Source organism: Dermacentor variabilis, chromosome 4 (assembly GCF_050947875.1).
Source record: "Dermacentor variabilis isolate Ectoservices chromosome 4, ASM5094787v1, whole genome shotgun sequence".
Lineage (NCBI taxonomy): Eukaryota > Metazoa > Arthropoda > Arachnida > Ixodida > Ixodidae > Dermacentor > Dermacentor variabilis.
The window spans coordinates 121078691-121150779 of NC_134571.1; the positions used below are offsets into that span (position 1 = coordinate 121078691).

Genomic DNA, 72089 nt, shown 5'->3' on the forward strand with positions numbered 1-72089 from the left:
CTTCTCGAAAGCGACCGTGACACGAAGGTTAGGTCCAAGCAGCTGCTATACGCTGATCCACGCAGATAAGTGGGGCTACCATCATTCGACAAGCAAAATTCCCGTTCAGAAGCAAAGGACACCAACGTTCTGCCTCTAGAGTTAACTTTGGAGCTTCCCCATAGATAATGGTGGGCGTTAAAGTCACCAGTGACCACCCACGGCTCTGGAGTCGATGTCAAAATTCCCCGTAGGCGCTCACAATCTAGACGGCTTGCTGGAGATATATAGGCTCCAAGAATTGTAAACGTGAGCTTTTTCTTCTTCACTGTTAGGCAAACGTATTGATTTGCTTCGTCAGGAGGCACTGGGTGATGTACATAAGTCAAGTCACGGCGTATAAACACAACAACCTTGCTGCACTCTCCGTAGGTAGAGGACATAAAGCACTCATACCCGGACAGTCTGATGGGAGCTGACAGGTTGGGCTCGCAAATCACGATAATGGGGAACTGGTGCGTAAAGACAAACTGTCTAAAGTCAGACATGCGTGACTTAAGCCCTCTGGCGTTCCACTGCAAGACAGATGCATGCTTGACCTCCTCTTGAAACGACGGCATCTCTCGTGCCATGGTTTTACCCTAGAGCCGCAAGCACCGGACTCAAGGTGTCCAGCACCCGCAGTGCGCTCTGTGCCGACGGGGTTTTCATGCTGCTCAGTAGAATGCGCATGGCGTCCATAAGTGACTTCAGCATCACTATGACTTGGCGATCCTCAGTCGTCGTCCCATCCGCGGTTCGTGAGGTCATTGTGGGCGGCGCACTTTGGTGTGACTCCGAGGCAGGTTGTGCTCTTGGAAGTGTAGGCCACTCTTCAGGAGGTGAGCGTGTTGCCGCAGTCTTCGTTTTCGCAGTATCTGTTTTTGTCGAAGTCGGCGTTGATACGGTAGCCGCTTTGCCGGAAGATGGCGTATATCTTTCAGTAGACGGAACTCTTCGTGCTGCTCTTCGGGGCCGATGTCGTCGTCGCCTGAGAGTAGCGGCAGCCTCTTTGTGTGTTGAATGGTCCCGTACCATACGTTTGAGTACTGCTCGCTCGTTCCTCACCCGCGGGCAATCATTGGATGAGGCCTCATGAGTACCATGGCAGTTAGGGCACTTTAACACAGTTGCGCGGCAGGCATCTGCTGAATGGGATTCGGCACACCGTGGGCACACGAGGTTATTCCTACAGACACCTTTTACGTGTCCCATCTTGCAGCATTTGTAGCATTGCAGGGGCTTCGGTATGTATGGGCGGACTGGATGGCGGACGTGGCCAACTTTGACATGTGAGGGAAGGCTGTCTCCATCAAACCACAGCTTCAGGCAACGGGTGTTGCCAAGTCTTGTGATGTGCGTGATAAGAGTGCCTTCTGTAGTTGGCTTTATTAATATTGGTAAGTCGTCGGTTGGTATAGAAATATCAACATCATAAATGACGCCGATAGTCCCATTGCAGCCAGTAGGTATCATGGATCGCACCTGTACTTTGTCGATCTCCGTTACGTGCCGCAGGTTTTGCAGTGCACTACGGTGTAGAACATCTACTGCAAGGACATTCTTCCGTGCGTTTATTCTCACGTCCTTTATCTCATTTGGTGCGACTCCCTCAAGAAACGCAGAAAGGACTTGCCTGTTTAGGAGTCGCAGATTTGACACTGGGTCCACAGGCATGAAGAGCATAGTGTGCGGCCAGCGCTGTGATGTTGTCTTCACGGTAGAGACACTTGGCGACGATGACCTCCGCAGTAGTCTTCTTTTTGTGGTTCGGCTCATGACACGCGTGAAACCGTCGTCCGACGAGTCGACGCTGTCCGAGTACAACTCGGTTGCCTCGCTGTCCGTGTCACTTGACGCATTTCCGCGTTTCCTGGACGCGACCGCACGTGATGACTTGGCTCCAGGAAGGTCTTCGAGGGCTTCTTCGTCCATAGCCACAACACGGGAGCGGCAGCTCCCAGATTTTGGAAATAAACAAAGCGAGACAAAGGTACAAGCGTTCTATGATAGAAACACTTCGTCCACAGCTAAGCTTAACGCCGACTAGGCCTATAGCGGACCCTTACCGGCCCCGGCAGGCCGGAAAACGGTGTCGCAGTGTAAACCAAAGGATCGGAAGCAATTCCGAAATGGAAGCAGATGAGGTAGAAGTGGGGGAAACCTTGAATACCAAGTCCACAGAAGCTAAAATGATCCCGCGAGCCGAGCCGAGGACGGCGACGCGGATGAATGGATCGAAGTTACGCACAAAAAAAAGGGCCGCGTGAACGCTACCCAAGAGGCATACAAGCAAGGCACCCGCTGGAGAAGCCCGACGCGCAAAGGCGGGAAGAGCATCGTGAACAAGATTTTATGAGCAGGCAAAATGCCAAGGCTACCTAGAGACGACCATCAAGATAATCATCAAACCGAGAGACGGGCTGAACATCAGAAATACGTGCAGCGCCAGCCTAGATGAGGCGATACGCAATGATGCAAGAGTGCGCAGCGACGAAATCATCACGATCTGCCCCAACCACACGAAAAACATCCTGGTGGTAAGCACAGCGGACGAGACGACGGCGACGAAAGTCGCCAAAATCAAGGAAATAACGGCAGGAATCATACGCCCAACGCGTACGTCTCGGCACCAGAAGAGATGACCAAGGGGATAATCCGCAACATTCCCCTGAATTACACGCAAGACCAGCTCATGCACGCACTGGTGAACGTGAGGAACCCTTCCCTGGCGTACGCCAGGAGACTGGGCAGCACGACCCCCGCGATACCACTGCACGAGGGCAACAGGGTCCCCACGTGGGCCCACTTCAATAGCATCATGAGAGCGTATTCCTCTATCGGAAACAAATGTAATTTTGCAAAGAGTGCGGCAGGCTCGGGCATAGACCCGATGTGTGCCCCAGACCGGACAACAAGCTGTACCCGGCATGCGGTGTCAAAAACCCGGCAAAGACCACGAATGCACACCTAAATGCAAGCTCTGCGGAGAAGCTCACCCCACGGAGGACCACACTTGCAGGGCTAAATACAAGACGCCATACATGGTCAAACTAAGAAGATGGACAGCGAGAAGAAACGAGGAAGAACTCTTGCGGGTAGCCGGCTCACAAGACCCCGACGGCGGGAAAAGCAGCCACACACAACCATCTCCCGCACCCAGATTCAAGTCCAGATCCAGGTCCAGATCCAGGTCCAGATCTAGATCCATCTCAATGCCGGGAGCACGGGGACGACCGACCTGGAGGTCCAGGTCCAGGAGCAGATCCAGGTCCATACTGTGAGCGCGGGGACGACCGACCTTGAGGTCCAGGTCCAGGAACAGAGACAGGACCGGGAGTGGGTTCATATGCGCCTCGAGGGGGAGAAAGCCCGAAACTAAGGGTAAGAATCAAGAACCGACCACACCAGCAAAGGTGAGCTGGTCAGACGTAGTGGCCAATCGCGAATCGGGAAAATCCGGCAATACCAGTAAGGATAGGGGCAAATACAAACACATTGAGGAACGCGTGAAGGAACAATGAACGGAAAACCAGCTACTCAGACAGGAGCTAGAAAAAGCAAAAAAAAAACAGCGAATCAGCCAAAAAAATTGACGAACTACACAAAACACTTAATGAAATACTCACCAAAATGCAGACACAATCGTCGCCCGGGTCGGCCGCCTTCGCTTCCGTCTCCACCCCATCCATCGAAGCCATACAGGAGGAAGTGGATATGTTACCAGATGTAGCGCACCCACTGGGCGTCAAGCGAAATATCCCGGAGACCAAGACCAACGGACAAGTCGCTTCGGTGCAAGAGGTCTTGAGACCCCGACCTAGCGCTGATGGACAGCAGGCTCGCGCACCTCGTACAAGCCAAAAAATCCATCCAGAAACGTCTGCAAGGGCAAAATCACAATAGAAATCTGATGCGCAAAATCGCGAAACTAAACAAGAACATCGAAGCACACTGCGCCCAGTTATGCATTCAGGATTGGGACAAGGTATGCGACGCAATGGACGGCAACATCAATACGGGCAAGACGGGGAAGATCCTCAAGCACTTGCTGAACCCGTCGGGCACGAAGACAGTGATGAAAGCGGAAATGACTAAGCTCAGACACAGGTACAAAGGAAAAATCCGTGAGATATGTGGTGAAATAGTCAAGCTGTACCTTGAAAGACCTTCAGGTGTTGAACACCGCAACTACTCGGGCTCTCCCAACGCGGACGTCGGCAGAGACTTCTCCCAGCAAGAAATCAGGGCGGTCCTGCAGACCATCAAGACCAAGTCGGCGCCGGGCCCCGACACAGTGACCAACAAGATGCTCCGGAACTTGGAGGACCAGGCACCGAGCCGCTTGACAGACTACATCAACGAGTGCTGGCGGAACGGTGAGATACCCGACGAATGGAAGAGGTCCGACGTGATCCTCATCCCCAAGCAGGGTAAATCCTTAGAAATGCAGAACATGCGGCCGATCTCTCTCACTTTCTGCGTTGGTAAAGTGATGGAGCACGCTTGCCGGAGTAGAGCTCAAACGACCTGTACCACAGCAACATGATTGGCTTCAGAAGAGGGCTCTCTACCTAAGACGCCATGATACAACTCAAGGAGCAAGTCATAGACACCACGGGGCGAGACTTGAGGGCAATACTTATAGACTTGATCTAAAAAAAGGCCTTCGACAGGGTCAAGCACGCGGCCATCCTCGACAGAATCGAGCAACTCGGCCGGGGCGAACGAACGTATAATTATATAGGAAATTTCCTTACGGAAGAACAGCCAGAATCAGACTGGACGAGGAGGAGAGTATCCAGGTGGACATGGGCAGCGCTTTCACACCGCAAGGGCCCGTCTTGTCGCCGATGCTCTTTTACCTCGTCATGATCGGACTATTAGAAAAGCTAGAGTGAATAGAATGCATTAATCACACCGTTTATGCAGACGACATTACGATTTGGACCACGAAGAACGCAAGCGAGGGCGATATGGAGAACAGACTTCCAGGGGTGGTGGAGGCAATCGAAACTCATCTGGAGGGCACCGAACTAGAATACTCGCCGGAGAAATCGGAACTGCTCCTCTACCGCCCCAGGAGGCTAGACAAACCGTCCAGAGACGTAGCGGACTTACACAAAAGGGGAATCAGATTAACCACGAGAAAAGGCACGAAGATACCCATGGTCCAAAAGATCAGATTCCTGGGTCTCTGGATCGAAGCCAGGGGAACGAACGCGGAAATTATACGGGCCTGGAAAAGAAAGTCGCGGTGACCATTCGGCTAATACAGAGTGCCCAACAACAGGAGAGGCATTAAAGAAAAAAAACGTCGTACGGCTCGTTCAGGCCTTCGCGATCAGCCACGTCGCGCACGTGGCGGCATTCCTCCGCTGCAACAAGGCTGAGAAAGACAAGATCGACGCGCTCATTAGGAAAGCGTGAAGAACGCCACTGGGTCTCCCCCAATACACAAGAAACGAAAAGTTACTACAACTCGGGGTTCATAACACGCTGGAGGAAATTGCGGAAGCACAGAGGATAGCGCAACTTGAAAGACTTTCGGGACCAAGGCGGGCAGAGAAATAATGGAAAAAGTCGGCATAAACTACCACGGAATGAACGGCCCCAAGACGCAGATTCACCCAGACGTCCGAGCTGCAATAAACACGGAAAATATCCCGAAGAACATGCACCCCGTGCACAATGTCGATAGAAGAAAATGCCTCACGAAAGCGATTCTCAAAAACCACGGCGCGCGGGAGGGGGTGCTCTTCGTAGACGCCGCGCGGTACCCTCGAAACCGAGACGACAATGGGGTGTCGGCGCTGACAAAGGTAACTCCCTCTTCGCAATGGCGGTCGTATGCATGAAAGGAAAGACAGTGACTGCGGGCTCCGTAAGGACCAGATCGTCGGAGGCAGCGGAAAAAGCGACTATCGTAATCGCTATAATCAACGGTCGGCAACAAGAGAAAACAATAATCAGCGACTCCAAGACGGCTATTAGGAACTTCACAAAGGGCTGGGTCTCCACCGAGGCGACCAATATCTTGAACCGCAGAGCAGAAGACATCAAGAATGCCAAAATCACACCTAAATACCTAAAATGGACCCCGGCATACATAGGTGAAGTAACCACGAATGCCCCTCCCAACCTCAACGAGAAGGCCCACCGAGCCGCGCGAGAACTAACCCACCGCGGCTGGGACAGTGACGGCCCAACACCCCGCAACCCCCGGGGAAGGGGGAAGGACTGCGGCGTGGGCGATGGAGAACACGGAGGAGGCGGCAACGACGAAATAGCGATAAAATACGACAGGGACACACGGGTAACATACCACGACATACTGACACACTATACGAAACAAAGAGAAGCAAACTCATAACCCCACAAACAACTCGACAGATCTCAAGAAACAGATTGGAGAAGGTTGCAAACCAGAACGTTCCGAAACCCAGTACACTTAAACAGAGTAAATTCAACGCAATACCCAGACGCGAGCTTCAAGCTCTGCAAGGACGAACATGCAGACATGGCACACATCTTATGGAAGTGCACAAAGAGCAGATCGATATATGTAGACGACAACATAGAACCGGACCTACTCGAGGAGCGATGGCTAAGTGCTCTGACTAGCTAGGAACTACACGACCAACTATGGGCTATACAGCGGGCCCGCGCAGTGGTGGAAAGGCAATGCCTCACCGCACATAATGCCCGGGTGGCCTGAGCCCGGGCTGGCAACCACGCAGGTCCTTTGCTCATTAAAGTTTTTTCCATCCGTCTATCCGTTCTTGCGTTTTACATGTATTTGAATAGGCCGCGTCGGAGTTGGGCCCGAGCTAAAACTTCGTCTTAATACAGCATTTCGGTACAGCAAGTAGTACAGCATAGTAACAAAGTAAATTTCGTAAGCAAAATGCGCAATTAACAAAAGAACAACAATATAGCGGATGTGAATAAGTGCTCTGGAGGAGAAAATTTTGTCAATGAAGGTGAACTCTGGGAGAGGAAAGTTTACTGGGAATACTAGGATTCCAGAAAAGTTAGCAATGTTGAATGAAATTAAGAATTACTGTGTTATCGTGACAATCCTGAAGGATAACTCATTCCACTCTTTTATTGATAAGGTTAAAGGCGAACTCTTGTACCTTTCCGCCCGGGCGAAGATAGGGTTAACTTTGTAGGCATGATCGATGCGATCTGAAATATAAGGTGGCAGCAAAATATCTGACCGGGCAAATGATGCGTTCTTGTGATACAGCGTGCGGAAAATGACGCCCTAGCGTTCTTTCAGTGCATTGCGAGTGGCGCCATGTTGAGCGTTTCCTTCAGAAATTTAGCGCTTCGACATCGCGAGGAGGATGTCAAGATGAATCGGGCTGCTTTATTCTGGACGGCTTCGAGTAGATCGGTCAGGCTGATCTGGTAGGGACGCCAAATGATTTATGCAGATTCCATGGAAGCAAGCACGAGGAAATTGTACACTTGAAGCCTTGTGTCCCTGTCGGCCAGATATGAGCGTCGCTTCAGGAAAGGAAGTTTCTTTTTCGCTTTAGATGTAATATATTCTATATTGTCAGTCCGTGTTAAACTTGTATTTATAAGCGAGAAAGAAGCCCGCGCATACGGGCCAAGTGCCTCGAGTCAACTTTGCGTGCATTTGCGGGCCACTTTCACGTTCAGAAAAGCACTTTTATGTAGCACGTATTGAGCAACAGAAGGCTGTATCGGGAGTTTTTCATGCTGCTCTAAAATTTTCTCATTTACACTTTTCATCTAATCATAATGTTTGAGAAGTTAGTTAATTAATTCAGACTAATTTTGTTATTTGGCGGAATGTGAAAAATAATCTGAGTACTGCGACGGCAAACAACATTACCTTGCTTCTGTCCAGCTACACCTTTAAGACAGTTGCGCCCTTTGGTATGCATATTTGTCTCATAACAATAATCGTCATCTGCCTTGCCCGCATTTCCTTTCTTTAACGCTGCGAGTGCGGCACCTCGAATTCACGAACCGCGTGTGGGTTATCAGCATGACAGAGCATTCTCGACAAGAAAGTAGCGAGCTCAGCGTATTCAAAAAAGTAAACGTAAGCAAGACAGATAATGAATATTGTTGCGCGGCAAATATACACACCAACTGGTGCAAATGTTCTAAGAGTGTGCGTGGCATTCGCATATTTTTAAACTCTGGCTAAAGTTACATGGGACGCCCTGTATGTACCGATACCAGGTGTTCTTGTTCAGGGCCACCAAATTTGCAAAATTTGCCTGAGGCAATTTACACAGTTCTGACCCTTGATCTAAATTATTCGATGAGGCGACGATTACTTCTGCGAAAAAGCAAAATGCGTCATTGAAGAATTAACATCATTGCACTGATTAACTTACTAAATAAATATTTCACGGCACACATCTTAACCTATTGTACTTAAATGCCTAAAGTGCGCTCTCTTAAAAAAGTGACTGAAATGCTAATTTATTGCACCGGGTAATGTGAAAACTCATATCTCGAAATTGGCAGAGTCCTGATCATTCATTCCTAGTGGCTGTGGCTTGGGAACTCAGCGGCCATAATTCATAGATTAAGATATGTGCCATAATGTAACTAATTATGAAGTTAATTAGCGTGATCGTGTTAATTATCCTAATAGACATTTTAATTCCTTGTAGAAGTATTGGCCACCTCATTGACTCATTGAGTAATCTAGATCAAGGGGCAGAATTGTTCTTTCCGTCGCAGACAATTTTTAAATATTTTGTGCACCTAAGAAAAGAAACTTTATATATATATATATATATATATATATATATATATATATATATATATATATATATATATATATATATATATATATATATATATATATATATATATATATATATGAAACAGGAAACCTGGGCCCCAATTTTTATTACTCATGTCATAAGAAGCTAGCAAACACTGTTGTCTGTTCGCTTCTTATGGTGTCGCTATGATTATAAATATTGTGGCAAAGAAGTTCGATGCGGCTGTGGACGGCACGAAGGACGCTGACAGGAAGACGCAACAGCGTAGGCTTAGCGCCAGTCACACCAGGAACAGCGCCTCGCCCGAGCCCCACTTCAGTAGCGCTGGCGATCCAGCTGCGGAGCTCTGCACGGCGCACTTCTTCTTGATATATATATATATATATATATATATATATCCGTACTAACGCCTACCAACTCACGCGGAAGTTTTGCTGCTGAAACACCCCAAGAACAATGTCAAACAGTCATTGGAGGTGATGTGCGAGTCCTGCGGTAACGGTATCTATATATAAAGTACAGACACTTGCCGCAGGGAACAAGCGCTTCGAAGACTAGAAGAAAAATAAACCCTCGACAGGACTCGAGGGTGCCCCGTAGGCAGCCTGGCGACTTCAAGCCGTCTCGACGGAAGGCACTGTGTAAACTTACAAAAGCTTCCTTCCAGTTTTTTTTTTCTTTCTCTTGTATTGATCTGAATCTTGGAAAGCCGTGCTCTGGTTCATAGAATCGCACCAATGCTTTTCCTACTCTGCGAAACCATTACTGGGCTTCGAACAGTAAATAGGAAACTACAGCGGCCAGACCCACCACACTAGACGTTTGAAGGAGTGAAGCCTTCGGGGCTCGATGAGAAAACGACGCGCTCGACAAAAATTTTGGCAGCACTACGAGGCAAAAAGAAACAAGAATGCAATATACTCAAGTGCTACTTTTTAGCAACCGTTACAAGGCACAGCGGTGACTTGGTGGAGGCAGTCTGTTTGTGCCGCGATTTCCGTTGTTCTCCGCCGTCTGGTGGCGCAGTCAATTTTACTTGTTCGTCATAGATTTCAACTTGCCGAAGAAAATGTCTGTTTATCTTGGTTCCCAGTCATTATGAGAATAAACATAAAGGTTTAAACGTGAAGTAAAGCTTAGGGACAATATTTAGGCACTACAGAATGAGAAAATAATTAAAAGTCAGAAGGCACAGAAAACAACCCCGCGGTATTTCCCGTCGCAATCATATACTTTATGGCCAATGCTGTGTGCAGGTTACAATAGAAAGTTACCGGTCACAATTACATTTACTACATTAAAAAATCTAATTGATTACAGTTACCATTTACTGCTGCACGAACGTAATTGAGGAATTACGCCATAACGATTGATTGCGTCTATGTTACCTTCCGCCTGACTTTTATTAACATTGCATAGATACAGCAGCAGAACGAGATGGCCGTTACTTTCCATTTGTCATATGAAGGCTTTCACACATTGCTAATCTGCACTAACTGCACTGCTTCTTAGAAATTTCGTCGGTCGTCTTCGTTATTATTCGTTTTGAAGCCATCGGCCGCGACACTGAAACCTTGCTCGAGGAGGAAGCAGAGGAAAAGGCAAGGAGCCTAGCAATTTCGCTCGATTTACACGCTGGGTTAAGACAGTGTCGTAACGTATACGAATCTTGCGCACAAAATTGTGATTGTTCAGCATCTGGGTCCGCTATAACGCGCGGCGCTTCATTGTTGCTGGCACTTAGAAAAGAGGGTCCCCGTTTGGGCCAATGAAAAACTTGAAAAAAAGTTGTCCGCATGTGATTTCCAGGTTATAACGTCTTGAGTGGCCTTTGCTATCAAGACACACAAGCACCTGGTCAATACGTCGGCCAACATCTAGTGCAGCGTTAAGATGACCAAACAAATACCGTGCATAAGTGTTTGACTGTCTCAAAGGCTACTTCCTGGCACAATCTCGGACTTTCTAGTGTAGCTTTCACCAAATTTAGCTTCTCAAATCTGCGCCGTTTGTTGCAGCTTGTCTCGTCAATAAAACAATTAAAAGGTATAGGTGACTGAAACAAATAATTGAATTACAGTTAGGCATCACCAAAGAAACAATGTAATCACTAAATTAAAAATCTAGTGAGAAATGTAAATTGATCACACGTAATTCGTAGTTACAAACCTGTCTGTAACCGAATTCCAACCTGCTAATATATGCCGTAATCCGCCGTTAACGATCCTGCTACTACATTTCTCAACAGAGAAGCACCGATCACTTTTCTTACTTTCTAACAGCCTTTTTTATCCCTTCTCCACAGGACTGTCAGAACGCGCGCCCTCTTACGTTGGGCCACGCAGTGCATGGAGACAACGCCATCCCTTTTGCCTCTAAACAGGCACTGGGCAGTTTTAGGAAATTGCGTCCCCAAGCACCTTTGCGTACCGAAAGCCCCACGAATCACTAGCGTCCTTCCGTACTACTTTGCGTTCTTCTGTGCGCTTGGGCGACAGCAATCCACAGCGCTGGGTTCCGTATCTCTGAAATTTCCAATTTTTTCCAGCGTAAAGATAAGATTTCTGTGAAGCGAAATTCGGCAGAAGCGGTTTGGCAGAACCAGCATCAACAAGCTAAACCTGCGCGCTCGCGCGCGCGCGCGCGCGCGTGTGTGTGTGTGTGTGTGTGTGTGTGTGTGTGTGTGTGTGTGTGTGTGTGTGTGTGTGTGTGTGTGTGTGTGTGTGTGTGTGTGTGTGCGTGCGTGCGTGCGTGAGTGTGCGTGAGTGTGTGTGTGTGTGTGTGTGTGTGTGTGTGTGTGTGTGTGTTTGTTTGTGTGCGTGTGTGTGTGCGTGTGCGTGTGTGTGTGCGTGTGTGTCGGTGTGTCGCGGTGGAAGTTACTTTGCCCAGGGAGCACCGGCACCTTTCTCATTTATATCTATCTTTCAAGTTCGCTTTCTCTTTGCGATTCCACCGCATGCGAATATCAACGGTGCCCGGCACCAGAAGTAAAGAGGGATAACCTGATCCAACTTGCGATCGAAATATATCAGTAGCTGAAAGAGGAGCTCAAGCCAACGTGCACCTTTGCTGAAGTGCCCCAAGGCACTCAACAGAACGTGCTCCAAGTACACCTACTAGACCGAGCTGCACAGCTGTGTGTATCTTGATGCCAGAGAAACCCTCCCGCCTGGCAGGCAGCTTTCTTGGCTTGAAACGCGCTCGTCGAGAGCACAAGCCTGAAAAATGAAGCCATTTATTATCCTTTACTGTTCCCGCTTTCTTCAACAATGCGTGTCTCGTTCCATGCGGCCTGATATATCTTCCTTGAGAATTTTCGGAGTATTCATATCAGTTAATGAGAACGTGTGCACTTTCAGAAAAGAGATAGACAAGGCCAGTGTCTTGAGGCACTATGTGCCGCAATTACAGCGTCTCTCGCATGTCGCAATGTCGGCCATGAATTTCAGCTTCTGGTATAAGCAAAAAGTGCTGCTGGTATATCTATTACAAATTGTACAGTAGACTTCTGCTTAGTTCCCTATTTAAGCGGTGTTCAAAATTAACGCTTTAAACAAGTAGGATGAAGAAATCTTAATATTGCAGCGTAGTCAGGGTTTCATGTACGAAAAGCGAGAATATTCTTTAAAACTTTGAGAACTTGGAGCATCATTGCTTGGCTCGGCGTAACGTCCGAGGCATATAACGAAGCAGGTAACAAATATTCATTAAACGGGTCCCACTGCAATCAAACCTAGTCCACAAGAACCAGTGCGTTTCGTCTCCCTTATTCTGTTCTCCTTCGCCGAGAGATCTCGGTTAAGTATTCTACTTTTTTGGGAAGCAACGAACTAGCAGGTGAGATGTACCACCGCGCAAACTCATCTACCAGATGAAGCAACGCCTAGCCGGTTTAACAGCTAGCTGCAGCTCACAACACATGAAGAATACATAATTGCAGGAAACCACTTTGTGCATGCTGAAACCACGTCCACGTCGTTTCACTGGCCCCCCTTGGTGCCTTAAATAGAAATCAGCGCGGCCGTCCCACGACGCAACTGCGAGTGGCAGGGGGGGGGGGGGGGGGGGTTAAAAATGAAAACATAGACTGCGCCGAACCATGTGTGAGAAACTTAGACTTTATTCCCGCAATTCGTCTGTACATTGTCGTTATCACTGCTAGTGCCGCACAAAAATGCAGCCAAGAGACTAAAGCTTTGCGAATCGTTTGTAGCGCCACCAAATGGAACTTGAATTTTCCCAAGCTGTTCGTTGTTTCCCAACGCGTATGTGACTTTTATCTGCATGGTTGCTCTTGGTTCTCAGGGAATTTTCGCACCGTTTCTCCCCGTGGACGCGTCGAAATTTCATTGTTCTGAACAGGTGATATGTAAGTGGGGTTGAAGTGCGCTTTCCAGCGGAGCGAACCGCGATTACTGCTGGAAACGAAGCAACTAATAAAAACAAACACGCTTTAACTCTAACTATGTAAGCCGAATTATTCATAGCACCTGTCTACGTCCTCCTTCTGCGACGGCCAAATTTCGTGGTAGGCCGCGCCGAGAGTCGGAGAGCGAGTTTGCTAACCGATCTAACCCAACCATCTCGAGAGGAGCCAAGTTCTTGGGAAGTTCTGAAGTACTGAGGTTGGAACGTACCACAGGGAATATTTTGTCAGAAGCACGTGCAGCAATAGAAACCTCTGCTGAGGCTAAAGCGACAGTACGAGTACTCGAGTTTAACAAACAGACTGCACATATTCGGTACTCACTATCAATGCCAAGCTTGTAAACGCCATTCTTCGTAACTAGCGTCTGTGTAACGAGTCATCATCACCATCGTATTTTGTGGCCGCTACTCGACCACGGCCCTCTCTCATCGATTTCCAATTAGCTCTGTTTTGTGCCGACGGCTCGATCTTATGCCTGCAAATTTTCTAATTATATCGCACTAACTTGTTCTCTGCCATCCTCGACTACTCTTTCCCTTCCCGTGGCATCCATTAAATAACTGTAATAGACCACCGGACCACCGGCCCTACGCATTACGTAACTTTCCTAACTCCACTTCATTCTCCTTATCAAAACTACATATTGGCTACTACAGTTTGATCTCTAATTCACAACGCTGTCTTTCTGTCTCTTAACATTACGCCTGTCAGATTTAGTCACATCGTACCCCTCCCCTTTCCTCCGCCATGTAGTCGTCCTTAACTTCCTCCTCAGCCTCTTTCATAACCTGCAACTTTAGACCACATGTGTGAGTGTCGGCAGAATGGAATTATTGCGCACATTCTTTCTGATACCTTTAAGCCACTGCTCACGACTTGGAAATCCGTGCCGTAAGCGTTCCTACGCATGCATATTCTTCTGTAGATTTCTTTCTCATGATTCGATTCCCCATAGAGAAAATGGCCTAGAATAGCATATTCTTATAAAGATTAAAGCAGCTCACTGCAAATGATGAATTCCCGTTTTCTTGTCAGGCATAATAATGTTAAGATAACTTTTTTGCGCGTTATCAGCTAACGTCATTAATCATCTCCAACAAGTGCATAGCAGTACCATGAGTACAATTAGGAGTACGAAAATGTCTTCTTAGGTTATCGATGCTGTTTGTACACACGGTTAGAGAGCGTTCACAATATTAGGTGATTATTTTGATTTATTCGGTGATTCGTAATTTGTCGACTAACTTAATACCTGATTGCCAATACATTTACGGGCTTTCTTCAGAAATAGATTATATTTCAGAAAGAGACAGAAGCCTTCAACAAAAATATGACCTATTTATGCTTCCGCAAACCGGTGCGCCGCAATAATTCGTTTTTCTCTTTATTTTCTTCTTTTCTTAGCAAAGCACTGCAATGATCCTCATTCAATGCTTTGCGCAAACGGGGAAATAAAATGTATCCGACATAGTTCTGTTTCAGAGCTGTTCTTTTCCCGCTTTGAATGTGCTACATTTCTCTAAATACACAGATTATATTTATACCTGATCGCATATGTGATATTTATATCACTTCATTTCTCGCCGGAAATCAGATTATACACGACACTAATAATTTTTATGTCATTTTCACTAAGACTTCTGTAAATATTGTCTTCTATGCGTCCTACGAAAGCAATCGACGGCTTTTGTGGAGGCAGCCTTCTTATTTAAGAAAGAGCTGGACTGACAGATGGTCGACTTAAAAAAGTCGACCATCGGTTATTTTTTTAGTTAGTGAAGTCGCGCTTTTTGATCCTCGATAGTCATAGCGGAGTCCACGCTGTTGAGGCACGGCATTGGCAGTGCAATTGATTTTATAACAGTTTATATTCTTTTTCTTTTGTTCTTCTCATCTTTTTATAAGTTTCTCGTTTTACCATTTATTTGTTTGGGGGAAGAGCCGCTAACCCAATATCTATATAAATATAGCTTTCTTCGATAATTTTTCGTCTTGAAGGTCAGCGCTTTGTCCAACTCCTCCCTCCTTTCTTTTCTTTTTCTGGTACTGTACAGGTTTAGGTTCTCGCGCTGTCCTTGAAACATGAATCAATACTAGCTTGCCCAGCTCTGTATTCTCCAGGAGAACTCTTATCAGCAATAAGCAGCATTTGCTTATTCATATGGTACGAATAGCCATCTTACGCGATAGAGGTAATTTTTTAAAGCGAAGCTTCCTTTGCCTCTTCCGTCGACCTTCGACTTTCCCACTGCCGCTGCCAGGGTGGTTCAAAGCGTGTCTATACATGACAGGAGTGACTCAGAGAGGAAAGGCGACGCGAGAAACTCTTTTTCAGCCCACCGCGTCGAGTCTGCACAATGCCCTCTGGAGCTCCCTGGGCGTCGCCACATTAAGTCTTTTGACAGCTGTAATTATCCGTGTCTCTCATCAGAAGCACTGCAGAAACTGCAGCGCTTCCCTTTCTACTAACGTGCGAGTACAGCTGGGACGTAGACAGAACTGTAGAGAGAAGGGAGTAGAAGATGCACTTCCCATACAAGGAAGGGGTGGAAGGTGACGTAAGAAGGCAAGGAAACCCTACTACTACACGACAGCGGTTGCGGGCTAACTGGATAAGCTTAAGATCAAGGTACGATACAGTACGTTGCTGCTATTTCTGAAAAATAAACACCATGCAAATATGTCAAGCGAACAAATTACGCAGGGCTTGCAGAAGCAGAGCCGTATTAATTAAACTGCACGGCAGGGTCCAGGCGAAGCGGTCGACCGTCAAATCAAAACTTCTGTGCTGGCCGCGGTAGCTTTGGGGCTATGGCATTTCTAGAGGTCGCGCATTTGAACCCAACCGCGGTAGCCGCATTTCGACGGGGTCGAAATAGAAAACGCACGAGCACTTAGGTTTTGGGACACGTTAAAGAACATCACGGTGTCAAAATTAATGCAGAGTCCGCCACTACGGCGTGCCTCATATCCAATTGTGGTTTTGGCAAGTGCAGACCCATAATTCAATACAAGTTTATTGCTTCTGCCACGGTGGGATATGTCATGTGAGACAATGACAATGCCCGACCCTCTCTGAGGTTATGAAATATAGCGCAGAACAACGCCTCAAGCAAACACCTCTCCCTGTGTGTTCTGTGTACTGCGCAGACAAACAGCAGTGGTGCATGCAAGGTAATGTTTATCAACTCGCCGCTCTCGTGTTAGAAGAAACGTTGATGACATTAAGCTTAGCCGTCAACATCACCGCTACTTATCGTCAATCAAAGCATCCAGCACAGAAAGCTTCGCTTACATCGATTCCCACAGTGTGTGGGATCTGCATAATTTTTTTTTCAGAATTAGAAGCTCCTCAAACATTACAATACAAGAAATGCCGCGCAAGAAATGGATAGCGCCTTTTTATTGCTTGTGCTTACAGCAGAGACCTATGAAACTATCTTTAGACAGCCACGTAAAGACGTTTTGTAGTTAATGTAGAGAGATTACAGATTTGCTGATTATGTTATATACTGTCGTTCTCCCTGCAGCGTTATCTCGGGCTGAGCATCAAGAATAGCCTAAAGAGTTAGGCATTTCTCACAGGTTTCAAATTTTACGAAAAGGACTTGTGCGAGTTTCGATGTGTTTCCAGCGATTATTTCATCCATCCGAAATGCTTTCTCAAAAAGGCCGCATATATATAGCAGATGAGTGCACATTTCTGGAGGCGGCTGCGAAGTCAGAGGTGCTCAGTAGAAGTCATAAGGGGACAGTGTGACGGGACAAAATACGAGGAACTTTTTGGAATTAGCTGGTCCGTCACACGTTTATTTCGATGAGTGGCTTTGCAAGAACGATCAAAGATGGTAGTGGAGACAGCAAGAATGGATGCGTCTACGCAATACCCGCGTAACAAGGTAGTTTCCCGAAAGTCTCGAGTCTAGTGTGTTGCTCCGCAAATATCCGCAACAGTCCTCGTAGCTATTCTTTGTGCCGGTCGACCCACACGATTCGGTAAAAAGAAACAAAAACAACATTTACGCTGCGCACGCCACGCTCACTCAAAATTCTGGCTTACAAGTTCTCCGAGCCTGTCTCGCTAACGGCACTCCGTTACATTGGTTTAGGGACAACTCAAATAAATGTGAAAAACACAAAATGGCTAAATACTCTAGCAGACGTCGCACCAGAAAACATGGGGGAACGGGTGTGAAACAAGATCTCGTGAAACGGGTGACGCATGGGACACCGTTTCTCGAGCGGCTTTCATTTTGCATCAAAATGGAAAGCGGGAAAGAAAACAAGACAGGAGCGACGTGAAGCTCGACAGGAACGAACAAAAAGCACGAGGTTTACACGGGCCGGTATTCGGGCCCGAGCATTTTCATGGCCGTCGTTGGGTGGGAAAAAATGCTCCAAGACGGGATTTCTTTTCTCTTTCCTTTTTCGCTGGGTCGGAGCGCAGACAAGGGAGAGTGCCGGCTTGAACGAAAGGCCAGCTCTGTTTGGGGCGCCAGCGAACGTTTTGCCCATTTGCGAGCACGTTGCCTCTGCACGCAAATGTGATTGCCGCGAGCGACCAAACGTGGCAACGAGCTTTTACGGCCGAATGGCAAAACGCACGCGGGAAAGCGTGCTGAGAATTACGCGCCCGAGTTGGAGCACTGCGGCGTGAAATCGCCGTGAAAAGAGAGCGGATGGCGCGCATGTGTCTGCTTCCTGTAAGGCAGAGAAAAGAGAAAAAAAACGATGAATAGCCACCGCAAGTGCACCTGAGAGTGCGGGTACGCTTTCGTTTCTGTTTAGAGCGAAGCGAGCAACTTTACGGGAACGAGGCACACGAAACTCTCGGGTGAGAAAGCTTACCTTGCCTGCTCCCCACACTTGTCTTGCTTTTTCGAATTGCCACCCCAGTGCACACCTTCGCAGCCTCCGTGCCAAGTGTTTCTAGAATTTTTTTTCTCACCAAAACATGCACAACTACAATGTGGAGCCTTATATCGGAGTGGAGGTGACTTTAGTAAGCCGACGACAAACGGGCGCCGTTAGCCGGAAATCTGAGGGGAGAAGCAACAAAAAAATGAAGGCAGCTTGCTGCATCGTAGCGCCATACAGCGAAGGTTTGTTTCTTTGGATAATGAAACTGTAAAAATAAATTTGGGCTTCAAGAAACATTAATTGTGTCGCTGTTGCCTTTGAAAGTACCGCTAGAATGCACTAGAGTGCATCATCCCTGACATGCAGCCCACAACGCGTGTAGTTGTTTCGTCATATCTGTTCTTTTTAGAGCGCCTCGGCGTCCCTCGTAACCGATCGAATGAGCACAGCGAAGGATGAAAGGGCGGATGCGGAGCGCAAGGTGTGATGAAGACGGCGATAGCGAAGAGAGCCGAGAGCGAAGGAACAAAGTACGAAACAAACCGTCGCAGCAACTTGGGCCAATGGGTATTTTGAACTGCGCACCTATGTGCCGCTTTTCAACAAACCTCTTTGACGGCGATATAGGCACTGGGACCGCCATACTGGACATGTGACTAGTGTAGCCCCTGTTTTATCAGGTGGTCTCGCCATGGTGAATACAGACTAGGACAATTCCACAAGAGGTGCGGCAGATCTACTAGGACAGAAGGAACAGCTCGCGCCGGAGGCTGACCTACGGTCCAGACCCGTAGACAGGTTGCAGCTAGTGTCAATGCACAAGTATCCTTCTTAACGCAACCTCCTCGCTGCAGGAGAGCCCAGTATGGAGGTTTGATCCACACGGTATTATCAATGCTCGTACGGAGAGTTGAAGGATCTTAACGCGATAGCGTAAAGTGCAGGCGTCGCGAAAAAGTTTTATGTCGACGTCGGACGTCGCTTGGCGAAAAATTATTTCGAACCGCAACCACGCCGGCCATCCGAGTGGCGCAGAGGCGTTACTGAACTCATCGAATTCTTCAATGTAACATGCGTCCGAAAAATCGGAAAGTACAATCTAAACGCAATCTGCAGGTAGGATACCATCGGATTGCAATTTCAGTATACGAGAAAACATAATTCTGTAACGTGGAAATTCAAACACAAAGACTTTTTCCAGCATTTCTACCATTCACAGAGCGGCCATGGCCTCCAAGATTTGCGCGCGTGCGCGCCAATCTCGGAGGCTACGGAGAGGCGCGCCCGTTTTTTTCTTTTTTTTTTTGGACACCTCCACATGGGGCTCGCCTCCGCCGCATCACAAAATGGGATATGTAGTAGGGAAAGAAAGTAAAGAGTGAAAAATGGCCAATCCAGATTTGAACGCTGATTAAATCACAAATATACTCACAAGAGTCGAGGAAGAACTTGGCAAGTGGCCAAGTCAAAAGTGGGAATATAGTAAGCTTCTAAGTGTAATAACGACAGAAATACGGAAGGAGAAACAACATGTTCATTCGAGAGGAAGAAATAAACCGAAAAGCTGGTGGAGCAGAGAGATACCACAAGCAATCGCCGAACGACAGAAAACATCTTGATAGCACAGGCAGGCAAAGAAAAAAAACGCAGTTGACGCAGGATGAAGTAGCCAGTAAATGGGAAATATGCCGGGAGAAAAAAATCTATGGTTCAAATACTGGTCGAAGCAAAGATAAAAATGTGAAAGTGAACGTTGGTTGCTAGAAATATGTGAGAAAAGAAAGGCCGTGTCTAGAATATCTTGGAACCACATAAAACTATTAGGCAGGAGGTCAACAAACAAACTGCAGGAAGGGGAAGCGGCAATAAATTACTTCCGAAAAATAACAGCCGAGTCTTTCCAAGGCACGGAAGAGGTTGTATTTGAAGAAACAAAGAGCATGAAAGAGAATCGGATGGACAAGGTGCTGGTGCTGACAAATTTCAACTGGAAGAAGGCCGAAGAGAAAATTTCTAAGCGCACATCCACAGGGCTAGACGAGGTTCCCGTTAGCCTGATTAATGAATTAGGACCAAAAAGTAAGGAAGCTCTCGCGAAACCAGTGGAAACAACTTTAAAGGATAGACGAAGACGAGACAGTTGGCGACAAAGTAGAATGAACTTAATTTATGTATATAAGGGGGAAAAAGATACAATTCACTCGTATAGAACGCCCACCATTACATACAGGTTAGCAATGTAGGGAAACAAATTAAAGCTACAACCATGGGTGGCGAATAACTTATTTTGGGAAAACTTCGGAATGGCTTGAGGATAGGTAGGCGTTTGGATGATAAGTTATTTGTTGTTACTCCGTATATAGAAGTATATAGAGCAGAAAGCAGACCATTATATGTCGCCTTTTTGACATTACAGGTGTCTATGACAGCGTAAACCACAACATTTTGTAGAATATTGTGGAAGGGGAAGGCTTATACGACGATTGTCTGAAGCTTTTGAGAGAGGTTAACCTAGAAAATAATGTTTGCGTTTGATGGGAAGGGATGAGGAGCGAGGAAAAGTTGATATCAACAAGGGACTGAGAGAGGGGTGTCCTGTATCCCCCCTGCTGTTTATGACGTACATGATGAGGAGGGAGAGGGCACTAGAAGGAAGCAATATGGCGTTTAATCTCTGCTAAAAACAGGCGGGTACCGTAGTACAGCAGCAGCTTCCCGGTTTATGTTATGCAGACGGCATTGCGTTGCTAGCTAACAAGCAAAGTGATTTGCAACGTCTGGCTAATATCTGTGGACAAAAAAGGCTGGATTTTAGGTTTGAAATTTAGCGTTCGAAAATCAGGTGTTATGGTATTCAATGAAAACAGTGAACAGACAGCGGCAATACAGGCCCGAGAAATACCTCGCGTAAAACAATATAGATACCTGAGTATACGGATAAACGAAATCAACAGGTATATGGAAACACAGGAAAAAACAATGAAATTACAGGGAAGGAGAAATGCAGCAATAATGAAACACAGAGCGCTTTGGGGATACAACATGAACGAGGTGCTCTGTGGTATGCAGAAAGGTGTAATGGTTGCAGGACTTCCTTTTCGAAATGAGGTCGTTTGCTTGAAATCATGGGTACAATCAGGACTCTATGGCAACTGAAGGTCAGTGGAACGCCTCGCATTGGGCGCTCACGGGAAGACTATAACTGAAGCTGTGCAGGGTGATATGGGCTGGAGAAGTTTTGAAGTGAGGGAATCTCACAGTAAAATTGATTATGAAGAAAGACTGAGGAATCTGGAAGAAAGAAAAAGGACTGGGGGAGTCCTGAGTGTACAGTGTGCAGGAAGAACATTCATTCAGAGTGGAGGAAATCAACTAGGATGCTTACCAGCAAGTATACGGCCTGTAGGGTGCGCAACACAGCAGCAAAGAACGTAAAGCGGAAAGTCATAGAAGTTGAAATAATCTAATGGTAGGCGGCAATGGAAAAGAAATCTGCATTAGTAACTACTTAAGAGGAAAAACGAAATCAGGAAGGAGACAAATTATGATAACACAAACGGAAGCTCATTACTTCTTGAAGCGAGATCAGGATGCCTTAGAACAAGCACGTATAAAGCGAGATATAAGAAGGAAGAAGAAGCATGTGCTTGGCTGCGGTACAGCTGGGGAAACGATGGGGCATGTTTTATTACAATGTGGAGATATCTGCCCAGCGGTCAATTTAGGCACCACTGACCTCCTTGAAGCCCTTGGGCTCAGCGAGAGCAGGAGAAAAGCAAATATGTCCGCAATAGGGATCAGTAAAAGGTGTCTAGAAGATTGGTGGAAGAGAAGTAGGGAAACGGCAAAAAACGGAGACGTGAAAAAACAAAGTTCACAATAGGGGGTCAGAAAATTTGGCTATAGGAACTCATCCTGGGTTCATCTTTTTATTTTTATTTTTAACCTAGGTAGCACATAGGGCAGTATAATAGCAAGAGCTTGGTGGCGCAACCCACCGCCCCGTTCCAAAGGGGACGCTCATAGCATCCATTCATCCATCCATCCATCGCGTGACGTTTCTACCAGAAAGCTCGCCTTCGTGCATAGCGTTCGGCGCCGGCGTTTCCCGGTAAACATTACGGTTAAAGAAGCTTTAGTTGCCGGGAAGCGCGAGAAGCCGTCGGGGATCTTTGAATGTTATCGCGTTCCACTGTTAAGAGGAAGTTTTAGCCAGGGTGCTCCTATCTAAATACACGTAAAAGGAGAATTCGTTTCTCTCGGTAAACAGTGCAACAAATTTGACAAGGTCTGTTGAATTTAAAACAAAACCTTAAAATCTATTGAATGTTTGTTTTCTATTCTTGATCTACGTCCCGAATTTTTTATAAAAATTGGCAAAAATCAAACATCTCGAAAACTAAACTATCAAGTTTACAACTCGGTAACTCAGCAACGAAAAGCGATGATACAATTCCGGGAATTGCATCTAATACTACATATAAAGCGGACAAAATTCATATGTTACACATGATTCTCAAAAAATTTATTAATATGGAAATACAGCTTTTGCAGAACCCTGGAAACAACGTAACGAATTCATGTAAGATATAAAATGACATAGAATTTGTCCGCTTTCAATGGTCTGATGGATGCCGTTTACAGAACCGCGGTATATGCTCTTGATGCAGGGCGATGAATTTATAAACTTGTAAACTATTTCTTTTTCAAACTTTCGTATTTTTGAAAATCAGAACCTCAATATAAATTCCGCTTCCAACAGTCACTAGAATTTAACTTTATCTCTCAAATGCAAGAAATTTCATTAAAATCGGTCCAGCGGCTATCCCAGAAACACGTTTTTGCGTTTTACATGTATTAGCTTAAGCGACCTTCAAATTTTTTTATTGCCATGTGAAAGGGGGGAGTTGCGGGTAGAATATATATATATATATATATATATATATATATATATATATATATATATATATATATATATATATATATATATATCACTGCAGGTTGGTGTCTGGCTGCGTCTGCCTGTACGTATCGTGGTAAAGATGAACGGGATATCCAAATTTTGCGTGTTTTCTTTATCAAGCGTATCGTGCAACTAATTTCAGTTGTTAGACATCGCTCATGCTGTGTCCTACTATTTCGGCGTCTTCCGTTGGGTTATATCTCGTCGGTGAAGTTTTTTAAACAATTCGCAGAGGAGAGTGTCCGAGGCCGGCACCTTACGACCACTGCCACAAGTTCGGCCATAGTGAACGCAGTAGTGATTTGAATTACCTGGTACTTTTGAATATATACTCACCTTAAAACAATGCTTGAGCGCGTCCATGTATGGAGGCTATCTACACCAAGGAGGTTATATTGTTTATGACCTCAGTGACCTAGACGAAGCAATGCGGACATCTGGCACAAGCTTCTTTCACTTGTACAAAATGCTCACACAGTAATATTTAGCCTAATATGATTATTCGTAGGAGCAATTGAGCGATGCCTTAACGGATGTAACAAAGGTCCTTTCTCATTTGATTTATTTACCATCAGGAACTCAAGAACAGTGCGCAATTTGTTTTTGAGAGTATGAAGAAAAAAGCGCTAAATCTAAGAGAAACTTTCTTTCCTATAGTTCTCTCAAGAGTTCTCGAGCCTTCACGTAAAAAGTTAAAAAGAACGTTCAGCTTTGATTATAGCGACCCCGGTGGTTATGCAGGATAGCACGTCGGATGCGCCAGTATTGGCCATAGTGTGTGCCGCTTGAACAGTGCTCTGATTTCGTACGCAGCGCGAACGTTAAATCAGTGAAATGGCGTAATAGCCTTTGCTCCACATGAAGTCACAAGCTAAGTCACAAGTTCGAGATATACTCACGCAAGTTGCAAAGGCGAGGCCGAAATGCGGCCTATAACCGCACGCAATGAGGTCAGCTTTTACCTGTGCTTGCACCGTGACTGTATAGCGGTGATGACGACACCTCGCGTTCAAAGTGCATGTTGACATCTATTATGATAGCGATAGCAAAGACATATTGAACACTCCAGGCGAATTTTCACCATCCGCGTGATGTTCCAAAGATATATATATATATATATATATATATATATATATATATATATATATATATATCGGGATATGCAAATTTTGCGTGATTTCTTTATCAAGCGTATTGTGCAACTAATTTTAGTTGTAAGACATCACTCGTGCTGTGTCCTACTAATTCAGCTCTGTTATCCTTAATTCTACTGTACTAATATATATATATATATATATATATATATATATATATATATATATATATATATATACGCACTTTCTTTGAAAAGTCAATATTTTGTCAAGTCTGTACTGATTACGGCGTTAAAAACATGCCCACATAAACAAAAACGAATGTACGAAGACTCCTGTGCCCTGTGTTTCTTCGTTCGCGCTATTTCGTGCTTATTTTTAACACCTGCATTTTCGCATCTCTTAGTGACGCATATTATCGTCCTGAAAATAAGAAGAGCGAAATGAGCAGACTATATTCGCTGTCAGCCTAATATTTAAAATATTATATGCAAGCTGTCCAACTCAAACAAAATTTGCCCAGATCGCAAGAAATTTTATTCGCCCATGGCCACGCATTACAAGGGTGGTATGAAGACTCAGTACGCTGTAACGCCTCGCACATGCAATACATCGTGCTTGACGTAATCTAAACGAAAAAGCATGCGCCAGACAATTAGGCTTCGTTTATTTCCCTGACGTCAAGCGATTTGGCGTGTTTGAAGCAACTGTTTCCTCGAGTACCACTGCTCAGCCAAAGGTAACATATTAGCTTGAGACAACCAGATTGTATTTTTCGCTCAGCATAGCATATACTTTAACAGAGCAGAGCCATTAACCTAGGGGCGGGCTCCAGCTGGCTCGGTTCTCTTTCGGAGCCGAAGGGCAGGTGAGCTGCGTTATTGTGGGCGGAGCTTGTTTGTAATTCTTAGGCTGTCAATGACTATACCTTCTCAATATTCTAGGAAGAAGGGCGAGAAATTCTAGCGAATTTATCTCTCTTGATTTCAAGAGAGAGCGCCCTCCTTTATTATGACGTTTCCACGTCATCTTCCTATATGCATATTCGTTTGCAGAAACGAGTCTTTCAGATTTCTCTTCTCTCCAAGATTGCACGGTCAGATTTCCTTTCTTTTTATTTATTTATACTAGTTATCTTCATCATAAATGATTTCCTTCATATTGAGTCAGCTGTCGTTCTATTCCTGAATTCGGACCCGCCGTTACGCGTCCAGCAGCTGCGTTGTGCAATTTGGGTATTGCGCTGGTAAAGCGCGCTCTGGTCAGACGGGGAAAAAAAAATACCGAGGGGATCGGTGGTGGTAGTCGGCCGTGAATCGTGCATGAGCTTAAATACACATCCAAGAAAAAGAGAGTGACCATTCGCTATGTGCGAGTCGCCTGCCTCATTGTCTATATGCCTCATTGATGCTTATAGCTGCTGCGTCTTGTGTACAAACACTCCAAACGAGCGAGCCACCACACACACATACGCGGACGGAAGTAAGGAACCTATTGTGAGACTAATTTTGTGTTATAGAAGCTTGTTTTCTTTTTTCTTCTTTTTTTGGGCTATTGTTCATTTCGGACGGGAGTTAAAAGCTTTGCATCCTTTCTCTTTTTCATTCGTGGCTTTCAATGCTCTATGCCACGTGTTTTCTCGACCTCAGCCTGCGATTGTTCGTGCGTGTGTTCGCAAAAGCTTGCTCGCAATACAATTCGCGTTCGGCAATCATATCTGCGGGTGAAAGCGCTCCGTGCCTAAATTGGCCGCACGCTCCGCAGTGCCCGCCGAAATAGCGTGGGTCCACGCCTCCTCTCCTCTCTCCGTTGCCTTCACAATGGCGGAAAACGTTTCCTTTGTTTCTTTTCTTTTTTTTCTTTTGCGCCTCGCACTCATTTTTAAACTGCAGCGAGAACGCACCCACGCGTACGAGAATGCATGAGGTTACGCAAATATTTCCTGTGGCGTACGCATTTTCCTTCCATCGGCGTTTTACCGTCGCCATTATTTCACTTTCTCTCATTGTCAGAGGCAACACGAGTGGAATTCCACGGAACCCGTTCCACAAAGTCGTATTTCTCGCCCTTTCGCCAAGTGTTCTTGGCAGACGTATTCCCCGAGTTCGTTTTCTTCTTTTCTCTATTACATCCGTCTTCGCATGCTTCGTTTGGAGGTTTCTTCAGATGCAGGCGCTGTATCACGTCGCAGGAAATCTTGCGGCCGCAATTGCTGAACGAGGAGATAAAATGCGGGAAGCAATGTGCGCTATATGTACCATGTACTATTCTTAAAAGTGAATGTGCCGTTTTTACCACGCACATTATGCTTTATATGGTATGTTAGTCCTTTCCTTTTATTTATGCTTCACCTGCTTAACCGTCCCTTACAAAAATTGTTATAGAAAGTATATAGACAGTCTATATATGTCTGTGGACTTTCTATAAAAAAAAATTTGTAAGGGCTAAGCTCCGAGGGCGAGCAAATAAAATTAAAGCATACTTGAGTAAATGCTTCTTGTTTATGCGAGCAGAAAAGGTTGGAACGTGCTTTTTTGCATGGCTAAGGAGCAAGGATTAAAATATTCGCCTTTGTTTTCTTATCAGTTCAAAGGGGAAAAAATCAGAGTAGATATCGAGCATCCCTAAGAAGTTTGTGCCTGCAGGACAGGTTCGGACTGACGGCCTAATGTTCGAAGCGGTAACAGTGACAGTTTCTGTAACTCTAAACGTTCCTCACTTGTAAATCGGCCTAAAATTGTCATTTAGTATGCGAAGCAGTCATTTTGGTAGGGAACCAATTTCGTACATCAGCACCATCTCACTCAACCCATATTTTAAGTCGTTCTCTTTGAAACGCTTCAGGAAACATGGATAGATAATACGGCATAGAAATAGTGCTTAATTATCATAGTATTAATTCGTTGAATACAAGCGCTTCTATTACTATAACGTGTTGCTAAAAGTGAACACTTCAGACCTTTCCCATGCGCGAGCTGAAAGAGATACGGAGAAAATTATATTTCGTAGAAAGGCCCGATGATCTTGAAAGATTTGCGCCCAATTTCATATCAGCCGAGCCTCCAAAGTTTTTGGACGAACACTAGTACTTCTGCTATTCATTGCAGATGACGCGAGATTCACAAACGTTAGCGTTAATGCTAAACTCTCTGCAAAGATTCTGTGAACCTGTAGTAGATCAGGGTCATTTGCCGCAATTCGGGCTTCCCTACATGTCAATCGTTGCTGCACAAGAAACTGTTGCGACAGTGGTGCTGGTTGAAAGAAAAGTCAGCAGAGTTTGAGAGCTAGTGGCACCAGCTGGGCCTTGAGTCCTTGCATTCACTTTTTCTTAAGGAGAAAAATTGGAAGTCAGGTATCTTTAAACCCTACTATTGTTAAATCCTAAATCCGTCACTTCGATAAGAATAAAGTAATGGCTGTGGCTAAAGGTATGCCCGTCGTTTCCCTCCAACCATTTAAATTATGGAGTTTTACGTGCCAAAACCACTTCCTGATTATGAGGCACGCCGTAGGGGAGGACTACGGAAATTTCGACCACCTGGGGTTCTTTAACGTGCACCTAAATCTAAGTACACGGGTGTTTTCGCATTTTGCCCCCATCGAAATGCGGCCGCCGTGGCCGGGATTCGATCCCGCGACCTCGTGCTCAGCAGCCTAACACCGTAGCCGCTGAGCAACCACGGCGGGTCCCTCCAACTATTTTTACAGCTGCGTTAGACAGAGTGTACGTCCGACGTTTCTCGTTGATTTTCTCCTGTTTCCCGATAGGATACGCCGAGCGTAAAGCTCACTTAACAGCTTAATACATGATTCCCTCGCGTCAGCGCATATCCTGGGTGTGTTGTGGTGACGTGTACCTGTCCCGGGGCAGCCCGCGCAGATCACTGTTCTCATTATTGAGGAAACAACTGCCGCATCTGCTTTCGTAGCGTTGATGCGCGCTTTCACAGCAAAAAAAAATGAAAAAAACGCATTTTATACGGTGCCCCTCGACGCGATACAATGATAACGTGGCTCATCGCAAAAGGGCAATGCTGCAATGGCGCTGCGCAATCGGTTCACTGCATGACTGGCGGAAATTTGTTTCGTGTTTGGGCATTTCACAATTACGAAGGTGTCGAAGTCGAAAGTGCAATCCTCAAATTAACAGAATCGTTAAATAAAGAAAGCAGAGAAGCAGAACTCTTCTCCGTACAGTTAGCTTCGCGGACCACTCTTCAAGACGCGTCCAGTTTTCGTTTTGCGAAATGACGTGGCTGACCTTGGTCCTATCGTTTGCTTTATCGCTCAAAGCAGTTCGTTTTTTTTTTACGCTTCCTTAATCATACCGCAAGGCAGACTACTAATGAAAAGCTTAAAATCTTGTAGCGCGAGTTGCGGTGTCGCGTAAGGCGTCGTAGTTCTGCATACGTTTAAAAGCATTTCTTGGTCGTGTCACTAGAATATATGTACGTACTGATACCTTTATGTTGCTTCGTATACATATTATGGTGAATCATATATAAACCAGGTTCTGCGGGGAAGCGGACGGTGACGATGGAGCAAACGTCATAGACATTACACGTACAGTGTCTAAATTCAATGGTACTCAGTGCCAACGCGGCTGAGGGCTCGCTTTTCTAAGGAAACGTGTAGTGGCCGTTACCGTTCAACGCGTAAGAGATAACGTACGTAAATCCCACAATAATTTGCTTTCATAAACGCCGAAATGAGCAAAAAAATATGCAGAAGAAATCGGAACAGTTGGCAGTCAGTTGCTAACATTACAAGCGCGGACACTCCCCTAAGTCGGCCGTTGTGTTAGCCTCCTGGCGGTAACGTCTTGACTTGCTACGCTGGGTACCTGGTCTGGATACCAATTGACTTCCAATTGGTTCTGATTTTTTCCCCATGTGGCAGTTTGTCTGACGTATCAAAAAAAGCTTTTAGCCAATTACATCTGCCAGGGCAAGGCGACATGAAACATTGTGTCGCCACTGCTACCGGATCCACTACACGGCATCAGACCGCCGGGTGAAGTAAGCTTCTTGTGCCCTTCTTACGTGCATTACAGAGCACGTGTAAGAACAGCGGAATAAAATTATTGTAGAAACAGAACAGCAGACGTGCCTATACGCATGAGCCGATGGTGCATTGGATCTCAGGATCGAGTGGCGGTTTCTTGCTGTTATTTTCCGTTCTCAGATCTAAGTAGAGAAACTGTTTTCGCCTGAGCAGAGACACTGACGAAAAAAGGAATGTGGAGATAAACGAAAAGAAAAAGAAAAGAACGAGAAATAAAGTACGTTGCAACCGGGACTCAAACCTTAGGCGGCAACGTGAAAGGCTAGGCACGTTACCTCAACACCACCGCTAAAAGTTGCTATGGCGGTTTTTTTAGTTGAGACATTAACCACCACCTCAAAATTGTGAAGATAGCTTTCCGCATTCATTTTGTTGATTTCGGTGCTCCGACGACCAATTCATGTGCGATTTGCGTGTATCCTATTCAAAACCTTTATGCTATAACGTATTAAATACCTAGATCCGCTTCTAAACGCCTCTTTCGTTAGAAAAGCAAGCCCTCTGCTGCGCTAGCACAAATTGCCGTCGAAATTCGCTGCGACAAGCGCTCTTCGGTCTTCTTTGAGAGAGTTCCTAGCTAGCACAAAGTACAGCAATTATAAACCTTGTTACCGACCAGCAAAGCCGCCTAAATTACGTTTTGGTGTCCGCACAGAAGCCTTGTTCACAAAATGCAAAAAGAAAATGTTCACCGCTGGAATAGTTAATGTACGCTTGAATATGGGACGAAGTGACCTCACATAAATGGAGTGAGCATCACCGCCCGTAAGGGTGTTGTCAGTAGTTTGAATGATCCCAAGACTTATATTTAAGAAGATGCTTTATCTCAGGACCTGCTTCGACTTCTCTATTTAAATACACGTAAAACGCAGAAATGGTTTTGAGACAATCACTGCACCTACTTGGATTAAGTTTGTTATCAATGAGAGAGAACGTATAATCCTAGTGACTGTAGGAACAATAATTTTGATTTACGGCCTGCAATTTTATAAGAATTGCAGAAAATAAGTAAGCTTAAAAAAGTGTACAAACCAGTAACTCTGTATCATGATAACATATCGCAGTTCCATAAACTGGCACCGTCAGGGCATTTGAAGCGCACAAAGTTGTTGCAATAGTTCATAGCTTACGTACATTCGTTACAATACGTACAAGGGTTTTGCAAAAGTCTTACACCAAATTAATTGTAATTTCGTAGAGATGTAAGATATAACAACTTTGTCCGCTTTAGATGTATTTTTAGGTGCAGTTTACAGAATTGTAATGTCGTTTATTATTGCTGAGTGCAGTTTTGCAAACACGCCTATGTCCTCTATTTTTTTTTTAATTTTGCAGTTCTGTACAACTTTGCTAAAAAGACTAAGGCAGAACCCAGCTCTAATAGTTGTCTATGTCATGCGGAAGGTTTTATTAAAGGTACAGATGGTAATGGAGTGTGCAAAGAGTGGAGACGATGGTATGACGACGATGGTGCTAAGACGAGTACATGACGCAATCATTGTACCGGATCCCACGACCGTGGATGACCACGGTAGAGTGACAACGATGGTGTGACGACTGCGGCACAATGACTGTGGGGTGACAATGATGTGGCGACGACTGCACGACGACCACGAGATCACGACGCCTGAGTGACGACGACGGTATAAGGACGACAGTGTGACGGCAAAGTGATGCCGATGCTGGAGTCATTCCGATGGCATGACGATGTCAAAATGATTACAGTGGTATGACAATGACAGCGTGACGTCAACAGCATGACGACGACCGTATGACAACGACGGCGTTGTCGACGATGGCAGGACGACAAGCGGATGACGAAAGTGGAATCATGACAACGGCGCGATGACAAAGTTATGGCGAAGGTGGGTTGACGACAGTGCACCTTTTACAAAATGGCGACGACGGAACGCCCACGACGGCGTGAGAGCGACTTTGTGATGACAGCGTCATGTGGACGACGGCATGATGACAATGGAATGATCATGACTGTGGAAGAACAACGGCTCGCAGACGGCGCGATGACAAAGATATGACGACGCAAAGACAGCAACAGAGTAAAAACAGCGACAGTGGAAAGGTGATGATGACATGACAATGAAAGTATGATCGCAGTGTCATGAAGGCAGTGTTATGAAGATCGACAGTGACGGCATGTTTTTGTTAGAGCTGACATCTGCGCTCTCGTGCGTCACCTGCTGCCGCAGGCTGCCTTAATCCTCACTAATCCGGTGTCTCTTTGGACTATGCCTGATACTAACCAGTCGGACCACCCTAATTAGCTCTCTATCCGGTGTTTATTTAAGTTTCACTTTCAGTTTATTTCTTTAATAAGGAGGAGACATACATGCTTACACAAGTATACCGAAGGAGGCCCCAGAGCATGTGGCTGAAAGGGAACCTCCTTTCAGAAAATATAGACATTAGAGGAAATACACAGCATAAAACAGCAATACAGTGGTCACTAAGCGAAAGATTATACAAAGTAAATGTAGCACAAACTGCAAAATAATATAAAGTCAATAGGTAGTCGTAGAATTAAAACAGTAGTTTAAGGCATTCGAAACAGAACAGACCAAAAATACTTATAAAGGCCACAAATGAGAAAAAAAACTAAAGAAAAGGGAAAAACGGAAAGGAAATGAGCAGGAGTGAAGTGAATACCTTAGATATGTGGATTATTTTGGCTGTCTAGTACAAAAGCGAATAATGTTTTCTTGAATAAACATAGAGACGAAGAGCCCTTGACATCTAGTGGGAGGCTGTTCCAAGTAGATAATGCTGCGAAATATCCAGATTGTTCTCCATAATTAGTATGTATTAGTGGCAATAAGAAATTGTTCCTAGCTGCAAATCTTGTGCGGTTCAAGTTAACCAAAGTAGCCACAGAAAATATATTCACTGGAGGAGGATTACGTGTTACCTTAAATAACATTACGGCTAATTTATATTTAACTAGACTTTTTACTGAAAGTATTTTGTGGTTACGTACGGTGGCGTTTCGAGCTACACTGTCTGGTGGGTCCGCCCGAGTTTTCCGGAGGTAAAATTGTCGTTTTCTTGTGTGTGACCTTGCTCTGACCATGATCCCGACAAAGACCAAGTAGTGCGTCGCATTTACAAAATTCATGTTTTAAACAACAATCTGCTTCTCTCAGTGACCAGATTTTCACGTCCTTTTTATTAAGGCAAAAGCATTAAGTGGCTCGCAGCAATGGCTCCTACTTAAGGAAACGCGGGGATGTAGTCGACTGGTACAAAAATCAACAGCACTGGCTTATACCCCCGTAAGCAAGCAAAACAATGCAATTGCTCATACCTCCTTAAGGCAAAGGCTACAAGCGCTCAGCAAAGTGAGACGAACAGTGTATACATTAATTGAAATCACCCATACAACACAGAGAACACCATACGTTTTGATCAAACAAGCACGTACGCTACGGCCTAGGATGCTCACCAAGCAAGAAACGAGGTGCGACATCTGAAGCGGTGGATGTAAGGCGTTCGACCACGAGTGTTGCTTTCCCCTGCTGAGAGGACGCAACGAAAAGTAGGAAGGAAGCGTCCTTGGCGCGAGTCTGACTCCGCTATATGAGTGCGCGAAGCAACAACTAAGCGTTGAAAACGAGCTGAAGAAGCCGAACTGCGAAATCAGCAACGCGACGATGCGAGACTGCCAGATAGATGGAGGCTGAAGCTCGCAGACAACGGCTTGCACACGTTCACACCACACTGGGGTCGTTATGTCTTGCAACAAGTCTGACCCCACCGATACAGTACCAAGTGTGCAGCAGGCTTTCGTCTTCACGTGTTATAGGAGTGCAATATGCTGCGGAAATATTTAAATGTAACAAACTTAATGAACTTCAGTGCAGTGTTTGCTGACAAATACAATTTATTTGTTCCTATTTATTTAAGAAAGAGCCCCTCTCACTTGTTAGGGCCCTCCGCGCGCGTTCGCGAATTCACTGCTTCTTCCCTTCCTTGATCTCTCTCTCTCTCTCTCTCTCTCTCTCTCTCTCTCTCTCTCTCTCTCTCTCTCTCTCTCTCTCTCTCTCTCTCTCTCTCATCTTTCTAATCCCCCCTTCACTTCTCCCAGCGTACAAAAACCAACCAGCAGCTTTTCTGGATAACATTCCTGCCTCATTCTATTCTTCTCTTCTCCTCCTCGCTCCGAGCTTTACATGCCGACTTTAAACAGCTGACTCATTTAAAGGGAAGCTGAAAGGTTTCCCAGAAAAAATGAGTGAAGAGCAGTACGCCGTGGTTTTCAATCCTCTGAATTCGAATATCGCATCAAAATTGAGTGAAAGAAAGGGCAAACTTATTTTATTTCGACGAAAAGTGCAGCAGCAGACAAGCCCAGCTCGCGCGCCTCGTTTCCGCCTGTGATTGTTCGGGCGCCTCGTGACGTCAACAATGGTGTTCGTTCGGACCGACTGCTGCCGCTACACACGAAGAACGGTGCAAAGTAGTTTGGTGGTGTTTTGCTGAGACGGTCATGGAAATTTTCGAGAGCTTGCGTTTCTCTGAGGAGTTCGCCGTTAAGTCCAAACTCTACGAGAGCGATTTTGCGCGCGACAGTGACGGGCGACGGCTTCGAGCGACAAAACGGGCCGTCGCTTGAACAAATCGCACGGTGTTGTCGCTCGATCGCTCGTTTCTAGAAATCTAGAACTCGTCGCTCGTCGCCCGGAAATGCTATGAGCAACTAGCCAATTGTGCGAAGCCGAAACTGGATGTACATAACTCAAATACTGCTGTTTGTCGCACGGAACGAGCAAACTATTGAATTTTAGACGTGCAAGACCTAGTGCAAGACCTTCAGAAATATTTTATGCTCCTTCTTCAGTAAAATACATCAACTTAAATTGATAAAGCATACGTCACGCTAGTTTCGGCGCGTATATTGTTGCCCTCATACCGGGAAGTCGTCGCTCAAAGCCGTCGCTCGCGTGGAATTCGGCTTGCAGACGACGAGTGAACGCGACCGCCATCGCCTCGCTTGTAGCGCTGTCGCTGTCGCGTGCAAGATCGCTTGTAAGGGGTTTATACTTGTACATACTACACGTACGTACATACTTGTACATGCTACATGTACGAGCCAATTTCGAAGAGCCGGCCTCTCCAAGAAGCAAAAAATGCTGGTGCAAGCACTGCTTCCCACGCGAACGAAGGCGAAGTGTTAGCATCTCATTGTGTTGGAAATGTTCTTTGGCGAGTATGTTTTTTGCTAAGCTGCATTCAGCGTTCCAGTGAGTACGTTTCCGGGCAAACAACTGTCCCGAAGCTGCCCCGAAGCTGTCGGCAATCTACACAGACGGTTTAAACGCGGGAAAAGTTTAGCGGCTGTTGTAGCACGTGTAGTATAGAACATTCATCAGCGCGCCATCCGCACGCTACTCGTAACCGGCGAATTCCGTCGGCAACGTGAGATGGTCGGTTTCTTATGTGTGCGAGAGAAGGGGGAGTGCAGCGTCTTGGCGTGAGCAGGCTTTTCAACACATGCAAACTTTACGCTTGCACTGCGTTATAGCAGCTGCATGCAGGCTGTTTCAGAACACACGTGCGAATAGAAAATTCGCGGCGCTTGGCGATGAAACCTGCGTCAAGGGTGGGTGATAAATATGCACCTTCCGTTCAGCGTGCTAACTATTTTTTTAGGAGAACCTAAAGCACGCATTATTGATAAACTCCGGTAGTAATCGTCACGGAAGTGGTTAGAGCACAACACTTGTTCTTGAGCGCTTGAAGTTGTTTCGCTTCACAGCAGCCTCCCACTTAGCTGAAAGCTTCTTGTCTTGCAGGAACTAATGGAACATCGTCGCGGCTGCTGGTGTTCGTGCAAGCGTAGGCTGCACAGAACGCCGGCATGATCGGCCTACAAGTTCAATTGATGCTGCGCACGTCAACTACCACTCCTTTATACACACAAATAAAGGAATGTAGGGTCGAGCGAAGCAGATTAGGACGGCACGCACGCAGAAATAAGCCCGGTCAGGCACGGTCGCGGAGACTGCGAAGGAGCGGAACACCAGTTTCGACGTCGTTAAGCCGCGGTTTCCGGTCTCCGCTCGCATCGTCAGCGTCAGCAGCAGCGCGCGGCGCTCGACGGGGGGCGGAGCTACAGCGCAATTTTAACCGACGATTGCGTCGCTCCTAAGTGAAAAATCCCCCCCAAAATTTTACCTTCATGGTTTGTAAGGTTCCCGCATCCGTATATGATCGTCTTATTGAATTCGACAGACTCTTCAGCTTCCCTTTAAGGCACCATAGCTGAAAGGCTGTGTTTGACCACGGTGACTTGTTATCTCTGTCCTCTAGCCCTAATTTCTGGCGCACCTTTTACCTCGGCACAGCAGGTAATGCCTCACACGAAAGTTCAAATTTTCATTTACTAAGCGTTGCTGTCGTACAGCTCCGCTCAATTCTCGTGCACACAAGCTTGATCCGAATTTGGTCAACTCGTGCAATTTCTGTAATGAAAGTGATCAAACAAATCTGTTCCCCTTAGAGAGTTCTCTTCCCTAACCTTGAGTATGCATCCTTATATGATTTTTTTCGCAATGTCTCCACCACACCAGTAGCCAATCCCGTTTTTCGCTTGCTACCGTCATTGCTGTTTCTTTAGTGCCAGTGACAATGTCGCAACAAAAATGTAAATGGGGGAGGGGGGAGACGACTAGGCACTACGGCGTGGAACATCTCCATTTATTTTCAGTTTCATATCGTGTCTGTATATATCCCGCTTGGTATTATTGTGTCGCGCATTCTTTTTTTTTTCCTTTTTGCTCGATGGTTACTCAACTAGCATTGTTCGTTCGCTTAAGTGACAGAATGACGGACAATACATGACAAGGATGACCATATGCATAGGTTGCTTAAGGGAGCCATAAAGACGGCGGAAAGCATTAAGTGAGTTCTTTTGAAGAATGCGAAGCGTCGCTCCAAGCGGCTGCACGAAGAAACGTGCGTTGTGCAACTATGAACTGATTCTGTTTCGCAATCCGAACAATTTATTGCGCTGCTTTCAGTTGTGTCTCCTTCCAGTAGAAAAGTTCCGAATGCTCGCATCAAAGATTTTATGTCACATCAGAGGAGGTAGTACTGGAAGCACAACGGAAGAATAGCTGCTGCCCTTTGGAAGACATTCTGAATATACTACATCCCCTTGCTAAAGTATGCTTATATTGACGGGTGCGTATTATGGCAATGGCCTATGCAGGATCCCCGGAGAAGCGCAAGGATTTCTATGTGTCTTTGGTCGGAGTTTCTTTCGCCCTTGGTATACTTGCATCATGAACCACGTATTACGCTTGCAGTCATATTTAGTGGTGGGTCTTCGACGCATCTGTGACGTTTTCGGAAATCATGTCACCCACGCACTTTTTGCAGCGATGTTCTAGAGATGCGTCTGCTTCTCTCTGCCGACTAATAACGTCAAGGAAGGTTTGTGGCAGTCTCGCTTTCCAGTCGACACGATGTTTCTTCTAGCTAAACAACGATAGCCATTAGACCCTGATAATAATATTTAAGGTTTTATGTGCCAAAACCACTTTCTGATTATGAGGCACGCCGTAGTGGAGGACTCCGGAAATTTTGACCACCTGGGGTTCTTTAACGTGCACCTAAATCTAAGCACACGGGTGTTTTCGCATTTCGCCCCCATCGAAATGCGGCCGCCGTGGCCGGGATTCGATCCCGCGACCTCGTGCATAGCAGCCCAACACCATAGCCACTGAGCAACCACGGCGGGTCATTAGACCCTGATGTCTGCCTCGCTCATCATCTGGCAGCAACTAAGCGAGCCAGTGCCGATGGCCGTGACTCGTACTCGGCGCACTTCTTTATTTACAACGCACTCCCTGCCCGACATATATGCAAGCACCACTTCAGCACAAGGACATATTTACGCGACAGCGTTAAGGAGGCTGACAAGGAAATTTATTCACCCGTAGGCACGCTTTACAACTGTAGTATGAACGAAAAGTACCTTATAAGGTACAGCACATGTAATACATCATACTTGATGTAAACAAAAGAGATTAGCAAACGAAATAATAAATGGTGTCTGCTTGACACTGGCTTTGCCACACACAACAACAACAGCAACAAAACTCATTACAGCGTCCACGAAAAAGCATTATTGTCAGCCCCGAATTTATGAAAGGTACCCGGGGCACATACAGATACAGTCGGAACTCGGGCAACACGTACACCCAGGCCTCCCATATGAAGCAAAATATTGACTGAACTAATTGAATTTCTCAAACTAAAATACGCAGAAAATTGTAAACTATGACTTCCACACAACCTGCGCGCATGATAGCTCTCAAATTGTAAATGAACTGCACGAGAAAACATAATTCTGTTACGCGAAAACTCAGATACCCTTTCGCACACACAAACCGGCCGCGGCGTTCACAGAGCAGCCGCGGTGCCTGCCATTTTGAGCGCGCCGGCGCGATGGGTGTCTTGGGGGCCACGGACCGGCACGCCCGGTTCCTTGCAACACCTCTAGCTGGCGCTTGCCTCCGCCGCATCGCGGCCCACGCAAGAGGCCGTGTTTCTACCACAAAAGCAGCCTTCTTGCATAGCGTTCGCGGCCATCGTTTCCCCGTATACATTACGATTGCATGCGCTCCAGTAGCTGGGATGCGTGAGAAGCAGTCAGGGATCTTTGAATGCTATCGTGTTCCACTCCTAAAGGCGAAGCTTAAGCGTCCTCCAAATTTTTGCATGGATCTCAGTGCATGTACCGATCGCTAGCCGTAGAATTAACGCTGACCTAGCACAATGAGTGGCAGTTCAAATGATGACAGAAGCAGCAGTCGAAGTGAACACCTGAACAGCGATACAGATAGTGACTTGACGATCGCTCGAGGTGATGACCTGAGTAGCGATCTACGTGTTGGCTTGAATGCGATGATCGGCGTCGAGTCCCGACATCGCTTGTAGAAGGACTTGTTGCTCGAGCTCGTAATACGAGTATTTTTGTCTGAGGGGCATGTCATAGACATCGTTATATATTTGATAATTGCTTGTCATCTTTCGCATTACGACTTACTGCGCTAGCGGCAGTGGCCTTCCGTCCGTCGTAAGTTCCCTTGTCCTGCGAACGCGACCGGTGGTGGCTCGGCAGCGCATTCATGCTATACGTTCTTCTCCACTTGTGTTTAACTTCTCTGCGCCGACGTTCATGCCCGAAAGGTGGTGGTTAAACAGCTGCGTCTTGACCTACTTGCGCATTGTCGTACTCGTTGCTAGGACTACCGTTCAGAGTATATTGTCTGCGATGGTCGCACCATCTTTTAGAGGCTGGACCCTTATTTCCCTTGGAGGACTTCACAACGCTGCTGTTTACTTGGCTTTCTTTGGTTCGTGTGCGGTGGTTGCTTTAGGTGGTGTTCCATCATTGGCAATCTTGCCACCCTTCGGGTTCTAGAACTCGCCTGATTTGTTCGTTCTTTTCCCTTGCCGTCTTAGCCACTTCTGTCGTCGTTATTCATTTTTTTTTGTTATTCTGGCGATGGTGGCGTCTGGCTGCCTAGGCAGCGGCAGTCTCACATGGATCCTCGGAGTGCGACGAAAGAGCTGCGGCGATGTCCCTGGTTTTTTGATGACAATGAGAACCTTTTGCTGGTTACTCTCCTCGATGATGTCATGTATTTTGACAACACTCAGGATTCACATCGAAGAACTGTTTCCTTTCAATAGCGCATCCTCTGTGGCGGAGGGGGGGGGGGGGGGTTTCTAGTGCTAAAGAATAGTGATGTGCTTCGTACAGTTCAGGCTTGGGAAAAGTCGTGGAGCGTTCACTGGACCGTTCAAGTAAAAAATTGTTTCCACTGCTGTAATCTCTAATGATAATTGAGCAATATATCCTGTTGCGACGTTCCAATAAATATCGGAGCCCATCAGAATGCTTATCTCGTTTTCTCGAAAAGTAGTTGTTTCGCGGCTTGCATCAGCGTGAAAAAGACCGTGGCATCTCCTCATAAAGATGATCTCGCCATCCACTGGTTCAACTGGTCGCAGCCGAGATTTGCGGAACCTCGAGAGCCTCTATGGTGCGCTGGTTGCTATTGTGCTGCCTTCAGAGTCTGATCAACACTCGGTTACATGTGAGGGTCACAGGGCGCCGTATTTTCCCGAAGCCTGTAAATAAAGTACGGCGCTAAACGCCTCGAGCAAGAAATTTCAGTGCCCGAGCCACGTACTGCCCAATGAAAGTGCACTGGTTTCCGCGGTTCACAGCAGCACTTTCCACACTGGTGCGACAGCCCACGCACTGCCGGTCAGTAGGAATTGGGGCACGAGTCCGCGGTGCCGCTCGCCGATATGGACATAGTTCTAGGAGACGTGTCTACGGAATTGCCGTTCTGGCTGACGCGGTCTGGTACCTCACCAGAAATTTAAATTTGTCAATCTTGGCTAGTGAATCGTGGCCATGAATGCTTGTCTTGTATTAGTCTGAAAAGCCATGGCACTTACAACGCGCCTTAGCAGTATTCGGATACTGCAGCTGGGCAGGGCTGACCGGGACAACAATGCCGCTGGTGGAACTCCGGGCGGTGCATAAGGGTTACCTCTTTAGCCCGCCGATGCAAACAGTGCTGTGGGACTCGCGGTGGAGTCTAGGGATACTGGAAATGTTGGAGGGCGTGGCTTGGTGACGAGGCGCACACGTTTCTTCGTAAAGCTGACCGCTTTGCTCCTACTCGAAGGCTCTGGTCATGTCGGCCTACAGGTCTGCATCCGTGAGCGTGCCTTGTACTGCGCGGTCGAACTTGATGAGCTCCGCCGGCTTGGCTAAGATGAGTTCGAGCTTCTGGTGCAGCACCCGCAGAGGGGTGGTCTCATCTGCTATCAGAGTGTCGATCGCAGAAATGGTGTCGTTAATGGCCCTGCGGACCAAGGTGCGCTGGGTGCGGTATTGCTCACGCGTTTCGGCACCTACTCAAATGTAGCTAATCAGCAAGAACGATGGTTAAATCCAGACACGAATGTCTGACTCATTCGTCATGTGGGAGCAACTGAGAGAGTCAGCGCCCGTGGCCGCTGCTCGTGCTGTTCGCGCCTTCTTCGTGATTTACGACGCTTGTGCACTGGAGTAGTTCTTGCACAGAACGTTTTTTTTCTCGTTTTTCGCTTTAACAAAAACAACTGCATCACATTTTGCCACTTCCAGAATGTCTAAAACAAGATAAATGTGTGTGTCCCCTTACACTAGATGCTTAAGCTTGAAGAAAGAAAAGACGTCCGAGGTTATTAAGGTGACTTCTGTGGTCATTTCGGGGCCTTGGAATCTCGAGCGTCGTCTATCAAGCTGGCCCTAAGCAAGATAGTAACAAAAGCGAAATACTCATAGAAAAGGGAAGAAATGTTGATCTCACAATCATTCGTTCCTTGGATACATCTAGGAATTTAGAAATTCAGTATGGCTAAATACGAACACACTAAACACTTAATCTTTTACAACTGTTATACATGGTCACGCGGAAACGCAGCCAGCGAATAAAATATGCGCCGCTTATACCTAAAAACAAAAGGTGTACGTAGTCTGGTGGTTCTTCATCATGAAAACCTGGGGTTCTGAAATTTCGTAGGTTACAATGAGATGTCTCGTAGACGACGGTCCCAAACCTACAGATAAAGTGCACTTCATCTTCTCACACGTCCACGCACGTTTTCTGTACCCCGACCTGATTCCTATATTGCTTTCCTTTCCACCAGCTTCACTTCCTGTTAACGAGTGGTAGTAAACTTTACAAAGTAATCATGATAGCGCGATTCCAATTGCACCTCTTTTTCTGCGACTACTGCTGCGCTAATACAACAGGACGATAATTTTAAATCTTCGGTTTGGTATGTAACCCCAATGTTACTTGGAAGCCTCCCCAATCAACTTACCTAAGGGTGTCTAAGGGTGGGCCAATAAGTTCTGTAAATATTGTGATGCATTCAGCCCTCTCAGCTTTTTGGTAATCTTACCTTATCAGCAACTATGAGTAACAAGCATGGGCTAGTAATAGTGCAGGAGTCCTAGCAGACTATAATGATGGCGTCACGGCAAACGTTGTGAGCGTCGATTGATTTCGTCGTATTGTGATGTCATTTTTCCTTGACACTTTACTTAATCATGAAAGTACTAGGAAGGAAAAGGAAGTGGGCTGACAGTTGTCTCTTAAAAGGGACCCCACGCCCACCCGCTTCAAGACGAGAGAGAGAAAGAAGGAATCGAAGAGGAGAAGGAGGAATAAAAAAAATTCGCTGACGATTGCCATACTCCCTAATGCGAATTCGAGTGCAACTGTTTAGATGTTTGGAATTCCCGTTATATTATAGCACAAAATATATATCTGAAGGGCAAGGTGCTCCCGGCGGCGGCGCTGAGCCTCTGCTCGGGCAGCTCGTTAAGCAGCAGCGGCACATGAACTATTTCCACTGGTTGCGTCGCAGATTGTTTAGAAACAAAGCATGAACACGGGGAAGCGTGGCTTGCATGGAGCGCATTCTGTAGCGGCGGCGGCACAGCAGGCAAAGTAGCGCATGCGCAGTGGGTCTGTAGCCCACGCTACCGCTTTGTTTCCGCGCTGGCCGCATGACTTCTCATGCGGGATGACTTGGCCGCATGACTTGTCATTCCGCTTTCCTCCTCACCCTTTTCGCCATATCTTTCTCCGCTTTCCGCGTCCTGGCTACTCTGCGCCCTCCTCTCAGATTTCCTCCTCACGTATGCCCTCTCCCCGCTGCGCTCGACGTTCGCTTTCATCTTTTGCTGTGCTCAATCGCTCGGTTACGCCGACGCTCGCTGCAGCAACGGGCGCCTACGAGCTGTGCTCCAAAAAGGAACAGAATACTACACCTCAACATATCACATCACGCTCATACTATGGGCTTTACACGCGAAAGTTATTCTGATTAATGAATATGCAAAAAAGACGCCATCAAATCATTTGCATGTAAAAGTTGTGAATGTTTCTAACCACTTGTCAAAAAGTCAGCTAAGAACTAGAGCTACGTGAAGAGAGGAAGAAATTAAAGAAAGGCTGGAAAGTTAACCAGACGCACGTCTCTTTTGCTACCTTGCTCTGGGGCAAAGGAATATGGGAATGAAAATATCGAGACAAGAGAGAGAGAGCACAGTTTCGCGCAAATTTGAAGGTACGCACAGAGTCTACAAACGGTAGCCAAGACCTGTCGACTGGAGATACTGCAATAATGCTTTCGTGGTGTTTTGTGTCATCGATGCGTACGGCCATGGTCCATGGACCTTCATTTCCGAAAATGCTCTAGAGTCCAGCCGGTTCAATGCTGTCCGGAGAGGTTCACGCTCGACGTTGTATTGTGCACAGACACATAGGATGTGTTCAGTCGTTTCTGTAGTTCGACAGGAGTCGCAAATGAGCGAATCCCCCGTTCCGATGCGCAACGAGTAGGCCTTTGTCAATGCCATCCCGAGCAAGAGGCGGCACAACAGTCTCACCTCAGAGCGTGAAAGTTTTGATGCACTTGTAGCTTAGGGGATGTATCAAGTGTTTGAAGATGACACTTTGGAAGGTTGGGAGAAGACCAGTAGTTGTGGGTCATAGCTTTTGTCATGTAATGAAGCTTTCTTGCTGCGTCAGTTCTGGATAAGGGAACTGGTCGGGGCTTCTACGTGGACCAACCAGGCGGATTCGTCAACGAGGTCGTTACCAGCAATGCTAGTACGTCCAGGCAGTCACTGAAATGTAATTGCATGTCCTTTAGTGATAGCTCAATGGTGGACCTTTCTTATCTCATATACCAGCTGCTCATGAATCCTGTGATATACGGCAAAATGCAATCTCTGAAGACTCCCTTGAAGTCGCAAAAAATAACCCATTTCCGATGTGGACCTCGCAGGAGGTACTTTACAGCAGCCAGCAGGGCAAGAAGCTCTGTCGCCGTTGATGTTGCCATATGTGACAATTTGAATATCATAGTAGTTTTTGTAGCCACAATGGCAGCGGCACCTGATTGGTAGGTGAGATGGAACCATCGGTATAGATGAGTATTCGGTCCCCGTATGTGTCATTCATTACCAGCAGCGTCATCGGTTTCGGTGCAATTTTTGCGTGTCTCGCCTTCACCCTTACACCCAGAATAATTAGGTGCACCTGAAGCTGTCGGAGGCATCCAATAAAATGGAGGCCTTGCTGCTGATGTGTATCCTGATGGAAGACAATATGAATATTTGATTATAGCTTCAAAAAAACGTGGTCTGAGGTCTATGCTAGGGCAAGAACGCCAAGTGGTCATAGGGGGCGCGGAAAAGATGACGAATATGTGCCCTGAGACAATCGACAGCAACATATGTTGCGATGGGACAATCTTTGGCGAGCCCGACTGTTGAAGGTGTCCACGAGGAGCGAGGAAGTCCTAAGCACGTGGGTAATGCTTGGCCCTGTAAGCTCTCCAATGAGCGTACATTTTAATTGCACGTAGACAATACTGGAAGGCTCTGCACAAGGGAAGCACGGAGCGCGCAGATGTGCTCGATGTTTTCACACACATGAATCTTGTTACGTTTCGCCTACGACGCGCGGCTTAGCCGGCGCGACTGCAACAAAGCGGCAGACATTTTGGCCCGTTCGGCGTCGCCGCTACGCTCCCCGCCAAGCGCGTCCAGGCATGTTCCGATGCCACGTGTCTTCATGTGCGTGTGTGAGTGTATGTGCCATTGTGCCCGACCGGAGGCGCTACGAGAGTAGAAGTCTCCTTCTCCTCCCAGCCATTGTGCCCGACCGAAGGCGCTACGAGAGTAGGAGTTACCTTCTCCTCCCAGTCTTTGTGCCCGACCGGCGGCGCTACGACAGTATGCGTCACCTTATCTCATTGTACAATCACGTGCTCGTCTATTGAGGGGTTCCTTCTTGCCCTCAACTGCGAGAGTATAAAAGCAGCTGCCCCCGGACGCCAAAGGAGGGCTCCGATTTCTTCTGTTGAGTAAAGTGCACTCCCGTCTCTCTACTTCGGTCAACCTGACCGCCAACTCTTTGCGATGTTAAAATAAACAAGTTGTTTTGTTGTTACCAGTCGACTCATGCTTTGCCGGGACCTTCGGATGCTTCCAGTTGTACCCCAGGCCGCCAGGCCAACGCTACCCTTGGGGCTTGCGACCCAGGTGCAACAACGGGCGTCAGCGCCGAGTTCCCAACAGGTCGTACCATCGGTGCGACCACAACAACCGTTGCCATCGGTGGGATTCAAACAACTGGTGGCAGCGGTGGGATCGCGACAACGGAGACCAGCAGCGAAGAGATGCAGTTGACTGTATGCTGAGCAGCTCAACAACGATCCGGGAGCAGTGCAACGAGCCCTGTGTGATGACTGGTTGCCTGCAGCGGAACGACTGCGCTGAACTCTTGGCTGTGAGGTTTGGTGAGTGCGGGACTTTCTTCTTCTGAGCTTTGCCAGGCTTTTGTTAGTGTTAGAAACAGAGCTGGTAATTGTGGTTGTCGTTGCTGCCGGGTTAGTTTGCGGCAAGACAATAGTAAGCAGTAGAGAAAGCAGCCTTCAGAGCAGCCATGGATTTGAAGTCGTTGCGCAAACCGAAATTGTTGGAGCTTGCAAGAGAGTTGGGTCTGGATGTCTCGGACAAACTCAGAAAACCAGAACTGCTAAAGGCTATTCTTGAGTTAGAGGCTGAGGATGACGAGCTGTCGGAATGCCTTGAGACTATTGAGGAGAGGTCAAAAAGAGAGGAGCGCGAACTTAAAGAGCAAAAAGAGAAACAGGAGCGTGAACTTACAGAGCAGAAAGAAAAAGAAGAGCGCGAACACGCTTTGGAAATGAAGCGTCTCGAGGTAGAGATGGAACGCGCTCGTAATGGAAGTCAGGCAAACGGTGCAGGAGAACGCGTATTGTTCAAAATGACTGACCTGATGCGGCCGTTTAAGCTTGGAGAGGACATTGGTTTGTTCCTGGTTAACTTTGAGCGAACGTGCGAGAAGCAGGGGTTCTCTCGGGAAACGTGGCCACAGCGCTTGCTCACTTTGTTACCCGGCGAGGCGGCCGACGTAGTCGCTCGCTTGGATAGAGAGGAGGCAGAGGATTTCGACAAAGTAAAATCGAGTCTGCTAAAAAAGTACAGGCTGTCAGCGGAGGCGTTCCGTCGGAAGTTTCGAGAAAATGAGAAAGGCAAAAGTGAGTCATATACAGAGTTTGCGTACAGGCTTATGTCAAACATGCAGGAGTGGCTCAAAGAAGAGAAAGCGTTTGGTGACCACGATAAAGTTCTGCAGTGTTTCGGGCTAGAACAGTTTTATAGTCGGTTACCTGAGAAAGTGAGGTACTGGGTCTTGGATAGGCCAGACGTTTGTACGGTGGCTAAAGCCGCTGAGCTAGCCGAGGAGTTTGTGACGCGTCGGGCTCGCGGAGCTAAGGACGGTCAAAAGGGTGAATTTGGCTCGAAGTTTGAGAGGCCGAAATTCACGCCCATGAGATTAAAGGGGGACACGCGTAGTGAGGATGCGAGTGAAAGCAGTCCGACCAAACGTAAAGAGACGGCGGCAGCCAAACGCAGAAAGCGGTTCGAGATGAGGCGAGCGCGCGTTTGTTATACGTGCCAGAAGCCGGGTCACTTTTCGCCGCAGTGTCCGGGAACAACACCAAAAGTTGTGTTTTTTTCATTATGCAGCACTGACGAGAACATGAAGCTTCTCGAGCCTTACATGCGAGACCTCCTTGTGAACGGGAAAGAGTGCCGAGTGCTTCGCGATTCCGCAGCTACGATGGATGTAGTTCACCCGTCTTACGTAGAACCCCATATGTTCACGGGCGAGTGCGCATGGATCAAGCAAGCCGTGGAAGCTCATAGCGTGTGTCTGCCAGTAGCAAAGGTGCTTATTGAAGGACCTTTCGGAGCGCTTGAGACGGAGGCGGCCGTGTCATCTATGCTGCCCCCCCAGTACCCGTACCTATTTTCAAACAGGTCCGATCACCTCCTGCGCGAGAAGGGGCTTTTGTTGGGTGAGGCTAGCGTTCAGGCCTTAACCAGGTCGAAGGTTCGGGAGCTCGCTGCAAAGGCGGTAGTTGCGGGGCCGACGTTATCGAACAATGAAAAAGGGTCAGAGGTGCAGCAAGCTGACGAACTGAATAAAATTGAGCCTGTAGCGTTGAAGGCGCCAGATACTGGAGAGGAAATGCCCGATAAGGGAAAGTTAGAAGAGCTATCTGCAGATTTGCTCATCGCGCCTACGTCAGACGGACTTAATAGGTTGCTAAAAGTCAGCCGGTCGGCTTTGATAGCCGAGCAAAAGAAGGATGGTAGCCTAGAAAACATACGCTGCAATGTCAAGGAAGGTATCGCCAGGAAAAATGTGCGTTTTGTGGAAAGAGGTGGAGTCCTGTACCGGAAGTATCTAGACCGCAGAGGAGTGGAGTTCGATCAGCTGATCGTGCCTCAATGCTATCGTTAGGATCTGTTGCGCTTGACGCATGGGGGTTCGTGGTCCGGACACCTAGGAGTTAAGAAAACTAAGGACCGTCTCTTGCAAGAGTACTATTGGCCAGGGTGTTTTCGGGACGCAGACCATTTCGTAAGGTCATGTGACACCTGTCAGCGGGTGGGCAAACCAGGGGACAAATCGAGGGCGCCGTTGAGATTGGTACCTATCATTACGGAGCCTTTTAGACGGCTCGTTATTGATACAGTGGGACCTCTGCCGGTAACAGCCACGGGGTACAGACACATTTTGACTGTGATCTGCCCAGCGACAAAGTTCCCTGAAGCAGTGCCGCTTAAAGAACTCAGCTCAGTTGAGATAGTCAATGCACTACTGTCCATATTTGCGCGAGTTGGTTTTCCTGCGGAAATCCAATCAGATCAGGGCACAGTGTTTACTAGCGCTTTGACGACAACTTTTCTCGAAAGGTGTGGGGTAAAGCTGCTACACAGCTCAGTGTACCACCCACAGTCGAATTCCGTTGAGAAGCTCCACTCCGTCATGAAGCGCGTGTTGAGAGCATTGTGTTTTGAACATCGAACTGACTGGGAGCTGTGTCTGCCTGGGGTGATGTTTGCATTAAGGACCGCGCCGCATGCAGCTACGGGGTTTTCGCCAGCTGAACTGGTGTACGGTCGATCGCTTCGGTCTCCGCTTCGCATGCTTCGAGAATCGTGGGAAGGCAGGGGCGACGACCCAGTCGTGGTGGAGTACGTGCTTAAGCTCCTCGAACGCTTAAGAAGGGCACAGGAGTTGTCAGGTGAAGCAATGGCAAAGGCCCAGCAGAGGGCCAAGGTTTATTATGATCGGACCGCCAGGGCCCGTCGTTTTGAGGTGGGCGATGAGGTCATGATATTGCGCACATCGCTAAACAACAAACTAGACGTGCAGTGGGAGGGCCCAGCACGAATTGTTCAGAAACTGTCGGACGTTAACTACGTGGTAAGTCTGCCAGGAAAGCGGAAAGCACAGCAAGTTTACCACTGTAATCTGCTCAAACCTTATAGACAAAGGGAAGCAGTGGTGTGCATGATGGTAAACGTTCCTGAAGAGCTTCCGGTCGAGCTTCCGGGACTAGGCTCAGTGACGAACAGGGAAGACACCGGTCAAGTCATTAGTGACCTTATCAGTAAAGCACCGCTGTCGCCTGAGCAGAAAACCGAACTACACCAGCTCTTACAAGAGTTTCAAGGTCTGTTCTCTGAGAGGCCTGGTAGGACTTCTGTACTTACTCATGATATAGAACTTACCTCCCCAGAGCCAGTACGATCCAAGGCGTATCGGGTGTCACCCCGCCAGAGCGATATTATGGAGGCTGAGGTAAAGAAAATGCCTCGGTGTTATTGAAAGCTCGGTGTTGAGGCAGGTGAGAGTGATTATACCTCCCCTTTGATTTTAGTTGAGGTACCGGGCAAGGAACCTCGTCCTTGCGTCAACTACCGCAGGCTTAATTCCATCACTAAGGATCAAATTTATCCGATCCCTAACATCGAGGAGCGCCTTGAGAAAGTTAGTAGCGCTCAGTTTATTTCCACCCTAGATCTTGTCAGGGGTTATTGGCAGGTTCCACTTACAGAAGAGGCTAGTAGGTATGCGGCGTTCATTTCACCAATGGGAACATTCCGTCCTAAAGTGTTGAGTTTTGGTTTGAAGAACGCGCCATACTGTTTTTCAAGCCTCATGGATAAAGTGTTGCGGGGACAGCAAGAATTCGCTTTACCGTATCTAGACGACGTAGCGATATTCTCCGCATCCTGGTCTGAGCATATGGCACACTTGCGGGCAGTGCTAACCCGCCTGCGCGAAGCGGGCTTGACAGTAAAGGCTCCTAAGTGCCAGTTAGCACAGGCCGAGGTTGTCTACCTCGGTCACGTGATTGGTCAGGGTCGTCGCCGCCCCTCTGAAATAAAAGTGGCCGCTGTGCGAGACTTCCCGCAACCGCGCACGAAGACCGATATTCGGTCGTTCTTAGGTGTCGCCGGCTACTATCAGAGGTACATCCCCAGGTACTCTGATATCGCGGCTCCCCTGACGGATGCTCTAAGAAAAACAGAGCCTCAAACAGTCGTCTGGGACGAGACAAAGGAAAGAGCTTTTAGCGCCCTAAAGAGTGCCCTAACAAGCCAGCCTGGGCTACGATCGCCAGACTATACAAAAGGGTTCGTTGTTCAGTGCGATGCTAGTGAGCGAGGCATGGGCGTTGTACTGTGCCAACGGGAAAATGGAGAAGTAGAACACCCCGTCCTGTATGCTAGTCGTAAGCTGACCAGTCGTGAGCAGGCGTATAGCGCCACCGAGAAAGAGTGTGCATGTCTCGTGTGGGCCGTTCAGAAATTGTCATGCTATCTAGCCGGCTCGAGGTTTATCATTGAGACGGATCACTGCCCTCTCCAATGGCTGCAGACCATCTCTCCCAAAAATGGCCGCCTCCTGCGCTGGAGCCTCGCTTTGCAACAATATTCCTTTGAGGTGCGTTACAAAAAGGGGAGTCTCAACGGTAACGCCGATGGCTTAAGTCGAAGCCCCTAACGTAGGAATCAGCCTCAAAATTGTTTGTTACTGATGTTTTTCTTCCTGAGGCAGGATTTTTTTTAACATATTGCTTTTGTTTAGTGTTTCAAAGTGATGATATGCTTTCTAGTGCAATTTTCCAATTTGTGGACGCGTTATAAGTGCTGCTAGACTACTGTAAGGAACTAGGCAGTGGTATAGAAGGGGAAAGAGCCTGGCAGGGCTTAGTGAGGGTTGTGCCGTGCTTGCTGACTGAGCGGTTGAGTTTCAGCGTAGTTCTAACGCTTGCCGGGAACGAGAACAAAAATGTGAACTCTCCCGAAGTCACTTTGCAGTGTCCCGTGCGAACCTGAACGAGAGAACGAGGCCTTCTCTGTGCGCTGCGCTCAAGAAACGTCGAGGGACGCCCGACTTCGGTTATGAGCATCATCGAGCGACATCCCTCCGGACAGCGGATGCAGTCCCCTGTCCATCGGGATCTCCTTCCCCCGGCGGGGCGGTCTGTTACGTTTCGCCTACGACGCGCGGCTTAGCCGGCGCGACTGCAACAAAGCGGCAGACATTTTGGCCCGTTCGGCGTCGCCGCTACGCTCCCCGCCAAGCGCGTCCAGGCATGTTCCGATGCCACGTGTCTTCATGTGCGTGTGTGAGTGTATGTGCCATTGTGCCCGACCGGAGGCGCTACGAGAGTAGAAGTCTCCTTCTCCTCCCAGCCATTGTGCCCGACCGAAGGCGCTACGAGAGTAGGAGTTACCTTCTCCTCCCAGTCTTTGTGCCCGACCGGCGGCGCTACGACAGTATGCGTCACCTTATCTCATTGTACAATCACGTGCTCGTCTATTGAGGGGTTCCTTCTTGCCCTCAACTGCGAGAGTATAAAAGCAGCTGCCCCCGGACGCCAAAGGAGGGCTCCGATTTCTTCTGTTGAGTAAAGTGCACTCCCGTCTCTCTACTTCGGTCAACCTGACCGCCAACTCTTTGCGATGTTAAAATAAACAAGTTGTTTTGTTGTTACCAGTCGACTCATGCTTTGCCGGGACCTTCGGATGCTTCCAGTTGTACCCCAGGCCGCCAGGCCAACGCTACCCTTGGGGCTTGCGACCCAGGTGCAACAACGGGCGTCAGCGCCGAGTTCCCAACAGGTCGTACCATCGGTGCGACCACAACAACCGTTGCCATCGGTGGGATTCAAACAATCTCAATACATGAGCATTCGAGAAGTTTTTCCGCAGGTAGGCGTAATGAGGGCTTCAGGAAATATTTCGGTCGATTGATACAACCTAGAATCGATTGGTCTTTCAATAATGAAGAAGAAGAAGAAGAAGAAACTTTAGTAAAGAATAGTCCGGCAGTTCTTGATGTGGTGGCCTCAGGTGAAGGCTCGAAGTTCTTGGACTCGAGCGGCATCTTCGGCTTGCCGGACGGCCCAAAGCTGGTCTGCCAGCTTTGAACTTCTGATAGCCGCCTCCCAGCGGCGGCGACGCCTACGGAGAAGGTCCCCGGCGGCTCCCGCATCCGGGGCGGCGTCGGGAAGAACGGAGCTCGGGCCTTCTCCTACTCTGGCAACAGCCGCGATTATGGACGCGTCGCCAATGGAGCTGCTTTGATTACCGTTGTTGCCGGCACACTCCCAGAGCATGTGTCGCAGCGTTGCTCTGTGGCCGCATGTTTTACACGCTTCTGTTGGATACAAACGCGGATAGCAGTGGTGTAAGATAGCGGGGCTAGGGCAGGTGTGTGTTTGCAGTAAGCTTAAGTTTACGGCCTCGTTCCTCTTCAATTTATCGTGCGGTGGCGGGAATGTGCGTCTTTCGAGTCTGTAGTGTTGGGTGAGGTCTCTGAACGTGGTTAGGCGATCGCCCCACGCCCACGATCGCCCCACGCCATTATTGAAAAGTGTGTCCATTAATGGGGACTGGATATGGCATCATAGGTCTACGTGTAACTGCAATCGATACACATTTATCGGTCAATACAGCAAAGCCTTGTGCTTGAATGTTTGCTGATGTCGAGGTGGCTGCGTGCTGCCATCGCACGCACACCTGAAGGTAAGTAGCTGCAGAAGTCCAAAGGAAAATGTCATCTGTGTAAATCGAGAGGTAGACTGTTTCAGGTAATACTGCAGCTAGTCCAGTGAGCGTCACACTGAACAACTTGGGACCCTGCGGTACGCCGCAATACGAGCTAGTAGAAGCATTTGTGTTCGTGCTTGCGTAGTAAAATAAACTAAGAGATCGGTATGGTGAAAGTGAATGTTGGCGCCCTTTCTACCCTTTCCCGCGGCAAAATAACCTCCTTGGGGCCCTTGTGAATGACAATGGCGTTTAAAAATGCTTACTCCTATCGTATGGGTATGGCGGATAGCCAGCCGTGCGACTCCTGTAGGTCCAAGACAACCATCGAGCATCTATTGTGTATTTGTGTCCTCGCTGCTGCGCCCAACGTCTCTCCCTCCTGACGACTACAAACCGATTGGACTCGAGACCGTTCTCTAGGTCAAACTTTTACAGGGGCCATATCCGTCACTGGCAAGAAAAGCAATTCGTGCGCTTGTGCAGTATTTGGAGTACACCGGTTAGAGAGGCCACTTATAGTGCTCCTGTGCGTCTTCCCATATGTGCACTCGATGTTCACTTTCTTCCTCTTTCTATTCCCTCTTTCGCTTACACCCAGTGTAGGTTAGCAAGCCGGACGCTCGTCTGGTTGACCTCCATGCCTTTACTCATCTCGATTTCTCTCTCTTGCTCTATCCTGCACGTTCAATTAACCATGGCAACATTTGTGTTTAACGGTATTCTCGGCATTTGCTCTGAAACGTTCGATCATGTGCTTAAAAAATATTTAGCTTCCTACGCAGCCATCTGTTTGAGCTACCTTATTTTCTATTGCTCCTTTTATTGTTATGAATATAGTTGTTATGCGTCAATGCGTTTTGCAGAGATGCATTGAGCCTGCTTTTGCGCTTAGTAATTTCCTTCCGTGTAGTGAGTATTCCACATGGCGTATCCGGCTGACATGACACATTGCAATCACGAATGAGCTGCTTGAATCACGATATCAATATTTCTGCACAGCTACGCCGAGTAAACGCCGTGATATTTTGCCAAGGAAGGCTTACAGTTATTACCGCAGGGCAATTTTTATCTAACCACACTGTCACATTTGGCACCTCGTGCGACTTCTTGAACACACTTATCGTCGGGAAGCGCATGCCAGTTCTGCGCATTTCGTCTAGCAAGGTTCGCATCGCGCAAATGACTCGCACAGTTCCAGCATCATGTCCGCTTTGACGAAGAGGCACCGTATAGCAGATGCCTTGCCTTGCCACGAAGAAATTACCGCCACCTTCCGCGACCGCCTCGGTACATCTACAACATTGACAAGTATTGCCGCAACCACGGAGGACCGTAGCAATGACCTTGCGCTTGTTCGCCAACCAGGAAGCGCAGGCTTTGACGCCGCTTCTGGACGACGATGACGCCCCGTTAGCCGTGCTTCAAATGGACATCACCAGCTGCATCTTCGCCGAACCCGAGGAATTGCTTGGTTGCATACGGCGGTGCACGGAGTTGCGCTCGCTCCACTGCGTTGGGTGCCCACTAAAGGCGTGTGATCTATTGTCCCTGCTGCTTCACCAACTCCGCAAGCTGGAGCGACTTGACTTCTCGCTCGTAGCTCAGCACGACGTAGATAAGGATGTTGCTAGCGTGCGTGCGATTGCGCAGGCGGCGCAAAGCCTCACAGCATCCAGCATCCGCAGCGTGTACGTCGAAGTGCGAGACAGCAGCAACTGTGTGCTGCTTAAGACGCTCTTGTCTTCCTGTCCTAACCTTTCAGAGCTGCACGTGCACTTCGTGAACGGGGAGTTCTCTTACGCGCTCCTACGTTGCGTGGAAGTCCTCGAAACTCTGTCGCAGCTTAGCGACGTCACGTTCTCCTCCGAAGTTCCGGCGTCCTTGCATATGGGTGTACCCGATGAGTTGAACTTGCGAAGCTGCATGCAAATCTGCGCGAATGTCAGCTATCGCAAGTCGGCGTTGGACACCTACAACTGCGCTAGACTCGTTGACCTCGCATTCGCGAGCGCCAGTGGTAACCTACCCCCCCAGCTGGTCGTGGTCGCCGTTTACAAGGACGACCTTCTGGAACAGCATATCCGCATGGCCAGCCGAGCGCGCTCCTGGACAACGGTGCGTCAGCTCTGCCTCGTTCTGGTTCCGCCAGAGCCGATTCATGCGGATTACCCGACGGTCGGCGTCAAGTACCACGCCTGCCTTCACGAGTTCTTTGTAGCGATAGTGAGCCACGTGGTCGAGCTGAACGTCAACTCGTTTCACTTCGGCGTCGATCTTGACCTGACGCAGCTGATACGGAACGCCGAGATGAACTCCCTGCGGGCGCTCTCGGTGCCGCCTTGTGGGCTTAGCCACCCGTCCGCGCTGCGGCGTCTCGCCAGCAAGTGCCCCCGACTGGAGGAACTGGACGTTCGCCTGTATCGGCGAGGACGCTTGGTCCGCTGCTCGGTTTGCGAGGGCCAGTTATCCCTGAGCGCCAGAGACGTGGCTCTGCTGAACGCCGACGTGCCGTACACGCGTCGCTGGCTGTGCCGGCTTACCCTCAGTGACTTGCCGAATCTTGCGTCTCTGCGCTTTCTCGAACGCTGCAAGGTGGCGGAGCTACGTCTCGTCAACTGCCCTGAGACATTGCGCGAGGAATACGCGATGTTGGGACAGTTCCTTGCTGATAACAATTACCTCCGCTACCTGCTGCTTCAGCAGCCCTGGCTGCCATTCGGCGAGAAGTCTTTCCTGGTAGGTTATTGTTTTTTATGAACTTTGGCTACAGTAGTGTATTCTTGGTATTAACTAAGAATACGCTTAGGCTAGAAACTTATGTCGATTTTCTTTCGCTGTTCTCACAACTGCTGGTTGGAGACCTTTGGGCATGTTGGTTTTGCTACTTAAGGCATAAGGCACGAACTGAAATAAGAAAGCAGTTTAAGAATTTCTTACTGCACGAAGCTGTTGCTTCACAACAGTTGTTATGGGCTCTTGCAGCGATATATCTAACGTCTACTGTCCTTCTACAAATATCATCATCGACGTGTACTCACATGAGAGATAACTCCTTATATTACAATACCAATGAGCCTGCGCTGCTAACGGGATGAAACTTGACATAAAAAATTATCCGAGTACCACTACGGGCGTTGAGCGCCCGCGGCAGAAAACTTGTAAGGACGCGTTGTAAACATCTTAAAGTTAACAAGATGCTTCGTGTCCTCATGCCAAGACCCGTCACTCACTCATGTCCGTAATGGTTTAATGTCGATGCTTGGGGCTTTCAAGGTGTGATAAGTCGCCAGTAGTCTGTGAGGGAACAACTAAACGAAAACTGTGAAGCAGGAAAGAAACTTCTTGAGGCCAGCCTGCATTGTTTTATACGGTACTAAAATATTTCCTTCAGTAGTTCATTGAGGCTTTTCTTTTTCCTCTTCCTGTAGATTTTCTAGAATCGCCGGCTGGCCCAGCATTTTGAATCGCCAGATTTTCGAAATCTGAACTTCGCAGCACACTACGCAGTAATAGTGTGCAGTACACTGCGTAGGCATTCGTGATGCGTTGTCATGCTAACTTCAAGTTGTTAGCTTTGCGCTCAGCCCAATGTATGCATGAGAGTTCGTTATGGTTAACTTGCAAATTGCTGTAGAAAAAGATTGCAAACGTTGCATCTTGCGGCAAGGTTAAAAAAAGCTCAGCCCAGAAAAATTGCCCGATTCGCTTACTGAGTCCTGCACGACGTAAGTCTATGCGTTTAATCCTACGCTTTTTCAATTCACTTAGCCATCCTCACAGCATGCGCATCTACCGAAAGATAGTAAGGAGAGTGAACTGAGCAAGTAGATATTGATTTCGTCTTGTAAATTTAGTGCTAAAACAAAGAAGGAAAAGAACGTGGCTTGTTTTCTCCCTTAGTCCTCTTTTCTTTTTTTAGCGCTATGTTTTCGACATGCCATAAGAAGGCGAGGCAAGATCAAAATTATCGAAGACGGAAATCTTTTCTTTAGTATGCGCAATCGAAGCTCGGCTTACGCCCGTGTTTTTCTGTTTAAAGTGCGAGGTTGCTGCTACGTTTACACGCGCGCACTTGTCGCGGTGTATTGCACTCATGGCTTTTAGACGGAAAACAAGTGTCAGCCATCTGCTCTGCCTAAATAAATCTGTCTCTGATAATTCTGAATACGCGATCGACTTTGTGTAGTTTACGGGCCGTGCATTGAAGTAACCTTCTTGAATTTCTTTCCCACTATAAGCTTCAATTTGCGAAAAAGCGCTTGCGTTTTGTTTGCGTTTTTTTTTTTTTTAGTGCGCGCTGCTACCTTAGAGGCACTCTAACACACCCGGTTTGCGATTCCTCTGGAATTCATAATTGTACTCCTTGCAAAAATAAGGAAATCGCCAATGTATTGCTGCAGCCATGTGGTCGTGAGTGTCCGTCAAATCAGTGCTGTTCCGCCACAATGTGAAAAAACAGGGGAAGATAGCCTAACGTCTACACTGGTAAATTTAGCGTTATACTTTAGCTATTCAGTAATACTGAAACATGTTTACGGTGATCAGGAAAATGAAACCGTAACACGAAATACAAAGGGCGGGTGCTTGTAATGAAGAGGATAGAAAACTGAGCAAGTCTTGTTTTGGTTTCATCGCTAAAATTTCTTGTTTCTCCTGTATATCTTTATCTTGTAGCAACTGATCTAACCGCTATCGTTCAGTTTGTTTCGGTTTCAGTTTATTATTTGTTCATAACAAATTGTTACAAAAAGAAAATAGTATACAGACAAGGGTCTCAAAGTCGGAGACTGCACCGGGACCCTTGCATTAGAATTTATATACAAATATAAAGCGGAATACAGAGCAAAGAAACAAATTATGAAATAAGCAAAATATAACCGAGAAACTGAGCGACGACACACATAAAACACAAAAGGAAGAGGAAAGATGCACAATCAATGGTAATTACACAGCTTCTAAATAGCAAAATAACATTGTAGGAAATTAATCAGACAGCAAATAATTCTTGAGTTCATATTTGAAAGAGTACAAGGTAGTACAAGGCCCTTTTTTTTCTCGCCATGTCTTTCTTTTTCGTGGCTTTGCAAGCGAACGCGCAGTGTCAACTGTATTTTAAGTTATTTACTCCCTTCTCCAATCAATTTGCCATTAATTATTCAACGCATGTGTTGAGTCCACGCTTCTCATATCCGTTTTCAGTGCGCTTTTTCTGAGCAATTCGCGTTTGTATTACAAGTTTCACAACTAAAGCGCTCACTTTTAATTTCACAATAAGTACGCCGCAACATAACATTTTGTTTTCTCATTTAAAATCTGTCCTAACCGCGCTCAGCTCCGATGGCTTCCGGTCACTGCTTGTTCAAGCGATTCCTTCCCGCTGCAGACTCAAAGAGCCATTCTGCAATTTTCCGTTGCAGCCTAACCTGTACCACCTGCGAGGTCTCCACTACTTGTGTCTTCTCACGGAGGCTTCCGTATCGGATGACAAGGCGACGTTCTTCCTGAACTGTTTGGACTGCCTCTTGCCGCGCCTGAAAGTTGCTCACGTCCACTACCGGCGCCCAACAAATGGCGCTCAGCAGCGGGTCACCTGGATGAGGACAGCTTCAAACGGGGGAGGCGGAGTCGTGCTCCGTGATCGACCTTGTGTGATGTGTTCCACGGTGACGTTCATAGGACTCGCCAAGCCGCAGAGACACCACTTAAGTGCTGCCTCCTAGAGCGTGTAGCACCGACTACACTTTCAGGATTGCCCATCAATTCACGCATCCAGACTACAAACTGCTTTGTTTTCCGCTGCCTCATTCCACCGTTATAAGAAGCAGGGCTATACTTATTACTCTAGCGTGGGTTACTTAGGCCCCAATGAATCGGCCAGCTATCTAAGAGGAAGTCATGCTGCAAGCACACGGAAGCCCGCAACAACGTGGCATCAAAGACAATGAACGCTCATCGTTTAGCACAGCCGCTTGTATAGTGCCGTTTAGTATACCCGTTGCGAAAAACCAACGGAAGAACAACTCGGAATTGGAAACGCCAAAACTGCAAATTTGCCTCAATCTAACGCTTAAGGCAGGCAACTGCGCCCAGCGCTACTGAGCGCATTAGCCTATTTTCCGAGTCGCTGCTTCTCGTAACGTCATTTTAAAGTCGCATCGCGTGCGTGTCCACATCAAAGCATTTACTAAGACTGTGTACATGTGTATTTTAGCTGAGACGATTGAGTGCCAAGCATGGCTTTTGACAAGAACCGTGAGTGCAGCAGTGTGTTGCGCTCTCGCGTTGTGCAGTTCCTAGCATGTGGAAGTGCGGCATGTTCAACCCTCGTTAAATTCAGGCTCATTCACTTAACGGTTTTAAACAGACTTTTTTTTCAGACTGCTAAAGAGAAGATCACTCTAGAATGTTAGATTCATTAAACACAGTCATCTCGGTATTCTGTATCAATGTCCTTCTACAGCGCACATTTCTCAGATTTATAAACATGGGAAAGTTTTCTAAGCTACAGTGGTTCCCCGAACTCTGTTTCCCACTGAGTTGACATGTTTCACGGGCTTTTTTTATTTGCTGTCATTCTTGTGCACTCAAGTTTACATTTTTGACGATAGTGCTCCATATCACTGATAAACTCTTAGCAATCTTATTCTACAGGCCTAGTAGCCACATCGTGCGATAACGCAATGACAAGGAAAATAGTTTTGCTCGATGAGTTGTGCACTTGCCTTTTACTTTCCACCTAATAAATGCAATAAAATTATTTCCTCTGGATCAGTCTTCTTCCAATTAAGTGAAGGTGCATTACATGAGTTTTCATATGGTAACTGCTTTTAAGTGAAATTCACGTAGTCTATACACTCGTCTAGGGCCAGAAGTGTCATCATTTGCTGGATAGCTGTGAAAAAAAAGGTAGAGGATCTTTACGTTCCAAGAAAATTCGTAAAAGCTTGAAGTTACTTTATCAAGAAGAGTTTACTTCGTGAGTACGTTATATAAGAAAACGTCAATTCTTATTTTTAGAAATGGCGTGAACGGCTAGATGTATGGCCTTGTTGAAGAAAACAATGAAGCACAAAACCGAAAGGAAATGAACAATATTCTCATAACAGCGCATAAATTTCGCGGTTCAGAGCACCAACATTCTTCCCAACACGAGTAGGTGTTTCTGTGTGGTTGTTTCTGAGATCGTGTGACGGGTGTGATTTCTAATCTTTCTTGCCCAAACGGTTGCTAATCAAAAGGTGATAAAGAAAGCGTTATATCCTAAAGGATGCGGCAGTCGCAACCTGGTCAGGAAACTGTGCGCAATGCATATGGCAAGTTCATTAAAATAAATTAAAGTGCTTACTGGCCCGAAATCTTGGAGGAAAGGACATGCCACATCCATCCCCATGACCATGAGCGGCGTTGAATCACACTTCCAGGGTCAAAGCTTGTGCACATATATCTGTAGGTGGGAAGTGCCGTCACCATAGCTCAATTTGTAAGAGTATCGCACGCTCCATCAGGAGAATTTGTGTTCGACTCCTTCCGTCGGCAAGGTATTTCTTGACCACCCCCATTTTCATCTAGATTCTCCTTGCTACATTTCAATTAAAACTAACAAAAAATTTAATGTGATTTCCTTGGTTAGGCTGTACGAAGGTTTCATATAGTTTTGGCTAATAAAAATGGTGCCCCTCGATTTTCCTTCTCGAAACTGCGAAGTGGCTTATGAGAAACGCCATAGTCGAGAACTCTGGAGTTATCTTGTGCTCCTGAGGTTCTCATAACGTGTACCTATATATTTGTGGCTGCCTAGCGATCCCCCAGTTAGCTAGGCAGTCGTGCCACAGCTCGCACCGTTTGCGATGTGCCGCATGAGACAGATTGTCCTCTCCAGCCAATATGTCGTGAAATGAAAACACGTATAGGGCTGCACTCAGATTTCCCATTAGCGAATATCATAATCGTCGGTGAATTTTTAAATCGAATTCGGTGTAGATCGGGAATACTTTTTTGAATGAGACGATGCGGACACTTCCCTCGGCGGTCGTGCAAGCTCACGCAAACGCCGTGCGCCACGCATCTCGCCCACAGCGGACGGACTTAGCCAACACTACCTAGATAGCACAAGGCCAGTTTGCGCCGATCCGTGGAGTCACGCTACCTGGCCTGAAATTTTTATTGACAAGGCTGGCGGGATGAAAATGGTGACGTAAAAATTACTGTTGCCTACTCGGAGCATCCCCATCAGATTCTATGGCAATCGGACCAGGTAACATTACGTCATTGATAGGAGTGAAAAGGCCTTGTGCTATCTGTAGGTGGTGGTGACTTAGCACGTCGACAAATATAATGCCTTGAATGTGCACTGAAACATTCTTCTTGTGGCCTGAAACACGTGTAGTCGGAATGGGATGCTTTTCAATTCATAAATCGCCGATTTTTTTTTCAGATCACCATAGTGTGAACGGAGACGTCTTAGCGGTGGTGTTTCGACAACACATGAGTTGCTCTCTGCTGGATCGGCGCTGATGGCACAGCACCTACCACTGCTGTCTTTCTTCTTCTTTCCGCGGTATACTTAAACTAACCCTTCGAAAAGCGCACCTAGCAAATCTACACGAAAGCTGCCAAGGAGCGGCGACAAAACGTGTGAAACATGTGAACTGTCGTTGCTACGTCTCTTAGAAAATCTGAAACAGTGAAAAAATATTAGTGGCACACGATGGCACAATGCCTGGCGCCTGGGGTAGGACGAGCCGGCTGTTACGTAATCGCTGACGGACCATAAGCAACGCCTCCGAAATAGCAGGACTGTGCACTCTACTTCACAACATTATGCTACTTGGACCGAAATTTCCATTGCCAAGCCTGGCGTGACGAAAGCAGAGACGTAAAAATAGCCACAGCTTACTTGGAAGCATCCCCATTAGATTTCTATGGCATTGTAGCAAGGTAGCATGACAGGGGCACAACCAGGCGTTGACATAATGCGGGGAAAAATACAAGGCCTCGAAAGCCGCAGCAGAGGGAGCAAGCAATTTACTAAGCGAGATTTAGGTCCCCTCCCCTCAGCACGTAGCCGAATCACACTTGGTTCGCATGTTCGCTGCACCATTGTCTGCCGATCGGGAACGTCTTACCATGTTCAGAAAGTGTTTCAATGGCCCTTCAAAAGCGTACCATGTTAGAAAGCCGGTCCTATAATACTTGAAGCCTTGGTTGGGGCACTGTTCTCCAGATATAGGATGCCGTTATTTACGTCGATGACATCGCCCGATATTTTGTGGGCCTTCCAACACTCTTGTAAAGATCTCCAGTCTTCTAAGCTGTCCGTGTCCCAGTGCCGCTCGAAAACGATTCCATCCTTCTAGCGCAGCACACCGAAGGTGATGAATGGAGCTGGCGGCGACGCTTGAGTGGAGGGACAATAGGCAGTTCATTTTCGCATTCAATTCTTACAAGCGGTTATGGTTGACCTCAAGCAGAGTTCCAGAGCTCAAAAGCGGTGCTCAGCGTGATAAAGTAGTGCCTTAAATACATTATGAATCTTTCTTTCTATCTTTAAATGCGACCCAGTTCATTGCCTTGCAGGAGCCAAAGTCAGACGCAATGCCCCTCAAGGTCAGGGTTTGTCAACGATGCGCGCGCAGCCCCACGTGACCACTCACTGGCCGCTATTGGCTTGGCCCCTCCTTGCTCCACGCGCATGCACGCGCTCTCGCACGCGCCCACTCCCACGCCGCTACTCGCTTGACGCCTTCTCTTTTTGCTCTAGTAGCCAGTATGGGTGTGCGGGCCACAACTAGACTTGACTCGGTTGCACTAGCTGCGCAATGTTGCCAGTAGGCCTCTACTTGGGAGGTACAACGTTGGGGCCCTCGAAGGTGTCAAACGGAAGAGCAGCGCAAAAGTGCAAAGGGTCGGCAGAGACTATAGAAGTATGAGAAGCGTACCGAAGCGGCAAGGCAGAGAGCGAAGCGACGGGCCGCCGAGATACGCGCGGCCGTGGAGCACGAGTAAGAGGAGAAGCGACGCGCGGCCGAATAACAGCGGCACGCCAAGCGAATGACCGCTCAACAGGCCGCCGAGATCAAGCCGCGCCGATTAGCGGACCGCCCCATGCGGTTTGCCGACGCGTACTTTAGGCGCCACATCAAATTTGCAAACAAGAATTTGGGGTGGCATGTATATGTCTGCCGCCGCCTCTGGTTGCAAACGTACGTCATCAGGGCATCGCGACGCGAGCATGTAGTGGTCCTCGAATGAATGAAACGTTTCCCGGGGAGGGGGGGGGGGGGACGTGAGTTCGTACGGGCTTTGCGCCACAGGCAAGGCGGAAATGCCTCGCACTGACTTTGATAATGATAAGTATAATGTTTGCCATAATTATTTTATAGAATATTTCGGAAATACTGCACCCTTTACGTGGCTGCGACTTCTCCTTCTTCCATGAAACGGATGCAAACTAATCATGTAAGAAGAACTTTTTGTTTGTCACCTGACTTCAAGTCCAAATTTCTTGTTCTTGTTAGTTTTCTTTTGTTCAGGCTTCCTTATGAGGCATTTTACTCTTCGATCCTTGCGTTAAAATGCTGGACACATCAAAGAAATTCGTTGTTTTCCTTTTCTTTTTCTCTATATTACAAAAACTGCCATTATATATAATATCGGCATCACGCTAGCTCTTATTGAAAGTAACATAAAGCCCACTGCATAATTCATACCCACTCAACTTTTTAACTAGAAAAGACGCTTGGGCAACATCTCGGCAATTATGTGCGCAAAATGAGAAACAAAAACAAGCAAAACGATTACGACGACAAGAACCCGTCATTCAGTCTACTTTGGGCTTAATGGTGCCGCCCGAAAGCTCAGAAACAAGAAAATTTTTCTCTTTCCCTGACGTTAAAGCTATCCAGGCCACGCGCCATCTCAACATCTGCCCCGAAAGCACCATCGCTCTCATTTTGAAAACGGCCGCTTATCCTTCTTGGCGACTGACGAGCGAAGACTGTATAGCCAGCTTGGCCGAGGACTTTGCCATCCACGGCTTGCGTGGCTCCAGAGAAGAGTAATCGCTCGGCTCTTATCTCGGCGCAGGGGGGGGGGGGGGAGGGGGGGGGCATCTAAACCTATGGAGCACCGCCAGCTTAAACATCTCAGCGCGCTGTGTGCTTAGGCTTTCCCCACTCTCTCGTAATCGTGCTTCCGAACAACGTTTCACAGCGCTGATGCCTTCTCACCGTTAATTTTGAATTTACATCAGTTTCATTTTTCCGTTGTTGTTTCGGCTGACACGGAATCATTCCCAGCAGTTAAGAGGGACTGTAAAGCGGAAGTAGGCTTGCGTTATTTTCACTTACTTCCTCGGGAGGATATTCAGCGACTTGACTGTTTTTTCTCTCGGCTTGCGGGCATTAACGTTTTCTTCCTTTCAAATAGCGCTTTGTTTAATGCGCTTGCCTTCACGGGCGATTTCGAGTAGTCTATCAATCACTAAACGCATGGCTCTCATGCGAAACAAGATGAGCCATTCTAAAAACTATTACTATCTTTACCACACCAAAAAAAATGGATGTCTTGAATGACGCAGACCAGTAATTGAGAATATTTTAAATATTTTTCAACAAGTCAGCGTTACCAACAATGTGCATGCAGATATATTGTACAATGTTACTGTGACATTCGTTAGAAGCTCAGTAACGCGATTTTCTTTGTCCGTCTCTTTGTGCTTCCTATCTGTTACGCTGCTGTAGTCTTCAGGGCACCATCTCATACTCAGCTCTCCGCTCACGGTCTGCTGAAAACAATGCTGCATGCGAAAATGAAGGCAATTTGTCAAGTTTTCGATTCGTTTGCAGTCAGTCTGGATCAAAATTAAAGTACCGCAGCGAAGTACAGCAGGGCAGCGGATGCGATGACCACTGAGAAATCGCGCAACTTTCGCGCTCGACAATTTTCGCGGACTTTTGTGGGCCTGGGATAACGTTGTAAGCCTAGGTCTCGGGCACACAAGAATCGATCGATAAACTAAGGACTGTGTACCACACAAATACGGGACAGAATGAATAGCTGACACGTGCAATAAACCAGACAAACGAACTAAATAAATGAAGCCAGCGTAGACGCAATTGTTCCGCGCGTTTGATTAAGCGCGCAAGTCAGCGTCCAACTGAGGTGTGGCGATGGCAGGCAGTCAAGACCGATGCCACATTCACCGCTGAAGCTAGTGGAGACCGCGGCTGACGTCCGGAACGGGAAAAGTTGCTTGCAGAGAAGTGTACAAAAAAAAAAGCTGGCTTCAAGGTGCCTGTCTGGCTAAGGAGCAGACGATGCGGTCCCTCGGCTTGCGTCGCACCACAAGACCAGGTGAGGCAGTTCAAGCTGCTGCGCTTGCCCTATTATCCAGCACAAGTGACGTTCTCGTCCATCTCATTCTGTTTTACAACACCACCCCATCCACGGGCACTACATCGGGAAATTCAAATCCTATGAGTTCCCATCACAGCGCTAAGCAGACTTGTAGAGTGGTGGAGCCTGTGTATGTGGTTTTCAGGCCGCAGTAGGCAATATTCTGGTGAACTAAGACGAGCTAATGCGTTTATCAAAAGTTGTTCTTGACAACAGTAGCCCCGCTCATTCTTCGAGCCTCTTAAATCGCAGTAAACGAATTTGGAGTTAAAGAAGTCTCAGAAATCTGCTGCATTTTTTCTCATTTGAACTATTTGAATTTTTTAAAGGCATCGTATCAATAATATTGACAGCTAGTTTCGTTCTACCGAAGCAGCTGGTGTTGTTTAATCCTACGCTTCTTACATGAATAAATAATAATGATCTGTACTGGCCAAGGGACTAGAACACTGGTTGCGAACGACTAGCCATATCAAAAGAAGTTCAAAAAATTTCGCTTTTTTTCCTAAAAATTGTGTACAGGCTTTGAAGTTGTGCGTGTATTGCAGGCGCCACAGAACATTTCCAAACTGCTTGTATTCTCATGTGGCTCATCTTCTACCGATGACCTGGCTGATCAATCTTACTGGTAACGACTGATAAGCCAGCTGCGTGAGTGAGTGAGTTAAAAAACTTTATTTTGAATCAGAACGATTCGCGTCCGGCGAGTTAGTGGGCTGGGGCACCCGCCGAGGTTACGGCCAAGAGTTGTTGCCTCTCGGCGGCTTCCTTGGCCTGCTGGACTGCCCAGAGTTGGTCTTCCAGGTTCGAACTGGGCATCGCGGCTTGCCATCGCGCGCGGAGGCTGTCGATGGAGGCTGCGCTCCCATGGTCCTGTATTAGTTCCTGGCATTCCCATAGCATGTGTTCTAGCGTGGCTCTGGTGCCACACACTTTGCATCCATCTGTTGTGTATATGTCTGGATAAATAGCTTGCTCTTGTATGATTGGTTGTATGATTTTATGGCTCTTGTATGATTTGGTTTGTAACTGTCGCCACTGGACACCTTGCGATCTAGTAAGTTGTGGATGGGGCGGTGGTTAAGTGCATCACTGGTATTGCGTATTGTAATTTATTGAGCATTACGTATTGCTATACATCGCTGTACATTGCATTTATCACGTGTATCATTGTATGTTTGTTTGTTTCTTGGTTTTGTTAGTTTATCTTTCCCACTCCTGCAATAACCCCTTTTAAGCTACAGTATCTGAACATAAATAAATCAGCAACTAATTTGCTCTTCAGACGTTGAACAACCAACGCAGGCCTACCGGTACCTAAATGAAAGCTCTACATACTTGTCTGGTGAATAATCAGTAATGATCAGTGTAAATATATGTAGTGGCAAAAATAATCACGTAAAAAAGGACTGTATGCACATATATGTTGTCAAATGCTGCAAACTGAGCCACTTCGGCCGCCCCGTCAATTCGACTGTTAATGTTGCAGTGTTATGGATAGCGCTTGCATTGGTTTTCACATTCTAGTAGGTGACTAACGTTACGCGAACGACTTTTCTACAAGGAGGCTTTTTTTTCGTTTCATGCAAATATGTGTTCCAAAGACGGGTGCACTTTATGATGCCGCACAATTCTATTCCAAGGTCACAGGGCAATTTCGAATCTTGTCCGCGCAATATGCAGCACTAAATATTCTCCTCACTATAATTTAGCCTACGGCAAAGACCACTTTACTCATTTTCCAGAGATTTCATCATGTATTAAGGTGGCTTCGCCTAACAAAGCTGGTTATAACGGCAGAGCACGCTCTACAGGACGGGGTCAGTGCACGTGAGAACAAGTAAAACAAGGCCTACAAACAACAATGCGTTTTACACGTAAACAACGCTGTGATTTAGTTGAATTGTTCTTTTGAAAAATAAAGCTACAAAACTGCGGCAGAATACATCTTACAATGACTTTCGACGGTAATGCATAAGCAATGCATCAGTATACCGATACAACGTATCGTAACCGTCGAAAGGAGTTATGAGGCCTGTCCTGCAGCAAGGCTCCTCTTTCGCGCTTCCTTGCGGACACTCGGCACCATCTAGGGCTGCTGCCGCGAAACCTGCGCGTGGCCTCCGAAAGAGTTGGCATGCCAGTGTGCGCGAATCCTAAGAAACGCGTCACAAGGCAACCGGTCTCCTCTCTCGCGCTTCTTTGTGGATTCGCTACGCCATCTAATGGCACTGCCTAGAAGTCGGCACGTAGCCTCCGAGACGAGAAGCGCCTCGCGGCGATGCATGTGACCACTGATAATTCTTTCTTCGCTTGCCGCTCATTCCGTGGCACATACTCAGGGACCCAAGTTAGCGAGGGTTCATTGGCGAGCGGCATGTGCCCAATGTAGCCATGGCGCAGCTCAAGAGGCGCTGCTTCTGGGTGTGCAGACAGAAGAGCATGTGAACGCTCTCCCCAATTGCAAGTCAGTATCAGGGATTGCGGCCACAGCCCGAGTGCCCAGCTCTTACCTTCAAAACACTTGTATTAGTAGAGTGCCGAAGTAGTACTTGACGAGTAGCAGTACCTAAAACCACAAGGCGTTTATCATGCAAGGAGAGCCACACGACGCGTCCAAATTTCTGAGTGCGAATGGGAGTCCAGGCGAACCGACACCATAGTTCTCACGTTCGCTCCAAACACGGACCGTCCGGAGAAGATGAACTTGGGCTTCACACGACATGAGACCATTGATTACATTGAGACACCACCTCAATCCTTCAAGTGTCAGAGCTATGGACATGCGGCCAAGTACTGCCGTGGTGAGCAGCGATGTAAGCGGTGCGGACGATTGCCTGAGTTCAAAACCTGCACGCGTAGCGAGAACTTTCTTTGCACAAATTGTAGTGGTACCCACCCAGCTAGTTTTTGCACGTGTCCTACGCGGGCAGCGACAATAAAACGAAAGAAAACATTTATCTTGGAAGCAAAGACAAAAGATAAGAAGGATAAGACAAACATCGCAGGGTCGAACGACATCGCTGGAAGCTCAAAGAGAGATACTGAATTCCCAAGCCAGAAGCCTACATAAGGAGACCAGGACACTGTGGTGGCATCGCACAGCGGACTGCGTAAACCAGTCAGATGCTTGAACAGAGGCTTGAACAGTCAGATGCTTGAACGACAAAACTGCTGAACAACCAGAACAGCCAAGTTATGTGTCAGCAATGCAGCGGCCCCATTCGTGTTGCGGTGAAACAACACCACGGGATGACTGTCAACAGGTGCTACGTGCTCTCTTCAAGGCCCTGCGATCACACGTAAAGAAGATGCCAGCGAACTCCATGGATGACATGCTAGAAGTAGTCCTGGCTCTCCAGTCGGTGATTCTAAGCTCTGCTTCCTCGTAAGATACCTAGCAACATGCACATAATCAGGAAACAATTTTCCCCGTCTCATCCAAAGGTACCGCTTCTTATGCAGTGGAACTGTGCGGGTCTTGCACGGCATTTACCTGAACTGTCAGTTTTCTTACGTAACATACCTGTGAGAATATTGGCCCTCTCCAAGGATAGCATTCGAAGTTCTGGATCAATGGCTGGTTATGTCGCACATGGAAACCGAATTATTGCGACATTTGCCAGCGGAAGCGCCATGCTGTATGTCAGACGTGAAATAGCATAGTTCGTCCTACCAGTTCAAGACCGTTGCAGCAGTGCTTTGAAGGTCACTGCTGTACAAGTTAGGTTGGGAAATCGAAGCCTCAGTGTGGTGTCCGTATACGTGAGCTCTCGTCGGACGGTCTCGATGGGAGAAATAAGAGACCTCTGCGGCCACTGCCTTGCTCCAAGGATTATATGCCGCGCGTTTAAAGCGCGCAATACTCTCTCGGGTGGCAATGTGATTCATGTTCATGAGAAACAAATTGTCGGCGCTTTAGATATTGAGGGACTCTGTGTGGCGAATGCCAGAGGGCCAACATTTTTCCGAACACCGGCCCCTCATAGTGTCATTGGTTTGACATTACACTCAGCGGACAATCTTGCATCATTAACGACGAGTAAAGATAGAATGAGCAACGGCCATCTTCCTGTCTTCATCAACATTGCTGGATTTCGAACCACCGGCCGAATATCCTGCTCTGTGACGCATTGCAATACGTACAGGGATGGTCTAAGCGAATCTTCTGGTGACCTGTTTGCGGATATGCTATATAGCAAGCGATTAGCTGCCGCTGAGCTGAAGCTACCCGACCACTTTCCCGCTACGGGATTAAAAATAAAAAACTATGCGCTGCCCCAAGAAGAGCAGAACGAACGCTGATGCGGACGAAGGGTGACCTACCAATGAAGATAATATATAACATAATTAGCGCAGTGATCTGCCGTCACACAAGGAAACTAACAAGAGATAAATTAGAAGCAGTTTATGCAAGCCACTCGGTCTTCACGCCAGTACCTAGGATATGGTGGCCTTGCTAGGAAGGTTCGACCCATCAAGCCATTTGAAGCCCTAGCATTGAGGTTAGGCATGTCGCTTGGTTCTCTTGCGAATGCCTTTTCTCAAGTATACACTTCGGGCGAGTCAGCAAGCAGAACCAACCCACCCTCGTCGCTGTCGTCCTCTCTGATGGATGTTCCTTTCACCGAATAGCTATGAACAGCCTCCGACGTCGTTGTGTGGTGGGACCTGACTTTATCAGCAACCAGATGCTGACTAACCTACCGATTCAGAGACGGCGTGAACTGCGGAACTTTTTTAAAGAATTGAGGGCCAGAGGGGATATCCCAGATTTATGGAAGGTAGTATGGGTGGTACCGGTTCTGAAGCCTAGAAAAAATCCGGCTGTACTGGACTCGTGCATACCAGTATCTGACCTCCTCTGCAGCGAAGCTAATGGAGAAGATGGCGTGCACAAGACTCACTTGGTAAATCGAGTAGGGTAAATCTCCCTTATTACTTAACATCGCCATGACGACTCTCCCAAGAATAATAAACCATTCACAACTCGTGAAGATGTCTGTATATGCTGATAATATCTGCATGTGGGTCTCCGGCTACCAGCATCGTCGCCTCGCACGAATAGCCCAGGGACCAGTAAATGCCATTCAAGGACACTTAACAATGCTTGGCTTATCACTATCAGCAAAGAAATTATCAATAATACTATTTCCTGTAATTAAAATAAAATCTGCACTCTTGAAGCTGAACTTGAATGGATACCAGGTTTGACAAATCAGCAAAGTCCGATTTCTCGACATTACCTTGGACCACAAGCTACTCCGGCGCGGCGCTGTTGACCATCGTCACAGAGGCTTCATGTGGTCAAGCGAGTCGGTGGAATATGCTGAGGCAACCATCCGACTTCGATGCTACGACTACACACAGCGTTGGTTACAAGTCGGATCATATTCCAGCTACCACTGATATCACCCTCAGGTAGCCAATACAACCCCTTAGAAACCACAGACAGAAAATGTCTTCGGCTGTGTTTGGGAGTCGCACAGCCGACTTCGAAAGAAAAGTGCTCTACAAAGCTGAGTCACGACCTCTGCGACTTCAGGCTTCCCAGATTCTCTTGAACCCACTACTACGTTTGAGTGATAATTAAGGGTTCGAGGAAAGTTCGTCTGGTCAGGCATGGAAATGAAATAATTACGGTCACTGACCAAGTCTGATGAATAATCTGACGTTTCGGAACCGCGTACGGGTTCCTTGTTCACTGAGTTAGACAGGAAGTCGTCGTCACTTATATAGCCAGCACGTGACGTAATGAACGTGCGTAAACGGCAGGCATAATCCCTGGTGTCCGGTTCATTGTAGCTGGCGCCGATTGAATGATTAGGGATTCTAGCAGCCGTCGGGATGACACGTTCTTTTCTTTGGCGACAACAGTGGCATTGTCCCAGTCAATCTTGTGATTATGTTGATGCGCATGCTCGGCAATGGCGTTCGTCATGTGGCTATTATTTCTTACATCACGTTTATGTTCCTTGAGGCGTCTGGAGAACTTCCCTGTTTCACCAATATATACTCTGTGGCAATCAGCGCATGGTATCTTATACACAACTCCTGGGAATGATTCAATGGGTAACCTGTCTTTCACATTCATGAGCTGGTTCCGGAGCTTGCTGGTCGGGATGTGGGCAATGCGCAACAACGATAACACGATAACACAGGTCGTTATCTTAAGTTTAATTCTTGTCACCCTGTCGGCCATAAGACATCCGTAGTGTCGTCCCTAATAACACGCGCCGTACGCGTCTGCTCAGGCGACGATGCACTAAAGAAGGAATTACGGACGATCCACCGTGAACTAACCCGCAACGGCTACCCTAGTCGTTTCATATACAGGACTGAGAAGCGGATATTAGAGCCAAGCTCGGAGAACAACACGACAATCCGTGCACGTGCAGCCATCCCCTACGTCCAAGGAATCAGTGAGGCACTGTCGCGCGTATTTTCGAAATACGATTTGCGCATTGCCCACATCCCGACCAGCAAGCTCCGGAACCAGCTCATGAATGTGAAAGGCAGGTTACTTGTTGAATCATTCCCAGGGGTTGTGTATAAGATACCATGCGCTGATTGCCACAGAGTATATATTGGTGAAACAGGGAAGTTCTCCAGACGCCTCAATGAACATAAACGTGATGTAAGAAATAATAGCCACACGACGAACGCCATTTCCGAGCATGCGCATCAACATAATCACAAGATTGACTGGGACAATGCCACTGTTGTCGCCAAAGAAAAGAACGTGTCATCTCGACGGCTGCTAGAATCCCTAATCATTCAATCGACGCCAGCTACAATGAACCGGACACCAGGGATTATGCCTGCCGTTTACGCACGTTCATTACGTCACGTGGTGGCTATATAAGTGACGACGACTTCCTGTCTAACTCAGTGAACAAGGAACCCGTACGCGGTTCCGAAACGTCAGATTATTCATCAGACTTGGTCAGTGACCGTAATTATTTCATTTACGTTTGAGTGAGTCTTCGCCCGGTAAAGCCCTCTTAATACGTGTCAGTAACTGGCGGCGCTCACATTTTTATGCAGCGCTCATCACGCTTTGAGTCTTAGGATTACGCTGCTCGAGACAAAGAGAAAAGATAGACCGACCCTGTACATTCGAGGATATAACATGCAACTTAATTATTCCACGACTGCAGTCAGAGAGCTGCATTACAGCTGCAAAAGACAAGTCACTAGTTCTGGAACATTTGAACCTGACTTACACGACTTACTCCAAGTATACACAGATACAGCTGTCACAGTAGGCGAAGATTGCTGCGCAGCTGCATTCTATATTCTCTCTCTGAGATATGCGTGTTCTGGCCATCTGGACTGTGTAGCTTTGTCGACAGTTGTGGAAGGCATTGCAATAGCTGCTACTCTGCGCGAACTAAAGGCATTGCCTCCACAAAATGTGGTCCTCCAAACGCACTCAAAGGCAGCGTTGCAACAACTCCACCGTGGCCTACCGTTCACCACGTTCCCACGCAAATGACTAGCCCTCGTAAATAAACTTGGCAACAAAGGCTTCACGGTAAAGTTTCAGTGGACTCCCTCCCACATGGGCATCGCTGGCAACGAAAAAGCCGTTGCTCTTGCTTACACAGCGCGCCATCATCCTACCAAAGTCAAGGGCCCAAAAAGCAATCAAGTTAAGAAATTTGACGTTCGAAATCACTTTGGGTAATTTTGGATTCTTACCACATAGGCCATGCGCAATCAAGCGATCTCGTCGAGATGACGCCTAACTTCTACATTGAATAAAGAGAGGATCTGCTAGTACACCAGCATGGATAAGACGGCGCGCATCGATTCTCCGAACTGTACGACATGCGATGAGACAGGAGACATTGAACACTTCCTGTTGTCGTGCCCAAAATTCCGAGACGAAAGGGACGCTCTCCTGAAAAATCTGCAACAAAAGGGACCTTCCACATGCGTGCCTGCAGAACCTTGTGTTCCCCGAAGGACCAGTTATAGCCCACAAAGAAACTTCTTATCGTCTCCTTATCGGATTTTTAAAAGGAGTCTGGTTTGATGGACATGTGGTGAAACACCTCAGCGGTTTTATAACAGGCGCTCGGGCGGAGCAATTACCGGCCTTGATAACTAGGTTCAAACCGCCTGTTACTACACGACCGCCACCAGCAGCAGCTCACTAAAGCGTTCGCGTTAAAGTCGTTTACTGAAAGCGGCACATACCCGATGTACTTGTGGCGTAGCCTGCTAAGGAGTCAGGTTACCGTCCTGGAGAAACCCTTTTGTATTCGATTCAATTCCGCTTAGCATCAGAGAAATTTAAGGAGCCTCCTTCGTCATTGTAGAGCGCCACAATGCTAGTGGCACATACCTAGTTACGCAAGTTCACATCTAAGAGGTTCATTGAAGGCCAACGCAGACCGAATGGTACCTACCC

At 47.3% G+C, this 72089-nt stretch overlaps 1 protein-coding gene across 1 annotated transcript; it reads left to right on the forward strand.

Moving 5' to 3' along the window:
• Positions 1 to 4018: 4018 nt before the first annotated feature.
• Positions 4019 to 39796, forward strand: LOC142578311 (uncharacterized). Its single transcript, XM_075687711.1, has 2 exons — positions 4019 to 4451; positions 39696 to 39796. The coding sequence occupies exons 1-2, from the start codon at positions 4019 to 4021 to the stop codon at positions 39794 to 39796; spliced, it is 534 nt and encodes a 177-aa protein (XP_075543826.1).
• The last annotated feature ends 32293 nt before the right edge of the window (positions 39797 to 72089 follow it).

Bases quoted from the DNA above. Each gene is read 5' to 3' on its own strand.
- LOC142578311 (XM_075687711.1), top strand. From the start codon at position 4,019: ATGGACGGCAACATCAATACGGGCAAGACGGGGAAGATCCTCAAGCAC. The intron at 4,452-39,695 runs GTAAATCCTTAG...TAGTCTGAAAAG, and splicing joins GATCCTCATCCCCAAGCAGG to CCATGGCACTTACAACGCGC.